The sequence below is a fragment of the Ischnura elegans genome, chromosome 2, assembly GCF_921293095.1.
Source record: "Ischnura elegans chromosome 2, ioIscEleg1.1, whole genome shotgun sequence".
NCBI lineage: Eukaryota > Metazoa > Arthropoda > Insecta > Odonata > Coenagrionidae > Ischnura > Ischnura elegans.
The window spans coordinates 5216898-5284749 of NC_060247.1; the positions used below are offsets into that span (position 1 = coordinate 5216898).

At 38.2% G+C, this 67852-nt stretch overlaps 1 protein-coding gene across 3 annotated transcripts; it reads right to left on the minus strand.

The window, feature by feature from the left end:
* Positions 1 to 3993: 3993 nt before the first annotated feature.
* LOC124153340 (neuronal acetylcholine receptor subunit alpha-2-like) lies at positions 3994 to 36483 on the minus strand. Of its 3 annotated transcripts, none has more exons than XM_046526447.1 (11): positions 36348 to 36483; positions 32559 to 32752; positions 27398 to 27680; positions 25300 to 25463; positions 24470 to 24514; positions 24253 to 24359; positions 17886 to 18114; positions 17587 to 17782; positions 17359 to 17514; positions 17076 to 17245; positions 3994 to 4602 (listed from the first exon to the last, which is right to left on the minus strand). In XM_046526447.1, the coding sequence occupies exons 1-11, from the start codon at positions 36430 to 36432 to the stop codon at positions 4474 to 4476; spliced, it is 1758 nt and encodes a 585-aa protein (XP_046382403.1). In that variant the 5' UTR covers positions 36433 to 36483; the 3' UTR covers positions 3994 to 4473. The 3 variants fall into 3 exon arrangements, with proteins under 3 accessions (XP_046382403.1, XP_046382402.1, XP_046382401.1); XM_046526446.1 differs by lacking the exon at positions 3994 to 4602 and adding an exon at positions 11676 to 12585 and having other exon boundaries at positions 17389 to 17514; XM_046526445.1 differs by lacking the exon at positions 3994 to 4602 and adding an exon at positions 11676 to 12585 and having other exon boundaries at positions 36348 to 36482.
* Positions 36484 to 67852: the final 31369 nt, after the last annotated feature.

Consider the following 67852-nt stretch of genomic DNA (forward strand, 5'->3'; position numbering starts at 1 on the left):
TACCAAAATTTTCAACGATACTGATCATGTGTCATGAAAATTATAAACAATCGAAAAAAAGGCGAAGTCATCTAAATCTCATCCGGCCGCTGGGATAGGATTTAATTTAATGCCCGCTGCGCTTGAGAGGTTAACATTATTTTTACGTTTAATTTCTTATGACTTCTGTGGACTTCTCTGTGTTAAATTTGTGTCTACATTCCCTTCTTAGAATTTTTCGTTTTAAGCAGAGGCGGTCTGGCCAGGTCGGCTGGTCGGCGATCGCCGAGGGCTTGGTTTCTATTTTCAATAAACGCATTGCGCCAAACGCAAACACAGGAAAGAAACGATCTACTACTGCAAAATCTGCCGTGACACACTTGGTACCAGAGGCGGATCTAAGTTTGGACCAAAAGGGGGGGGGACCGGTGGTCTGCCGAAGAGGTTTGGCGATATAGGATATTTGGGATTTTCAAAACTCTAAAACGGCGGGTTTTGGCTAATTCTTTCATAAATAAAGACTACTATTCACACGTAGTAAGCCGATTCATTAGTAAAAGTTTTATGGTGGTCATCTACATCTGCATACTACCCCGCAAGCTGCCTCAACAGGCTTGTGGCGGGGGACGTTAGGACATCCGCCGTATCCATTGATAAAGGAAATGTTCTAACTAAATTACACCTTACATGTAGTTAAGTCCTTTGGCGTGAGGGGGAGATAACGAATTCCCGCATCCCTCCTTTCGCCAAAATATCTCTCCTATTTTATCGCTTTGGTCGAACCTGGAAATGTAGTGGGGTTCTAATATGATGATCTCCGTGTCGCTCTTACAATTAAAGATACCCATTCTCAATTTCTCAAGCAATGTAAGCCTAGCGCGCAGCCTCCGAGTCTCTAGAATTCGTTTTTTAGTCCGTGCAACGCTTTCTGCACGCCAGCAGCAGTTATTGACGAGTCTCGAATCTTGATAGTTTGGAGGGAATGAGGCCTTCAAGAGGACGGACTCCACGGATACCTCTGCCGTCTATTTTAAATCTATCTTTGAAATAAAATGATCCGAAAAAGTTAGGAAACTGATCTCCTGAACTATTCTTCTGGATTTTCTGCGGGCGCGTTGCTTCCCGTTTCTTTGACGTATGCATGTTCTCCGTGTTGATCTGCCAAACCCTAACTCATCTGCAAATTGAAGGGAGTTCTCGGAAAGACTTTTGAATCCAAGTTCGGCATCGAGTCAAATATAAGCAATATTTAAAGAATGTCAATTATGTGGAATGACCATAATTGCAATTACTTTATTTCTTACCTTAAGCGTGCAGAAGTTGGTTGTGCTACTAGAGTTATAATTATTTATATTGTGAGTATTTTTTTGTGAGTCTCTGAATACATAGTCACTTCGAAAGGAAAGAACAAAAAATAATTGAATAACTGATTGGGTCCATTAATATTTGACATTTACTGAGAAAATACATTTTTAAAATACAGCTTCTCTAATATAAAGATCAAAATAAATGAAAATGTTAAAAATGTATCCTAATAATTTTCCTGTTATTTTCTTCTCCACCCAACAGTTTTAATTGGCTAGCTGATTTATATGGACGAACCAAATTGTGACACATTATCCTTAAAGAAAATTGTTTGAGATATGTTTATTAATTCAGGCTTAAATTTTCTACGAAATTAGTACCTCAATTTTTGCACAAGTTTTAATGCACACTTTAAAACAATTATAGCCATCGAGTATGGGTAAAAGCTACGTACTTGTGACTACACCTATGTGCTATGCGAAAATTTATTACACATAATTAATACATAACAACCAAAAGTCATTATCAGGCCCCAAAATGTCCTTTGTAATATTTTACATTTTTACTTCTGCCGTTTGTAAGGATTACTCGATTAGGTTATTTTAGAGGTTCATTAAGTTTAGGGCATTTTCAAGGAACAAATTTACTATGCAGATAATAGAACCATAATTCATAATTAAATTTTATAAGCTGTGAAGTTCCTACTTTTTACATTATTTTTTCTTACAAAATTTTATTTTTTTAAATTTTATCTTGTATTATAGAGCCAGAATAGCATCAAAATCCATTTCCGGGTATGAGAAATCCTAAAATTTTCCGGGGGGGGGGGGGGGGGTGGAGGTGAGCGAATCCTCCGGTTAGGGTGGTCCCATCATGAGCTCCAGCCGAGGGCCCCCAATCGCCTCAGACCGCCCCTGGTTTTAAGCTAAGAGTTTATTCATTGAGTAGGAATAAAATGAATAATTTTACAAGCATTGACGCGATTGGTGGCCAGATCAATATGTATTTAAAATTTATATTAATGGCTTTTTATTTCGAGGTACCGATTCAGCGAATAAGTACGCAAAGGAAACGGCTTTTTATGGTGCTAAATTTATTCTGGGGGTAGCGATACGAGACGAGTCTCGTCCGAGGCGAGACTGGGGTTCACAAGACGAGACTCGAGACGATACCTACCCGAGATTCAGAAAACGAGACTGAGACGAGACTAGCGCAAGTCTCGCCTAGTCTCGTCTCGCAGTAACACTATTTCCCACCCCCCCCCCCCCCAATGCATGGAATTGTAGCGAGGGTCAGTTGTTCACCCAGATGTCTCAAAATTTTCAGGCCTTATTTTTGATCAGTCCCACAACTTTTTTCAATGGGCTAGATGGATTTGAAGAAAAAAAATCGATTATTCCGATCAGCCATCTGGTGTGTGTGGAGTGCGTGTGGGAATCAGGGAAGGGCGAGCGGCGCATGTGGAGTGGAAATATTTCGCGGCTGAGCAGGTGAGGGGCGGGACTGCGCATTCGACTGCGCATTCTATCGGACACTTCGTTGGCCTTCACTCTGATCTCTGGTGCATTCCCTTGCTGCCACATTTTCCCTCACTCCGCAACCACTTCCCACCGACTGCATTCTCTCTCCGTCTGAAAGCTGCCTCTCCTCACCCACCATTTCCAGCACTTGCTTCGCCGCTTCTCCACCGCCTCCACTCATTCCCCGTGCCCTCCCTTGCCATTCGCCTCTTTTCCGACCCATCATGCCCGCTCTTCGCTCACCTCCATTTCTTGCGAAGCTTATTCAACGCTTCGTTGTCCTGGCCGCTCATGTTCGCCTAAGATCCCTCGAGACGGGCAGGCGCTGATTCACCCTTGGCAGCTCCGGATTGCCTCCCCCTGCCTTCCGCTGATGCCTAATCCTAAAACAAAACACCCCCCTCTAAAACACTCCGGAAGGTGTCTGGACCCCTCTCTTAACTTGTTGCATTGCTATTGGTTGCTATATGTACTTAGTGCCACTCCTTCCATTTTTGCTGGTTTTATTTTGTGTGTACCTTACTTTATTGCTATAGTATTTGCAACCCCGCTGGAAATACATATGATTGACAAGCGCGGTCAACGTCACTCCGTGAGCACTTACCCTGAATTTGGACTTTCAGCTCTTCGACAAGATTTCCACAAGGCACGAGCTTAGACGCGTCATAGCACCAGCAGCCCCCACCACTACCACTCATCATGTAACTGTATGGTGATGGATATTTTTGCGTTTTTTTCCTACATTTTCGATGTATTCGATTGAAAAAAATACCTTGATTGATTCCACGTAAGTGTTCAGTGATGGCAAACTCAATAGAAAAAAAATGATGGAAATAGGGAATGTGATCACCCCTGCCATCTCTGAAAATGATTACTTGGGAGAGGAATAATTTGAGCCGTCATTTTCGCCATCCCTGAACTAATACGTGGATATTGGTCGCGTCATTCTAGCTTAATTTGGCATAAATAGAGATTAAAGTGGCAATAATTAAAAACTGAAAAACTTGACAAATAATTAGCAAACAGCTCTGAGTCGTTTATAAAAAATTAACGCGCACTGGATGCTATTCAAATAACGAAATTCTGTGGAATATATAATCTATGAAGATCAATGGGAGAGTAAGGGTAAAAAATTATAATGCAATGCAATTAGATAGCCAACACGTCATCAAATTTTGATGCATCCCTAGGTACATACAATGAAATATAATTTGGTTTTGGCATGCCATTGTGATATTGTGACGATGCCTTTGGTGACATGCATCATGATATGTAGGACAATTTGGCAATGCAGAGAGAAATCACATTAACACACCGAATTGAAAAATCACCAAAATGAGAGCGTTCGATTAATATTATTTAAGCTAGTATAGTTCGTCGTGAATGACCTACTGCTCTCACACAATTGTTCATGCCATTTTATGAACAGGATGCGTGACAACTAATAATTTCGATTTCACAAAGAGCAAAGGAATATAATTTGGAACTTGATCACCTATCGTGACATAAGAACAGTGAATCAGCCCTTCGTTGTATGCCCTTATCACGGAGTTCCTCTTCTTCCCAAGCATTTTCAATTCGTGTATCATTTCTTCGTATTCTTGGAGATCGGAAGCCATATCTGATGTACCTCTCCGCTGTCTTCCTCGCAGTTGAGTATCACCAGCTACTATTCATCCCAGATATCCAGTTCTGCTTTGGTACTGGTTTCATTCCACCATGGATGAACGACAATGGCGTGGGAATGATGTATTCTTTCTCCACCTTCCCATGCATTGCCGTAATCCATGCGATTCGTCTGTGAAAAAAAGAGAACATGTTTTTATTGATAATGTTTAGCTGTTCTCTAATTTACCAATAGAATTAAATTTTGAATGGTGTTGTTTACACAGAAAGTCGCAACTCATTGAAAGAATTTTTATATAAAAATTAAGATAAGCTTCGAGCAAAAACATCCTTCCCACGTATTTTTTTCTTCGTTAAGTTCAATGTAAAAAAAAAACACGAAATTTGTCACCCAGTTTCCACGAGTTGGTGACTTCATTGTATTTGCTTGTTCATTTGTTCGTTTTTAGTGGAATGATATATTAAGGGGAGTTATCGCTAGTAGTGGCGGATCCAGGATAGGGACAAGGGGGCTAGGTGCGGTCCTGGGGGTCACTTACCAGCACTAGGGGGGGTCGGAGAGGTAATGAAAATTTTGAAGATTTCGAAGCTTTCAAAGAATTAACTTTTTTAAACAATCATTTGTGTGCTTTTTTTTAGCAATTTGCGTTTTAGTGGCTATTCTCTCCATAGAGTGTATATATTCGAAAAATGAACAAAATTACATTAAATTAAGTGCATATTTTACACTCCCTCTCAGGATCTGCCACTAATTGCTAGCGAGAATGCAAACCACCCGAGTCAAATGCATAAGTCAAGGAGTAGCTGAGAAGCGGCGACGACATTGGATTTTGCTGTTTACCTCATCAACTTTTGTGCGAGAGGGTGATGACCATCAAATTTTCGTCGCGAAGAACTCGAGAAGTGGGTGACGCAATTAAAACCGGAATAAATTTAGATCCCTCCATATTTAAAATGCTATCACGATAAATGTAATAATAATGGTAACGAGCTATTTGTCTTACTATTAAGTAAGCTATTTCATTTTTGTGACTTTTATCGTCTTGAAAAGATATAACGTGAGAACCAGTAACGATAAAGCATATTAAAATTATTTTTTGGGATTTAAATATGATTTGCAATGGCATTTGACTCAACGGAAGTAGAGAGTAAAATCAACAGATTTAGGCGTTACTTGGTGGAACGATGAGATATTCATGGTGAAATAAAAACACAGTACTATTCCACAACCTTATATTTTTGCAGTCTACTAGTTTCAACGTTTACACCGTCATTATCAAAACTAACTGGGTTAGTCTTGATAATGACGGTGTAAACGTTGAAACTAGTAGACTGCAAAAATATAAGGTTGTGGAATAGTACTGTGTTTTTATTTCACCATGGAAGTAGAGAGAATGTTAAGACTAATAATTTGTTATGCCATTAAGTCGTTTAAGTGACCATGTGAACTTGTTTGAATTATTTCACCAACAAGGATTTTAGCAGTTCATCTCTTTTTTTTCAATTTTTGTGCACTTGGCTATGAATTATTCTCATACATTCCCACCTGTATCTTACTTCACCTACGGTATTGATTGAAATATTTACATTATATTATTGCAGCGCATCAACAGCGCATGCGCAAAGCATGCCTGCAGCACGCTGCTGGAACGCTGCAAATGCGAGTTTGTGTAACAATCCTCCGCTACGCTATACGCGATTGTTTACCAGGGTGCTTGGGAAGTTTGCTGAGGCAATGGCGGCCAACGTTGTGGAACTCTTGATCGTCCTTGGGGATTCTTATTAGGTAAGAATTTATCATCTTCTTTTAAAATGTATAATTTTAGTTACTTTAAATTCAATTCTCCTTGAAATTAGGCAGAATTGGCATTCTTTCATGGTGAATATAAACACATTTTAAGAGTGAGTGTTTTTGTTTACATACGTGGTCGTAGTTATGTTTGGAACCATTGGAAATAAGCTTTAACATAATGATCATATAGGATTTCCGCTAGGACTGATAGGACTGCGTCATTCAATCAAGACCTAATAATTTATTTCAGTACTCTTTCATAGCGTATGCCCAATAGCTATTTCTTCATTCACCATCCAGGCTGACTAGTGCCCGGACAAGTAGACATATCTACGAGCATAGCAGCGATGATAATTCAGACCTGCACATGAATGATGGAATTGCTTTTGGGGATAGGCCACCGGGTAGTAATTGGCAAGGATAAGCTTGATTCAGTACGCAATTAAAGCGAAATTCGGGCGCCGCAGCACCGCTGGTGTAGCGTTGCTAATGCATTTCTACAGCGCTGCAAGACGGTTGTTGCAGCGCTGCCGCAGCAACTGAACGGCGCTGCTGCAGCTGTTCAGCAGCGCTCGTGATGCTCCTCCGTTACGCTGCCGCAGCTGTTCTGCAGCGCTACAGTGGCGCCCTTGCAACGCGTGTGGCATTCAAAAAACGGAAATTTGAGGGTTGCTGTCGCGCGTCAGCAGCGCGTGGGCACCGTCTGCAGCGGTACGGTGTAGCGCTGCTGCAGCGCTTCAGCAGCTATTTGTGTTTACAGGGATATATTATTTTGATGAAAAAAATTTCATGCAACTTCCCCATTGATAAAATGTCACCGTACGGCTGCGTTTTACCGGTTGCCAAGGTGAACGGAAGTATTGTTGCGGCGCCAGATATGCCCTCTGCTGGTCCGCTGTGGTATCGGTAGTCTGGCCTTTCGCCCTATGCTAAATTCCATTGCTTTGAGTTGAACTTAGTTCAGTGTAGGAGAGGATGGATGGAAAAATTTTGCGTTTTAACGATTATCATGTTCTGTGAGTGGTAAAAAGAATACGCATCAACCATCCTTTTACGCCGGATAATGATTTTGAAGCATGTTACTTACAATGTTCAATGTTGTTTTTATTTTGATGATGGGCAATGAATGAGCTAAAATGATTTTCCTTCACTACGAGTCGGCAAAATCTCGCTCTTAATTACAATACGAATAATAAAAGCAATATTTTCACTCGCCGTGTATTAATGTTAAGTCTAAAGGTACCTATTGGCTGATTCGCCGAAAGCCACATGTTTTATACCGTTTTTTTTTTTTTAGAAGGCTTCCGCGATGAGTAGTCGATACTATCATGTTTTCTGGGATACCACCGCGTTGTTTCATGTCTGATGACGACGGTGTCATCGAAAATCCCGCAAAAATCTTCAAATCAGTCGTTTAGTTTATCGCGGAAATAGACGCAGGAATGGCGCTTACATAGCTTTTTGTCAAACTGCACTTCTTGTCGGAAGATGGGTTAGTAGGTAACTATTAAATTCAGTGGCGTAGAGAAGTGGATTCAGGTGGGCCGGACCCCCCCCCTCCCCTGAAATATTGAGACGTAAAAAATAAATTCACCAAGGAGCAGGGGGAGGTCGCAAGTAATAAATGATTACACCCTTATTAAAATGGATTGCCCTTTTGTTTAATCAATAAAACAAGACAAAATAAATAATAAAAGATGTATTACTGAAAAACCATGAATTTAAAAAATATTTCTTTGGCAAATTATTTTTTTCGATTCTGAAAAGAGTTAAAATTATATAAAACCCTTTTCTCGGTACCCTGTTCTTGAAAAATTATCCTCCGGATATCCCTGATTTCGGAATTGCCCCATGAACCAAATTCCTGGCTATGCCACTGATTAAATTTATTCAAATGTTTCAAATTCATTCAACGGTCAATTTAATATGAAATATTCTTTTCTCGAATTGTGTCACGCAATGCTTCAGAAACAATTACCCTTTTTGTGCAAAAGCCCCGTGATTCTTTTAAAAGGGTCTTGATGAATGAGAGCGAAAATACTTTCATATGGTGGGAGATGTTAGCGGATATGAAACGATGGAAATAATGCCGGAGCGAACTGATTTCTCTCCGTACCAAAAGTATAGAGACTCAAGTTTGAACGCTTATAAAAACCATACCCTTTAGTATTTTCATACGATTTTGGTAGAATTACTTTTCTTGTTTTTTTTCGCGTTAATTTTTAATTTTGGTTCGAATAGTAGTATGTGTGCAAAGAAATTCATGGCTAGCCCTAGAATGAAGGAGCTACAATCATTTTGGGTTTCCATTTCAAAAGGTCACCATAAAAGCAGTTGTTTAAAAGAGAGAAGTCCTAAGAAATTGCAGAACGAAAAATAAAACATGGGAGAGAAGCGCGAACGTGTGAATGATGAAGAGTTGTGAGTATTATCGCAGTTGTGATGTAGCTACTCCGCCTATTTTGCTTCATTAGCACTAAATGCGATTGTATGTTACATAATCGATCGAGTTTAGTACCCGAGTCTTCATGAAGCAAAAGAGTAGAAGTAGCTACATCACAGCTGCGATAATAATTACAACTCTTCATCATTCACACATTAGTGCGTTTGTACCGAGTGGATTAATAGCTAAGTGTATTAAGTAAGTGTGTTAATTGTGTGTGAACTTTATTTTATAGACTGACTTTCGGTTGATTGTTTTCCACGCTTATGCCCTAGTTGGACGAATTACACTGAAAGTGCCTATTACATTGATATAATCGCTTTTGCTGCAGTACCCGTTATGGAATTTTCGTTTTTTTTTCCTGCTCTACCGCTCCTTAGCTAATTTGATGTTAAAAGTTTTGCAATGGGGATTGCTTCGGAGGCTACTTTTAGTTAAATAACTTCAGTCGTTTAAAAAAAATTCAGTAGTAAATTCTTCTTGAGTCGTAGGCATAGATAATGTTGATGTTCAGGATGTCTCTATTAAAAATTGAAAAAAGTATTATGTTTTCGGACTCGAATCCACCTACGACTTTACCGCTACTACCGCGCATAGTATAGATCTACTCGGCCACGGAGTGACGTGTTAATAGTATGAGCTAAACGGTGAGTCCAAATATGAATCTTAAGATAGGAAAAACCTCGCAACGGAGCCCGAAAGAAAACACTCCCGACGGCCCAACGTGAGCGTTGACGTGCGTTACCCCATCACATTCCATCCGCTTATCTTAATTCTGATTAGGCTCATGCTCCTGTAGTTTTACTCAAGCTTCGGTGGCTTATAGGCCACGTCAACTAGGGCGGATCGGAAAAATCGATTTTTTCTAATCCATCTGGCCCAATGAAAAAAAGTTGTGGGACCAATCAAAAATAAGGCCTGAAATTTTTGAGACCTCTAGGTGAACCCCTGACCCTCGCTCAAATGAAATTTAGGGGGTGAGGTCAAAATTCTAAAAATAAAATATTTTATGGTCATTCCCTATAGATTTTGCCGAGTTACTACCCTTAAGAACAAAAATTTCCTGCGTTTCGACGTATCTGCCAAGTTTAGCCACAAAATACCTAATTTGAGTCCGAGTCCGCGAAGAAAATATTCCAACGCCCACGCAGCGTCGCGGATACAAGAGCCGAAGGCTGATCCCGTCCCCTCCCCGCTCGCTTCTCCCCCTCCCACGCCTCGAATACAGCAAAATTCATCCCGCGTGTGCTGCTAGGAGGGCGTTCATCTTTGATAATATAAATCGGAAGATGGTAGAAGGTAAAAAAGGATGCGTAGCGAGACGACTTGCTCCTTATTTGGCGCCTCGTCGGCGTTAAAGAAATCGTTGTCTCCTCGATATCATGTCAAACAATTTTTATCCATTTTCTCTGAATATGTATTTTATGGAGAAACACTGTGCATAAAATTCAATTCTTACTCTGAAAATTTTTAATCTCCGAAATAGACACTACATGATTGGTGATTTGAATAAACAAAATATCATATGAAATAATTGATTCATGCAATCGTATCATGAAAAATGGAGATTTGGGTGCTGTATGTACTTTTTTTTTAGTTATAAACCATTGCTTTTACTATCTAAGTTAGAAAGCATTATCATTTAGTTGGGGACAGTGAATTTTTATATTGCAATAATTTTCATAAAAAAATTTACATACATATTAGTGTATCCATGATTTCCCTGCTTGATGGACACAACAGACGTGGCTTTAGGGTCAGCCACAACAAGAGTTCCTGTGAACCCGATGGAAGAAAATGGAAGGTATAGACTTTTTGAGGTGAATTAGTCTAACCAGTTCTGAATTACTCGTATGTGTGAGTATGAATTTTTTTGGGGCTTTAAATACTCCATCAAGCGGACACAAAACTATTTACGCAAGCAGGGGCGCAGACTTATAAACAATATTGGGGGCATTTCTTTCCTTGGGAAATTTTTTAAATTTTCAATGAAAAAAAGTTTTAAAGTTTTTAAAAACTTTTTAGAGGAGTGTTATGATTAACATTAGAATCCCGAAAACGCAACTCTCTATTACTCGACACTTCGGGAAATTCTACAAGCCTGACACATTTTTTGATTTTGAAAAAAGAAACAAAACATCAACAGTACAGTATTTTGGTAAAAAGCTAATTTCATTTATAGTTATTATTAGGCTCATAGACTATTACAGAGCGGGGAATATATAGCTCTGAACAAATTGAAATTATACTTAAATAAATCCTAAACTATCATTAAAGTATAAAACATAAAATTTGCTGTCGCTCAGTAATGACCCCTTGATTATAATAAGTGAAATAGCTAATCTAAGTTTACTTTGAATAAGACTCAGGGTTCATTAAATTAAAACAATATCTCAACGTTAATCCTTTAAAACAGTTAGTGAAGTTTATACAGTAAGTATAATACGATATTTATCTGAATAAAGTCCCCCTTTTTTCCTAATAAGTTCATTGTGAAAGTAAAGGGGGGACTATATTCAAACACATTTTTTTATTTTTTTCCGAAACTAATGCCTCAAAATTAAGGAGGGGGACTATATTCGGAGAAATAAGGTACTTTCAGTGAACAAGTATGTAAATAGTGGGTTTTGATTGAGTCTTACACTCAAAAAATACACTGAAGTACTTCAAAATAAATAAGACAGTGCTGTAGTAAGAAATATAGATATAACCGTAATATATAAATACAGTACTGAATTATCACTAACATTTTGAAATTGAAAATTTAACATTCTGTATGTATTTATATGTTTTATAAAATGTTTAATATTGCTATAAATACCATTATTAGAGCAGTAGCGTCTTTAGAAATGTGCAAATGTCGACCTTCTGACCGGATTATCAATGTCAAAGCACATTTTTTTATTTTTTTCTCCTTTCAATAAAATCACGTTTATAACAAGGATTTTCATTTCCAAATCATATATCTTATTTTTCACTTTTGGCAGTGAAATCGCATTTATAACAAGGATTTTCAAGAGCAAATCACATCTTTAATTTTTATATAGGTAGTATAACTGGTCAATCGACTGAATCCATTGTCATTCATTATTAACTTGTCCCAGCATTTCAATGCATACATAAAAGACTTCTTGTGCACAATACATGAATACAAAACCTTATTTTTAGTGATATGTGTCTGTTTAATTTGACATCTGTTTGCTAAATCTGTTCATAACACCTTGCAAGATATTTTTGAAACTTTTAAATAATATTAATGGCATAACTTTTTGAAAGCGATTCATGATGAAGAATGAAAAAGGAGAAACTTTTTGCTTTCACATGAAATATTTTTTCCTACATTTACACAGCCATGGTTTCATCATAAGACAATATCATCATTGGAATAATAATTTTTCATGGAATTTAATTGGCTTGATTGGCAAATCCTCTTTATGTCTCAAAGCACATTAGATTGTAATTTACAAATTCACAATACAGCTTTGTTGAACTCATCTAAACAAGGAAAGCCCAAGCAGATAATCATAATCTCTCTGCATCTCTTGCACCATTTTAATTGTTGATGAATTACGTTGTTTTGCAGCGGGGCATGGAGGAAGGGAAGACGATAAGAAAGGTACGAGTGGGGGAGGGTTTGGAGGAATTGTGTGGTGGGGTATCCAATGAAGAGTAAAGAGAGAGAGACGGATAATTGGCTCTGCTGAAAACCATATCTTACGATTTTAACAGCTATTAATACATTTGGGAATTAAGTATGAAAACAATCCAGTGTAGACCCAAAAGAAGATTCTATCAATAAAAGCCGATGAAAGGGTCCAATGCCACTCATCGTCACTTTCAGTCGATGTGAATAGATGGCCTTGAATATCTTCTTTGCTGATTGCACTTTGGCCAGCTAGTTGTTTGCAACTTGCGGATACCTATAAATTTAAATGAAATTAGAATAATAAGAAGTCGTGAAAAACAATGGTGAACTAGTTCTTGTTATATATTCATTGAGTAAAATGCTCGTTGGCATTGTTGAATGTAAATGAAAGTGCTGCTATAGTTAAAGGAGCAGAGAGGGTATGTAGAAGATTTGTGAAGGGGTAATTACATAGAATGATATGCAGAACAGAATATGGAGAAAATCATGACCTTACTGAAGAATTGCGAGGTCTATGGAGCAGGGGCGCAGCTAGGAATTAAGGCTAGGCGGGGTTTTAGGCGCAACTAATACTGGGGTGCTTGGGGTATTGCATACCCGCCAGGGTAAGCGGGAGGTGCGGAGGCCTTCCGCCGGAAAAAATTTTAGATAAATGGTTCAAAATGGTGATTTTTACAGCCTATTGAGGGATATTTTATAAAACATCACACTATGTTATAAGTAATATTAATCCAATTAGGTAAAATAGATTTAACTAAAAAAATTTCTGTGAGCTCTGGGGGGGGGGGTTTATCCCCCGAAACTCCCCCCTCGCTGCGCCACTGCTATGGAGTATGTGTGGTCGCCTGACCCACAAGAAAGCAAGCATTGGTGAGAAGCAGGGGTGTTGGTGAGGTAAAATTATATCTATCCTTATTTTCAGCACCCCAATTCATTTAGGAATGATTAAAGACTATTATGAATTTTGAAGCATTGATGGCTCTCAACACGTCCACCCTCTGGAAGCCAATGCACTTAGATACATAATTGACATTTCCCAGGAAATACTCTTTTTAACAATCATTCACTCACTGGAGACAGTGTATTTTCAACCCGCTATGGATAGTTCCGACTGGTGAGGATACATGTCAACCCAGGCAAAGCCACACAGAGGTGTCCACTTATGTGAATAATGGGGGAAACATGTAGAGTACTCTGGAAATAGTATCGGTTTTTGTTTTGAGATAAAACTCCGGGAGATTCCAGGGGATTTGGCGTGTGTACTGGAAACTACCGTTTGACAGGTGCAGTGTCTGATATAAGAACTGGCCCAATCTGTTGAATTCTCATGATGCGCTCCCAAAGAAAAGCAGAATACAATTGTAATTAGTTTTTGGATCAATATTTCTCAAAAATTAAATCTCTCTAACTGAAGCCCTCTCCCAAAAACATTTTTTGTGTTCTCTGTTAGGAAAATTGCTTTTTTGATATTCTTCAGTCATTAAGCTGCTTACAGCTCAATTTGGAAACTAGCCACCAGAACTGTTTTGTACGCAGGACTGCAGATCCAGGTCACTGCATTTTCTGTCCATAATATATTATGATTTTGAAATTGCTGCCGTATAAGGAACATTTTAAGCTGGAATCTTGTGAAGAGGTAGTAAAACCTGTCCATCATCGTGTTATTTACAAATATTAATACACAGTGGAATAGCGCAGGCAAAGAGGGCTTTCTACAAAAAGAAGAATCTTCTTACAGCTGAAAATACCAGCATAGAAGTAAGGAAACAATTCATCAGATGCTACATATGGAGTATGTTTCTCTATGGAAGCGAGGCTTGGACGTTGACAGCAGCAGAGAAGTCAAGAGTGGAAGCATTCGAAATGTGGTGCTACCGAAGAATGATGAAGATAAAATGGATTGACCGTGTGAGTAACCAGGAAGTGCTAAGGAGAGCAGGAGAAAAGAGAATCCTCCTAAAAACATTAAGCAGAAGAAGGGACAACTTAGTTGGCCACATTTTGAGGCACGATGGTCCGATGAAGACAATCGTTGAAGGACAAGTGGAAGGGAAAAAGGGCAAGGGACGGCCCCGAATGAGTTATATCGGACAGGTTATAAAGGATGTAAAAGAGAAGAAATATGTAGCTATGAAGAGATTAGCGGATAGGAGAGAGAAATGGAGAGCTGCGTCAAACCAATCTTAGGATTGTTGACTAATGATGATGATGAGGATAACGTATCCCTATGCTGCCTTTTTTCCTCGTGTGTTAATGTAATGGATGTGACCTGGTTCAAAAAGGAACAAAAATTCATGATAATTTGAGGGTTTTGGACCACAGGCACAGGCAGGCACACCAAATGGCTAGGGGCAAAAAGGTGCATTGAGGAATGTGGCAAAATACTAGCTGACCTAAAACAGCATGATATTACATGGGAAAATAACCATGATTTTTGTTTTGGGTCAGACTGCAGCATTACTGCTAGGTAGAAGAATCTTACAAGGATCTGAGCCTGATGCCAACAATATAACTATGTATCTTATCAGTCAATTTACACAACAACTCATATTATGTTAATCTTAACCTGGATACACCCAATGTAACAAAAATGTCACATCCTCTATTCTCCACTGTAATCTTTCTTTCATCGCTCGGGCACTTTACATTGCTGTGGTGTATACTTTATTAGAAAGAGGAAGCTAAGTGCTTCAATTCAGGGTAAGAATTGTCAAGTGAGAGTGAGGACCTATCCTTTAAACTTAGGCGCCTTCCCAAGACATTAAAAATGGACGTTCACTATGTTTAAGTATTTAATTTTTTCATTAACTAGGTACTTCTACTATATGCACTACAGCAACTACAGAAACTCCTACATGCACTACAGCAACAATTTTTGGTATATATCAAAATAATGATATAAAATTATTAATAATACATTAATATGTTTGGTATTGCTTTCCATTTCGGCTATAGTCTCTGATAAATTATACTGTGACGTAAATGACACTTTGGGCGGATCCTTATGCAAATCTTCGAAGTTGCAAGTTTTATGCTCTAGTTAGAATAGTTAGAATGCTGTAATTTCAACGTTTTTTCCTCCGTAGTCTCACCAAATGATTTATTATTTATCAATTAATCGAAAATTTGCATTTATTAACTTTTATTCCGCTAATTTCTTTTGCATTAAAATTTTTAATATTAGTGACATCAATAGCCCAGAGATAACGAAGACTTAGACAAAGCATAATCAATATGCCTTGAGCCACCAGAAGCAGCAGTTGTCACTGATGAGGACATAGCAGATGACCAGGCTGGTGGACTTGTGGAAAATTCAATGGGAAACCAACTTCGGGCAAGAGTGGAGCTTGTTTTACGGATTGATAATGAAAATGCTAATGAATTTCAAGAGAAGTCTGGAAGAATTTCAGTACTTTTCTTGATGTGTATTTGACAAATTTATAATATAAACATTATAAATTGAAATATTCCTTACATTTGTGAAATAACATTGAAACAATTCAGAAAATTTGTACACCTTAAAATATCACACTTTACACCAATAAATGTATGAATGGTGGGCAATGGAACACTGAAAATTATTGCTAAATTTTCAATAATTATTGACTTTAACTTTAAACAAAAGCTTGAAAATAGTGTACGTAAATAAAAAATACATGCAAAATAAATAAGTTTTTCTGGTGTTTTTATCATTTACATGAACTCTGCAGTTCAAATGCGAAAAATATTTGTTTTTCTGGGGAAATATAAACTTGCACCAAAAGACAACAGATCCACCGAATGTGACATTTATGTCTTAGCCTGTGTATCTTGGAAACTACACAAGCGATCAATGTTATATTTTCAGAATGTAGTAAAAATAAGACTCTTAGCATTCCGCTAGAATATAAATTATAAATCTCAAAACAAATATTTTTGGCGGATCCAGGTTAACGAATACATGCATAGTCAATGTCATATTGTCTATGTCAGTAAAGCGTTCCGAGTTTGATCGGGCTTAATTTGGAGTATGAATTGTTTTCCACAACATCAGCATGCACAGAGCCTGTACCTAATTCAGTGGGAAACCCCTCAAAAGCTGTACTATGAAGCTAAATGCAGTTTAAAGTAAAATTGTTGATTATTTTATACATCCATTTCATAATTTTAATCTTCGAGGACAAAAGCTAGCTAGATAACAAGACAATGTTGAGTGCTTTGATAGTTGAAATGTTTTGGGAAACCCTTACAGCTTGGCGTCCCAATCCATTGTGTGGGTTCAAATCCTGGCAGAAGTTGATATTATTCATGGAAGGAACTAATCTCTAATTAAGTGCCAAGTGGAGGTTATTTTGAGGACAATATTCCATCTATCAAATGAAGAGCCAAGAGTTCCCTTAGTGCCTTTCTAGAGCAGGCTAATGCCTCATTTCCTTTCTTTGTTCTTTCTCTACACTTCTCTCATCCTGAAAACGTTCTTAGGCACTCCAAACATCATACCATAATTTAATGGGAAAAGGTGGCCTATTTGGGTGCCTAAGATTTTATTTGACCACTTGCCTGACGACCAATCCATGAATGTTGTGAGGAACATTCCCCTTGTGATGAAGTTTAGCATTAGTTTTTCTGGGAGGATATGTACACATTAGCTTGCTAAGCTAAAATCATTAGCACAAACTCATAAGAGAAAAACAATTCATTAAAGAAAGATATGGTTTTTATCTCCAGCAAGAAATAAATGTGTACTACAGTATCAGTTTTTTAAAACTAGTCTTGGGTAATTACCTTGCTGCTTTCTTTAGGAAGACAGAAGAATAAAGCCAGAACTTTATGTTTCAAGAAATTGGTAACTGATGGATGCACCCTTACAGGGGCAGAGAAAACAGAACTTGTGGTTATCACAGTGGAGAGGATTGCTACCCACTCCATATGCATGGTCGTAATGAACGCTGACACTGAAAACAAGGAGCAAGAATGTTAGGTAGTACTAGCATATTATGTATTAAGTTGCAATTTATTTCTTTAGAGAAGGAGCTAATTAAATAAATTAAAACCAAGTTATACTTACAGATAACGGGAAGGCTATGGTAATTCTGACCTGGAATCACTTTCCAACAGAAGAGTAGGCATAGAGTTGTCATTACAATTGAAATGCATTGTAGGCTTATTTTCACTGAGCCCAGAGGCGAAGCCCAGAATGATGATAACAACAGTACGGATATAGCTGAAAAATTTTATTCAATTGGTTAAAGCTGTGATCTCCTGAAATCAGAAGTAAGCATCAATCCCTACTCACCTGCTAGGCTTGTCGTCAGAACTAAGGAGTAAGTATTGTATGAGTGAGTCAATGTTAACTGAATGACAATATGACTATACTTTGGGAGTTTTAAACCATCCAGTTTTTCACCAACATTCGTAGGAGAAGAGACCCATTTTTCTGTTGCGTTCATTTTTGTAACACTCCATCCAGAGGAAGTAGTTGATTCTTGAAACTACATTAGAATTGAGTAGATATATAGTAGTTAATGCATGAATAATGTATAATGGCAGATACCAAGCTGTCAGAAAGCTAAGCTTTTTATCGGCATTACTCACTTGAATACCGCTCTCACAAGGAACCATTCTTATGGATTTGTGAGGGAGTTGTAATCCCAGCTGAAGTTCACAGACATGGCTGTCTTTCGGCCAATGTTGGTGGTCTATTCCTTCACAAAATGCACGAAATTGGACGGGATATCTCCAGTGCTTTGTTCCATTGAAATAAAATCTCAATTTTAATGCCTTTGGACTTTTGAAATGTCTTTTTGGTCCACTGTCCGCTAAACTGTGATAGTACAAAAAAATATTCATTAATTTTCATTCTATTTGGCATATAGGTATGCGTCTTTTCCTTTGTTATGTACCACCCTTTCCTGTATTTTATGTGCATTTTTCTCAACTCTTGATCCCATGAGATTTTCAAAAAATGATATTGAATTCACAACAGTCTAATAGTCCTCATACACCGTATGTCAGAAATACATTACCACAAAAGAAGACAAAAATTTACAAATCAGAGGAAAATGCTTGCTTCCCCAAGGTACTTTTTATTATATATACATTGAAGCTGACCCCGCAAACGTTGTTTTGCTAATATAAATTATTTCTAGTGAATATTTTGGTGGTCAAAAAAAATAACTGACTCATTGTAAGTGAGTTGCGATGTGGTATATGACTGAACGAGGAAGATGCTGTGAAGTATGTTGACCGATACAAAATGGTAAACATTAATTTTTTTAAATTCATTGCACTTTTATTATCTTCTATATGTATAAAAGTGGGTGTCTGTTTGTCAACCAAAGATAGTTTGTAGTTGCATCTCATGCTCCCAAATCACGTAGTGCTACTTTTGGTTTTGTCGGACGTGTCCTTTGCGTCCTTATTTCATTACTATTAGTTATGACACGTCATGCAATTTCTTTGGTTGCTTATCCTACTGGGTAGACAAAACCCTTGACACGGTCTGGTAAAACGTAGCTTTTGGATTCTACTCTTACTTATTTATACTCTTGGTGGAAAACTTTTTTCTGGGGTATGCAAAAGTTCATCCCGTGTGCAATATACAGAAATCATTGTTTCCATTGTTTGCAGTTATATATGCATACTATCATCAGACCTGATTTGTTCTTTTACCTAAAAATCCTACCATGTGACCATGAATTGCCAGTTCCAAGTTTCCCACTTCTCTGGGTTCAATACTTCCCGAGCAACACCGGGTGGCCTGCGCTAGTAATCAATACATTTCAACTGACATCTCTATCACAAATTATGACAATTACAAAACGTGTTACCAGCCTCTGCTTAGTTCAATGAGTGTACGATATTTATAGTAAATCTATCTTTAGCCAAAAGAAACAAACTGGATTGTTTACCCATGCATGAACATGCCACATACAATTGTCTGTATGAAGAACACGTTGTGCCTCTAAGCCACAAAAAACATCGTTTGGCCTTGAGACTTAGTCATTGCGAATGCCAAAGTAATTGGAAATTGAACCTGTTTGTATTCAATTGGCACATCTATAAGAATGATAGGGATTCGTGGTAATAATACATCTCATTGGAACATGCCATTCATAATTTATATGGTAATAGAAAGAAAATTCAAACGACATAAACAATATTGACGGTCGTCAAGGGGATACCCTATTGGAAATTTCTTATAAGAAAATTTCCTATCAGAAATTGGGCATTTTTCTTATAAGAAAATTTCTTATAAGAATTCTTCTTATAAGAAAATTTCTTATAAGAATTTTTCTATAAGAAAATTTCTTATCAGAAATTGGGCATTTTTCTTATAAGAAAATTTCTTATCAAAAGTATCAATTACAAAATGTTATTTATTAGAAATTTTCTCATGGAAATATTTATTATAATTATCATATCATCATGCTTAAAACACTTGTGCAAACTTCAATAAAAAGCTACATGAGATTTACATCCCTCCTGAGAGTACAAAGTTAGCATTATACCTAATTTTTTCCAAATGAAGGTGCCTCCCTATTGGAAAAATCTTATAAGTCTTACAGAAATTCTTATAAGAATTCTGTAAGACTTATAGGATTCTATAAGTCTTACAGAATTCTTATAGGATTCTATAAGTCTTACAGAATTCTTATAGGATTCTATAAGTCTTACAGATTTCTTATAGGATTCTATAAGTCTGATAGAAATTCTTATAGGATTCTATAAGTCTTACAAAAATTCTTATAAGAAATCTGCATTTCTTATAGAATTCTACAATCACGGGTCGCATACCTTTTAGGTTTTTATCCAGCAGGCGTGTCACCATAACTTATGTTGGCAATTGATAACTATTTAAGGAATTCTACATAAGATAATTTTTGGAAATTATGTATAACTCTTTTTAAAGTAATGTTCTGCTAATTTCCTGGTTTTTTCAGCATGGTATTTGACATAAATGGTTCCAAGAAGCGGAGGCTTCTTTAATGCGACTTGTTAGTATATATATCGCTGAGGGCACATGAAAAATTGTAGACTTAAAAGATCTGTCTGTTTCGAGTCTACAGATTACTTGACCGATGGAAGTTCGATATGGGCCATGAATAACCACGATGTATACTACGATTGCATACGTTGCAGGATACTGTTCACATGGTTCCCTAGCAACCTAACAACCAAAACTTGTTTGGTTGTTAGGTTGCTAGGGATTGCTTTTATATGTTAATCATTCACTATGTCTTTGTGATAGCAGTTTAATAAAATAAGTCGTGTGCTTCTAACCAAAATAAGGCATTGACCTCATTTGGTAAGTATTAAAAAACTGGCATTCCTAAAATTGTGTTACCTTAAACAGATAGTTTCGTTGAATTTTAAACTTTTCATCATTAATTTAGATAGACATGTATATTTTTCAGATTGTGGCATATCTAACATAAGAGGAAGTTTTAATGAAAACAGTGTTTTAATGGACAAAGTGAGTGATTTAGTCGTCTCTGAAGAGAATGAGAATGAATTTGTATGAGTATGCCAACATCTGCACAGTTATTATTTTATGGAAAATACATCAACTATTATTCTCAATCAGTGTTTCTGTGATTCCTATTAATTTCCCTAAATCTTGCAATTATTGTTAGCCATATTCTACATATCCTTTTCTCCAAAATGGCATCAAATTCCATTTTGCTTTGCTTATTTCTTTCATTATCTATCCAAATCTGCATGTAGAGGTCTCATTCTCTCTGGTATCTTAAATAAACATTGCTCATATGCATTTGATTTATCAAATTTTACTCTTCCTTCCCATATAATTTCTTGAAGTACCTATCGCCAGTGGAACTTGAATTTTATTTCATTTGCTTCTTCAATTTTCCAGGTTAAATCATATTCCATATTGCAATTCCTGTATCTTTCATTGCCTAATGATTGCCAAAGTTGTATTCAATTATCAGTATATCATTCTAGGCTATCGTTGGTTTCATTGATTTTAGTTTCTTTTAGCATGTGGGGACATTAACCCTATACAGAACCCATGCCCTGAAAGACCTCTATGGTATCTCGCCTTGTCTGGCCAGCCAGGTGAACTTTACAGGGCTTCAATGTCCTTTTTGATGTACACTGATGATAGACATCTACATTTGGTTCATGGGAAATCATTAGGTTTGCTGTATAAGATATAGGCGTCTACATTTGGATTGAATTAGGTATAATGCTAACTTTGTACACTCAGTAGAGATGTAAATCTTATGTAATTTTTTATAGAAGTTTGCGCAAGTGTTTTAAGCATGTTGATATGATATTTATAATAAATATTTCCATCAAAAAATTTGTTATAAATAACATTTTGTAACTGATAGTTAGAAGAAATTTTCTTATAAGAAAAATTCTTATAAGAAATTTTCTTATAAGAAATATGCCCAATTTCTGATAAGAAATTTTCTTATAGAAAAATTCTTATAAGAAATTTTCTTATAAGAAAAATTCTTATAAGAAATTTTCTTATAAGAAATATGTCCAATTTCTGATAAGAAATTTTCTTATAAGAAATTTCCAATAGGGCTATATCTGGTACACAGCAAACCTAATGATTTCCCATGTACCAAATGTAATGTCTATCTTTAGTGTGCATCAAGCAAGGACATTCAAGTTCTGTAAAGTCCACCTGACTGGCCAGACAATGCGAGATACCATAGAGGTCCTTCAGGTCATGGGTTCTGCATAGGGTTAACGCCCCCCACATTTTAAAACTAAAAAACTAAAAGCAATGAAACCAACCATATCCTGGAATGATGGACTGATAATAGAATATGGCTTTGGCAATCACTACGCAATGAAATATAAAGGAATTGCAATATGGAATGATTTAACCTGGAAAATTGAAGAAGCAAATGAAATAAAATTCAAGTTCGACTTGGGATACTTCAAGAAATTATTTGGGAAGGAAAAGGAAAAATTGATAAATCGAATACATAGGAGAAATTTTTATTTAAGATACCAGAGAGAATGACCTCTACATGCAGATTTGGATAGATAATGAAAGAAATAAATAAAGTAAAATGGAATTTGATGCCATTTGGAGAAAAGGATAGGTAGAATATGGCTAACAATTAGTGCAAGATTTAGGGAAATTAATAGGAATCCCAGAAACACTGATTGAGAATAATAGTTGATGTATTTTCCATAAAATAATAATTGTGCAGATGTTATTTAGGTTTACTCATACAAATTCATTCTCTCCAGAGACGACTAAATCACTCACTTTGTCCATTGAAACACTGTTTTCATTAAAACTTCCACTTATATTAGATATGTCACAATCTGAAAAATATACAAGTCTATCTAAATTAACGATGAAAAGTTTAAAATTCCATGAAACTGTTTGTTTAAGGTGACATGATTTTAGGAATGCCAGTTTTGTAAGACTTACCAAATGAGGTCAATGCCTTATTTTTGTTAGAAGCACACGATTTATTTTATTAAACTGCTATCACAAAGACATAGTGAATGATTAACATATAAAAGCAATCCTTAGCAACCTAACAACCAAACAAGTTTTGGTTGTTAGGTTGCTAGGGAACCATGTGAACAGTATCCTGCAACGTATGCAATCGTAGTATACATCGTGGTTATTCATGGCCCATAGCGAACTTCCATCGGTCAAGTAATCTGTAGACTCGAAACAGAGAGATCTTATAAGTCTACAATTTTTCATGTGCCCTCAGCTATATATACTAACAAGTCGCATTAAAGAAGCCTCCGCTTCTTGGAACCATTTATGTCAAATATCATGCTGAAAAAAAACAGGAAATTAGCAGAACATTACTTAAAAAAGTGTTATACATAATTTCAAAAAAATATTTTATGTAGAATTCCTTAAATAATTATCAATTGCCAACATAAGTTATGGTGACACGCCTGCTGGATAAAAACCTAAAAGGTATGCGACCCGCGCAGCATTATTGTAGAATTCTATAAGAAATGCAGATTTCTTATAAGAATTTTTGTAAGACTTATAGAATCCTATAAGAATTTCTATAAGACTTATAGAATCCTATAAGAAATCTGTAAGACTTATAGAATCCTATAAGAATCCTGTAAGACTTATAGAATCCTATAAGTCTTACAGAATTCTTATAAGAATTTCTGTAAGACTTATAAGAAATTTTCAATAGGGTAGTCAGCCAAAAATGCTAAAATTTCAGCTTTATTGGATGTTTTTTTTTATTTACCATAAATCACGTGGAAAATGCAATTTGATTGCAAGAATAGGAATGTTCATTTCTTTTTCTTCCCAATGGTATATGTTTCAACTTAATGAGACCATTATCACTAATTTAAATATGCAAAAGAAAAAAGGTCTGCAGTCATCAAAAACGAAGTTTACATATATTTCTTATGGAAATGACTCAGGGCCCATTCCAGGGCCCCATGGGTCCAGGAGAAGAATGAAAAATAGTTAACAACATATTCTCAGTCCTACTGAACATACACACCAAATTTCATAGGAATCGGTCCGGCTGTTTCAGAGGAGTTTGCAAAAAAATACCGTGACGCGAGAATTTTATATATTAGAAGAATATAGATTATAGATTTACTTATCCTACATTTTTTCTAGCTATAACTGCACATTAGAATAAAAATAAATCGGGAATGATATTCCATTTTACTGTCACAACTTAAATAATTATGGCAGATGAAAGATTACTACATATTATGAAAATATTATTTCATCTAAGAAAAGCAAATGAAAAACCATTCCCTTGCAAATAAACACAAACACACATCTATCTGTTGAAATATACAGAAATCATGAGAGAATAGGTTCTCTACACAGGATTTCGTCGCGAACGGACATGTCTTCGGAGCACAGCCGACCGTTCATTTTTCTCTAAGTATGTGATATCTTTCGCTATTTACCGGCGTTAGATATGAAAACCAATCATTAAATCAACAATATACTTACTTTTGAAGCATGACATGTGGAGTCCACATAACAAAGGGATACAGGTCCAAGTATTTTATATTTTGAAACTCTTTTGGAGACCATGTGATTCTTTTATCTTCCCAAATCTATACGTAAAGAATGTTTTTTGATGAGAAAATAGCTATTAAAAATGTAGACTTTGTGAGCATTGATGAGAATCAATCAGACTTATAAATTTACTTTCAGATGTACATACGAGTGACAGTATTCCGTTTACATTCAATGTTGACCCTCTGTCATCCTGAAAATATGAAATTTCCAAGTTGTCAAATTATCCTGATGTAAAAATTACATGTACTATAGGCAGTGGCGGATACAGAAAAAACTCAAGGGGGGGGGGCGCAACATATCTTTAGTTGTCTTTACTTTAATCGTAATAAAAGATGATCAAGTCACAGGCAAAGTATATTAAAATTTATTTAAAGTGATTATAAACATGTAAAAGACAATGCCATCTTATGATATGAAAAAGTTACAATTGTGGTTTTGCAATGTTCGGCAATACAGGAGGACCCGCAAGGGGGGGGCGCGCGCCCCCTGCGCCCCCCATCTGTATCCGCCACTGACTAAAGGCATAAAAACATATATAACTAAAAATTCCCTTGGCCATTTATGACTGCCAGAAAATGCTAACTATATTTGCATGCTTGCATCCATTAGTATATAATGCTAGTGAATAGGATTCTGTAAATATTTTGACTTTGGGGTCAGCAGTGCACAGTGGGAACCTTTGAGCCAATGAAAATACTTTTTGAGCCTATCCACCCAATAAAAGTTAGGTATGTGAAATTATTCTGCCAAAATATAAAAAATTTCAGTGACGTTGGTAACAATCCGTGTACTACATACTCGGGAAGGATTTCTTGGATTCAGATAATGTACTCTTACAGTCCACAAAGCTATAATGAGGTGGTGGGACTTCCTCTGATTTTTTCGAGATAAGACGTATTTTTTCAAGACTTTAATAAAAAGTGGATGGTCTCAAAGATCATATATATGAATGCTTTCGTATGAAAAAAGACTTACTAAATGGATATGGCTGCAAGAGAGATGAGTTGAGATGCTCGTGAAGTTTGAGGTATCAGCTGTCGGCGGCTGAACCCTAAATTTGACAAATGATCTTGCAATTTGTGTGTGAAGGAAATCACGTAGATTCAGGTATGGATCCTCTGCGTCATCTCCATTAATATCTACAAAATACATTCCATTAGTGTCATTGATAATGAAATAATTACTGTAAACATGTTTGTGATGCATCATGAATTGCTGAGTTGATAATTATTTATCTTGCAAAAAAGTTTGAATGGAATACATTAAGCAAATTGATTATACAAGAGGCATCATGCGGATCAACTGATTCATTGAGCAGCACACAAGCCTAGAGATTCTGCAAAGGTCCTGGAGGGTGATGACAGGTGATACAACTTCCATGCAAGTATGAACTGCCTCCAGGGGTTCTCCAATAACTGGAGTTGTTGATGCCTCTTGTTCCATCCACTCCATGGGAAGCACCCCAAGATCACTCCAACCAAACATCTGCAGTGTGGGACACAGGCCAGGGATGGGCCAATGCCAACAAAGACAATTAAGACAGGGCAATGTGAGGACAAAATATTGGTCGGAGATTTTCCTACACAGTTGAACGAATAGCGAATATATACGTTCCCTAGCTCTCCCCGTTTTATGATGGTCATGGGTGTGCAATGTCTTTGTTTCGGGACACTGCGGGGCTTAGGCTTTACCCTCAAAATCCAGGAGCAGGTACCTGTACCCCTCGTCTTGTACTCCCCCTCGAAGTGGTAAGGGTCATACAATTATTTATCTGGTCATTTTGCATAATAAATATTTGTCCTTTCCCAAAAATTATAAACAAAGAATTGAATTGTCTTTTGAACAGCGTTTACAATTTTTCAATGAATTTCTAAGATAAATATTAACCTTATATCTCGATTTCAGTAAAAATATCAACATGGAAATTGTTGCTGCACTGAATGTGTTAATATTGATGATAGAGCTTTGTTCAAAATTTGACAATTCTCAGAATAAAATGAGAAATTAAATTCAAAGTATGCAATTTACGTTCATGCATCAATTATCCATATAGCTAATTCATATAAACAAAGCATGATATATTACAAACCAATGCCGCTGGTAGGGTTATAAACCCTGAAAGGAGGGAACCCAACTACCCTCGGAGTCTGAGATAATATGGAGTCCCTGCTAGGAAGGGTCGACAAAAGGTTAAGGGTGTTGAGAGAGTGTGATTATCTGTGACACCCTTCTTAACAAATATTCTGCAGAAATTCTCCGTACGGAGGGGACGGAAGAATCTCTCGGGGCTCAGCACAGCAGTCATACTAAGGCGAGAACTCCCCCGCCTCGAAAGGGTTGTAATGATTTAGAGGTGAAACAGATTTACTGTTAATTAAAAGTAATGAGTCATGTATATTATGTTGATTTTTTTTGTTTGAGCATAACTAAAAGGGGGAGAAGTTGTTATGCATTCTTTGCGACATGTTTATTGATGTTCACTTGCGTATGGCAGCCTGTCCAGCTGGAGTATGTGCGGCTCGCACCCCCACTAGTGGCTCTTTTGATCTCAAATTGCAGTCTTCCAGTTTCATTGGCAAAAAAATTATATTGTTTTATTTTCACGACTCAGAAAATACTGTAAACAGGGTAAAAACCATGAATGTAGAAAAATGAGAGGATAAAGCATCCATTTAATAAATACATTGCCAGTCATCAAACTAAAGCACTGTCAAAATGTAGCTATGTGCAGCCAGTTGCATGAATTTTGGTTCGTCTGTCTCAATAGGTTGCCGACCCCTGTTCTGGCTTGATCATTTGACTCCTCGGGGATTTACAAATTCCTGGTTGGTAATTGAAATTTTGAAATATGTATGTAACAAATTTAACCCAGCCTAATTTATGGCTCAATGTCAAGATAGATGGCGTAAATATTGTGTAAGTTAAGCACATATGTATTTGCTTTGCTTACTCCAGTACACATCCTGGATGTGGATTTTTGTATTCTAGGCTGAATGTATTGAAAGTAAATACATAAAAGCAAAGCGAATTTCCTTGGAATAATACTAATTCATCTATGATTACTCTTGCATACCTTTTAATTCATCACAGTGGTAAAACCACTCAGCAGTAACATTTTTCCAGCTTGAGAATGAGAAATAGTTTATGTGCAGAGGATCCTCATCTTCCCAAGACATGAAAGGATTCTCATCATCTTCTTTTCCCACATTAATACTTCCATCTTCACTGATCCTTATCCAAAATCCTCGTGTCTCGTTAGCTGACAAGAAGCCTTCTGTTTCAAGTCTAATTTTGGATGAATCTGTTTCCCCACGGCGAATAAAGGAGAATGTGTTTCCTCCAGCACCGATGACCACCTAAGCAGTAGTTTTTAGTGATGTATTATTTTTAGAAAAAATATTGAACAACTAAATGGAAAAAAAATATTATCAAGGCTAGGGTATTGATTGATTGATTTATTAAGTCACCGTAAGCATTTGCATTATGCATGGCTTTGTAACTAATTTTCTATTTCTAATTTTAAATTTAAAAATAAATATTTTAAATTTCTAATTTGGTACTAATTTTCATGATCAAACTAATTTTCAAATTAAATCTATTAAAAAGGAGATATAATAAAATATAAGTACATAGTATACATACCTACAGTATTAAAGTATGACATTATAAATGGATGCTGAATGATTTTGTGTATTAAAAACATATGTATATTTCTTTTGATTATAAAAACACTTTTCTAACAAGTAAAGTTATATGAAGTTATATATTCCAACCCAAAATTACATCCAAGACTTAATTTCAGATAGATGGATGGGAAAATAGATTATTGCTAAATTAATATGCCACTATAATATTCTCACTCGCAGATTAAAAACAAAATTGGCTCTCACTTGAAAAGTTCATCAAAGCTCTCACTTGAAAGTATTAAAGATGTGATTTACTATTCAACTTACTAGTTGTAAAGTAAAGGACAATTGTTTGGGGGAGGATTGGAAAGAAATGAAGGGGACAAAATAAAGGAGGAGGATTTTATAGGGCGGACTGTTGGGCCACAGTTGGTTCACCATTTAATTAAGGTGGTCGGTTGTTTGCTGCCCCTGGAAATCTGCTGCCCGGGGCACGTGTACCCCACCCTTGTTCCACGCCTGGTGAGGCATACAATAATTCATTCTGGAGTGAATTTGCATTTTATTTGATGAGTTGGTATTCATCAGTGTCAACTGGTGTTCAGTGGTGCTGGTTGAAGCTTTCAGTATGAGGATTCTTGTATTATTTAATGTGACACAGTATGCAATGAACTGTAAAGAGATCTTCTCTGAGGAGAATTGTGATTAAGGAAAATTGTATACAGAGAATACAGCTTCATGCCTAGAATATTATCCTATTGATGAGTCATGTTGTGCATTGAATGCAATGTCTTTTGGCTACAGTGTCCCTGAGTCTTTTGATGAGCTAGAGGAGAGATGGGATAAAGAGAAACGGCTCAAAGCTGTGGATGATGAAATTCAATCATTACTAGAAAATCACACATGGGAACTAGTAAAATTACCTGAGGGAAGGAAACTAATAAAAAAATAAGTGGGTTTTTGCCATCAAGGAAGATAGTGAGGGAAACATTGAGAGATACAAGGCAAGACTTGTTGTTAAGGGATGTTTACAAAGGAAAGGTTTAGATTATTCCGAGACATATGCTCCTGTAGCAAAATTATCAACTCTGAGGATTGTCTTGTGTGTATCTAATTATAAGCAATGTTTTGTGCATCAACTTAATGTTAAGAATGCTTTTCTGCATGGTGTGCTTAAGGAAGATATTTATATGTCTACGCCACAGGGAGTAAAGGTTGAAGAAGGCTTGGTGTGCAAATTGAAAAAGACATTTATCTCTGCATTTCTTCCGGGTATCCTTCTGCGTCAGCTCGTTTGTAGATGCTGACGCGGAAGGAAACCCGGAAGAAATGCAGAGATCAAACCATCGCCGCAGAAACCTACGTTCTGAAAAAGACATTACATATATGGTTTAAAGCCAGCCCCTAAAGAATGGAATGCTAAATTTGATGGTTTTGTAAAAACATTTGGTTTTGCTCAGTGTCAATCTGACAGATGTTTGCATGTGAGAATTGAGCGCAATTTTACCATGCATCTGTTGTTATACGTTGATGATTTTGTAATCTCAAGTAATGATTTTCAGGTACTGACTGATGTAAAAGAGAAATTGATGAATGAATTCAAGATGAGGGATTTTGGTGAATTGAAGTATTTTTTATGGAAATTAAAATCGAACGCAGAGGGGATTCAATGTTTTTAAGTCAGACAGGATATCTTAAAAAACTATTGCATAAATTTAAGCTTGATTCCTCCAAACCTAAGCAAACCCCTTTACTGGTAAAGTCAGATTTTGTGTCAAAACCAACTATTATTGGAAAGAAGCCATATAGGGAATTAATTGGAGGGTTAATGCATGCCTGTCTGGCTCCAAAGGTCAGACATTTGTGTGGTCGTGAATTTCTATGGACAATTTCAATGTATGTAATGCTACTGAAGCTCAGTGGGAAGGACTGAAGGGAGTGCTCAGATATATTCAAGGGACTAAAGGTTGGGGATTGTGGATTTAACGTAACAGCGAAACTCCAATCATAGGTTATGCAGATGCAGATCTGAAAATCTGTTTCTGGGTACATGTTTGAAGTTTATGGCAACACAGTGATTTGGGCATCCAGAAAACAAAGAAGCGTAGCTTTGTCTTCCACTGAAGCTGAGTTTATATCTATGGCCTCAGCAGCAGACAAATTTCTTTGGCTCAAACAATTGATACTTGAAATGCACATTGAAGTGCCACTCCATGCAAAACTCTTTGAAGATAATCAGTCATGTATATCTTCTCTGTTATGCTGGGATCAGAAAAGACTAAAACATATTGATGTTAAGAATAATTTCATTAAGGACCTAGTTAAAACCAATGTCATTGATGTAGTGTATATATCCTCAGAAAACCAGAAGGCAGACATCTTCACAAAAGGTTTGCCATTTGATCAGTTTTCTAAAATTACAGAGAACACAGGTATGTTTGAAGTGTAAGTTTAACATGGATATTGAGGAGGAGTTCCTTGCCTTCCCTCTCCCCTCAGTGTCGGCTTTTTATATCGGCTTATCCACCACTCTCCTGTGCAACCGAATGAACAGGCATCGCTCTTCGTGCAATAGCGTTTCTTCTGTTTCTGCTTCCCTTCCAGTCGCCGTTCATGCTTCCTCCCACAAAGCTCTGTTTGACCAGTGCTATAAAGCGGGAATATTGGCCTCCCTCCCCCCGTCTACCACCCCCCTAGAGCTGAAGGACTTGCAGCAGGCATGCATATGGGCTTTCCGTGTGTTTTCTGGACCAGGAATCAACCGCGCCCACTAGAACACAACCAATTCCCGCCAACCGTTTTTCCTCCCTCCATCTTTACCCTCTGCTTTGCATCATTCCCTCTACCCTCACTTTTCCTCCTCTTCTCACTTGAGAAAGATGGGCGGCGTCCCATCGAAAATTTGAGACAACCTTTCCCCGCAAGTGCCCTACTTTTATTTTTCATTTATCTACATCGCTAAATTTTTCTATGTGCCAACCCTAGGGCAAGAAGAAGTTCATTTATATTATATATATATTGTGACGGTACGACTTACACCGTCGTTTTTCCTATGTTTTCATTGCGGTCGGTTCCAGGTTTGAGCCATCGCTCATTTAAATTTAGCGGGCACAGCACTGTTAGAGCGGCGTCCCCATCAAGTTCAAGGGTTTTTCGAGTGTCATTTTTTTTGGTATGTCACGTGAACGCCGCTATATAACGGGTGTTCACGAGGAGACGGGAGGATAATTTGTGTTTGGAAGTGCGAGGAAGCAGAGAGACCTTCCGAGCCGAGATAAGGCCAGCGCACAAAGAGCGAGAGTCAACGGGAGATAAGGAGTCAGTCGGAGTACGCGACTCACCGTGGGAATCGCCCGGTGTTCTTCGAAGCCGCAGGCGGAGAGAAGCCTGTTGGGCTCAACGGCCGAGACGGTGATTCGACAGAGAACCACACCATTGACGCGGTAAAATACTCAAACCCATCTCCCCGGATAGTGCATTATCCACTTTCCCTGCTCGACCCAACATAATTCCTCAAGAAGAGACCCCGAGTGCTGTTCACTCGAAATTAGTGATTTGTGGAACAATATCACGCAACCTTTTGCCAAGTTTTTTTCAACATTCAAAAAGAAAAGTTGTATCACTAATCTCCCGTCCACGAGGTTTGCATATTCAAAGCGATTGTGCTGGACATTTCGCACAACTGGACGAGGAGCCTGTACATTCTTTGGCATTTGTAAATTCATCATTCATCCTATTGATTTTTTTTGTATTAGAATTAGGTAATTTTGGTGGGGTAGTGTTCTTCGTCTTTTTGATTCATTTTTTTTTCATTTATGTATCACCATAAAAGTCAAATCATTCATCCCTCATTTGAACTAAGAAAGGGTATTTCTTTGATTTTTGTTTTTGTACGGTCAATTCTGAAAATAAATGTGTAAACCCGATCATTCTGTAAGAGGTCGTTTCTATCTTGTGCTGTGCTCTGCGCTGAGGTCAATCCATCCCCAGTATTTAGATACCTTTATCGCGAACGCGCGCCGCAGAACTTCCACGATATTATTATAATAGACCCGTGATCTATTACAATATATAACATAAAAATACCCCAGGTTGGGAAGAATCACAGGTCACAAAAAAAGATGTAAAAAACACTCACAGTACTAAATTTTCCTCAGAGTTAGGTAGGAGACTGTAGGTAAAGGATGAAAGATAGCTGAAGGAAGGGGAAATAGCAGGGGCAACCCTTACAATAGATTTGGTCAAATTAATTTCAACTGATGTGAATTTACGTCAGTAGCAGCAGATTTGGATGATATTCTGAATTTTGCTGGCCAGAAAAAGTTTTGCATGAGTGATGGAAATGATATGGCACCACCTGCTCTGATAACAAAAATGGTAAATACACACAGGAAATACAGAGAAATGGATTAATGAGAAAAAATCCTTGAACTAATAATATCTATGATTACAAAATCACAAGTATAACTTTATTTGAAAACCCATTGTGGCTAACATGCCTTTTGATCTAACCCTGAAAATAAATCTGAATTTGACAACTGTACTCTTTAAATATAGAAGGGTTAAATTATATAATATCGACATGCTTAACAACACAGCTCTTACTACCTCATATGCAGGTTCATCTTTTTTTGGAAAGGGTTTTTCACTGAATTTGATGTGAGCATCGCTGGGTGTTTTCACTCGGAATTTAAGTAAAAGTTCTTCGCCATAGTCTTCATCTATCAAGTCATCTTCATCATAAACTCCAAAGAAGTGGCCATAATTAAAGCCTGAGGAAATATATTTCCGGCAATTGCTCTCTGAAATAAAGGTGAAACAAACAATTACGATGGAGAATGATGGAATAATAATCTAATCATTCGTTCCATAAAATGACGAAGTAGACACTTGTTTAGGTTTTCAAATTAATGGGAAAATAATGGTCCCTGATGTAGTTATTTTGTACAGTAGAAGAAAAATAATCCGAAATGATTGGGAGCAGACGCATTGCGGCTCAACGACTTTTCCGACGAGTAGATACGTTACCTATATGTAGGCAACACCGCAACACAGGAAGAAAAAAATTCGTATCGTGCGTTGGAGGGCCTCGGGTACGGTACGAGCGGCGGGCGGCGAGCGGCAAGCGGTGAGCGGCAAGCGGCGAGCGTCGTGCGGCAACCTGAGCGGCACGTGAGCGGTAGCGGTGTCCACAATACGAGCGGCAATTTTCTAACCGCTCAGATTTCTCACCTCTTCTAACTTCAGTCGTACTTTGTTTGGCCGTATTCTCACTACTTCGATGTTTCTCCGCTTACATTTTCAACTACACTGAAGGATGAATCTACTGAGCGGCAGTGGGAAAGAAATCGGTCTGGACTTGGAACCATGAGCGGCACTGGGCGGCGCCGCTCACTGCCGCTCGCCGCTCAAACGTATCGTACCCACCCTCGATAGATTTACACGCAACTAAATGAGGACCGATATCAGAGCGGCGCCGCTCACGCCGCTTACCGCTCGCCGCCCGCCGCTCGCCGCTCGTATCGTACCCGGGGCCTAAGTGGAAATTATGCATTGTTGCGTAAGGGGGCGGGTAATGAGAAAAAACCCAAACAAATTCTTAAAATTTATGGTTAAATTCGTGATCAAAAAAGGTTCAAAACATTTGAAAAAGGTCGCCTTCCGTAAATCGCGAAGGTATTTGCACACGCGCGAATGCAGAAAAGCTGCTCGCTGTGGAAGCGCGGCGCCGCCGATCCATCCACGACAGACTCGAAGATACAATAATAAGATGAGATATTTTGGCACACTCCTCCGCCTGAGCAACAGCCTATGAGAAACAGCAGGCCTATTCCACTTCTACCGATTCTATCTCTGCTGCACTTGGGCACCTACTGCGGGTATGTAACTTCTACATAACAAAGAACCCTATTCCAGTTGTCCCTACCATCTGCATAAGAGAACCAAATCGTCTGGAGAAAAATCAAGACGTTATCCTTTCATTACTTTCCCCTTTCACGGAGTGAATAAATTCTGAATTACTTGAGCGGCAGCATTGGTCTTCAACGACAATGTCTTGGCCCTCTCTTTCTTTGCTCCCTCTTTGGTCGGCTTTGCGAAAATTTATTAAGCAGGGGTGGTCTGGCGGCTGGTCGGCAATAGTCGAGGGCCTTAGGGGGCCCCCACAACGCTCGCGTCCATCTCGAAGCGTATGTGAAAGGTGTAAGAAATAAATACTCAGATGACTTGAACCTAAGGTTTTTTGCAATTATATAATTCTACGTTTTCGCCTGTTTCTTTATTTACAATATACTGTTAAAAGATTAAATAAAAAATAAATAATGGTGTTGGAAGATAGAAAAGTACCCGATGCTTTTTTTAGAGGGTCATTCGAACAGGTTATTTAAGAGATTGCTTTTAGATTTCAGTGTATTCTCAAAGAACAAATTCACGTAGTGGATAATGAAACCATAATACATTTTAAAATTTTATGAGCTGAGAAAGTCTCACTTTTCATAGTATTTTTGTTGCGAAATTTCCATTTTTCATTAACTCTGATCTAATTATTGAATAGCCATAATAGCATCAAAATCCATTGCCGGGCATGTCATTCCCTACATTTTCCGGGGGGGAGGACCCCGGTAAGGAGAGCCCCTGGCAAGGAGGGCCCCCAATCACCCCAAACCGCCCCTGGGCTTAAGACTGACAGCTGGGTAATTCCAAATAGACCCTCCTCTACTACTTGGGGGGTTCTCATGAAACCCTGTTCATTGTTTGGCGTAAAGGCAGCCATAGAAGCTGTATGTATGATCATTTTGGCGTCTTCTCTGAAGAAAGGTAGGGTGGGTAGGCAAGTAGCATGGGTTTAGTTCTACTCTCTCATTAGCCAAAGGGACCACGTTCATTCATAATTCATAACGATGAGATCTCCTGTTCTTAAAAGACGCGCACCTCAGAGAAACTTTCAAAGTGAGCTGACAGATTCTCTTGACCCTATCTTCAGTTTCGATACATGACAGTTGTCACTGAGATTCACCCATTTTCTTATGTACCCACCTACAAGGTAATTTATCAGGTATACATGGCAGTTAATTTTCCTTGAAACTAGAGTAAATTCTGAAGAACACATTCCTTTGGAAATTTTATGTCTAGATTTCGTTTATATTTCTGTAATATAATACTAATCTGAGATTTTATCAAAGTATTTTTCTTTCATTAGATTTTAAAATCATATCAATGCAACGCACGGTGGGCTGAAATAAAAAAAAAGCTGTTCAATAATCACATCTACCAAATTTTTGTGAGTAGAAAGACAAAATCTTTCCAATTATTTGTGTTTATACTAAAGAACATGAATATCAACACATTTAATCGAAGAAATAGTCCGGGGAGTATCAAAAAAATAAATTATCGGAGATTCTAACTTCTAACTCGCATGCATTGGTGACACCGCTGCGACGTGACTCACTCCACTTAATAGCTTTATCAAGCAGTGATATACAAATTTATTATTTGAAAATTAGAAAGTATTTCTTTAAAGCCGCCCGCTTCCCGGGACAAGATTCTGGCTCGCTGGTGCATTCGATGAGGTCATAATGTGTATTTATCTTGTGAATAAAGTCGTAATGTGCACATTGAAAAATTGAAACAACAAGACTTGCATGGAATGTGTAAATATGTAGAAAACTGTAAACTTATCGCGAAATATCCTCCAATTAAACTAAGTCCTAACAAATTTCTCCATCTAGTTATCACTGCGTCTGGCGGCTGGACCCCCTCGCACATACAATTTGTAGGGTTACACTATGTAACGGGATTTTATTTTCTTGAGAATTAAAGTTCTTACCTTTTTTTATAAGTGATATTGTAATTTTTTCTGAGAAATGCCGAGAACATAAAGTTTTCTTCTACACTACGTTAAAAATACGTGAAAAATAGCACACCTCAATTGTTTCATGAAAAGTAGACAATACTGTCCATACGATAAAATTTTTCACAAGAACGGATTCTAAAAATGTTCGTTTTTAGTATGGAATGCTTTAAAATTAGACATTTTACAACAAAACGGAACTCTAGCCGTCATCTTATTAAAATAGGGAATTTCTTTATATCATTTTATTAAACATGACTAACATGTCAAGGTGTAAAAAAAGACTTAAAAAAAAAGAAATAAAATTCTTTCACTATTGCGTTCAATGCTCATTTTATGAGCAAAAAATGCCATCGGATTTTCCAGAATAAAAATTGAAAAAACAAACATATTTAACACCTTTTTTGTATATAAGCCCTTTGCGCGACGGCGAGAATAACAGATAAAAATACAGACTAGAAAGTCGTATGCATTTGTAGCACCAGTGCGACGTGACACACTTTACTTTATAGCTAACAAATTTACCAGCTCAAAATTTACTCGCTTACCTTCTGAACTAGGATCAGAAGCCGAAGAGGTCACGCAAACGAAGAAAAGAAAGAGAAACACAAGTTTTGAGCGCGACGAACACATTTTATGTCCTTCGGTAATTTTGCACTGGCCGCAACTGAATGACGAGAATTGCTAATGTTCTTTTCTGCCGGAGTCGAAGGCGATAAGAATAAGCGTGAGGTCAGAGGCTAAAGGGAACAAGCGCATACCAAGAATGCATGAGGAAATGTCTAAGGAAGAACGTTGGGTTGATGATTGGTTGCCTGCAACAACTGTTTATGTTAGAGAGCGTCATTCGTGCATCATTGACTCGATCCCGATTGGTCAAGAGCGGCAAAATGCCTATCCTGTTCGGTAGGCAACCTTCCACAGACGTATTTTGGGCTAGAATGAATGTTAAATTGAATTGAATTTACTATCAACAAAGTACTCCGAGGGCCAAGGTCGGTTTCCATGGAGCATCCTGCCGATCACACCCGCCGCCTCTCCCAGCATGCACTTCCTCTTCCATTCAAAGCCCTTTCTTTCCATCTCAAATTCTGTTTCTCTTCCTCCCCTCCATTGCTTATCCAACATTCTACCTTCTAACGTCGCTTTCAACATCCCCTCCCCTCTTAAGTACTCACTCCATCCATACATTCTTTCTCCTTATCCATAAGCTGCCTCTCCTCACACACCATTTCCTGCACTTCGTCGTTCCTCCTCCTCTCCGTCCACTTCACCTCCTCCATTCTTCGCCACACCCACATCTCGATCGCCTCCAGTCTTCTCTCGTCCTCCTTCCTCATTGTCCGCACCGTACACTCCAGATCACACTCTTTTGTAGCCTTCTCTTTGGAATTTCACATCACTATCCTCTCATCATATCTTTCCCGCTCATATATTCCTTCTTCGGACCCGCAATTCTCTAGATGGCGTCTTTTCTCCTGTATCTGTATTCCTTTAGTGTTGTCCTATTAGTTGAATATTTCTGCCTGCATAAGTTTTTGCCAACCTACTTTTATCTTGAGCCTCACATTCCTCACTCGCGATGCTTTGCGAAACCGCATAACTTCGGTCTTGCTGTAAATGGATGCGTTAGACAGCGCTTGTCTAACCTATGCAATGGAGCCTACTGTTCTCTCGCGAACTGGGTAACCAACGTCTGATCATCCGCGAGCCTCACGGATTTAAACATCATTCCTCCATGCTTTAACTTCTGCTTCCAACCATAGAGTAAGAATATACTTAGGCCCGTATTCTTAGTCGACCCAGTGGAGCCAACCGACCCTAGATACGTCATCAGCCCCTACCACGGTCTTAGAATATGAGAAGGTCTGGACACTCTCTGTTTATGAATTTTTTCGGTCATTTAATGAAGCCGTTTCCCGTTGAGGCCGGTAGGGGCGCCACCTATCCTGAAGGGCAAGTTTCCTACGTATCTGTATACGATACTTCAGTAATTATGAACTAATTTATGGCAAAAATGAATATAAACACATCGACAGTGGTTACTAGTTAACAAGTTCATATGCACTTAACATCTTATAGCGAAAAATACCTAGAAATCGTTCTCATACGTGAGTATTAATCAAATGGAAGGCGTTGGATTTCAGCTTCGTCTGCTTCCATACCTTTGTAAAATCAGTTACAGCCATAACGAAAGATTGCCAGCAGTTAAAACCTTATGTAGTGAGGAAAGGTATTTTTAAGGAAATAATTATTTATAGCTATCTTGTGGTAAACGTTAATATAAGTTGTCATAGAAGCTACGTACGCACCATTACCTCTGAGCCCATCGGCATGTTTCCACGGCCTTATAAGAATATAGATGTTATTCCTTGCTTTCAAACACTATTAACAAATATAATATCAGAAACGCAAACGGCTTCTTACTAAGGCCGAAGTGAAATACTTCTTATGAAGTGTCGTATGTTAATGTTTTTAATCTCCTGAGTCTCGATCAAGTGATAATAATAATGACAGGGCACAGCAAACCTAAAAAAATGATTCTATCCTAGGGACATTTTGCGGGTATAGAATAGGCATATTTAATCGTTGGACAGGGTGAATAATTTCCGGAAGGCTATTTTATAACGATGCTTGCCTACTCACCAAAGGAATAATTTGAGATTTAAGGAAGTAAAATACCATATGAAAGATAAGAACGAAAGAGATTTTGCAATTAATTTCCGAATAAACTTCCATGAAAACAGTGCAATGGATATAATCCGAGGGATTTGCGGATGTTTGATCACTTTCAGGTGCTGGCAAATCTGAAATATTATCCCTCACCCAAAAATAAGATGAGTAATACGACAGAAACCACAGGCTAATACTGCTAATACGCGGTAAATGTACTTTTCATGAGAGTTGCACGCACCATCGATAACAGCTGCATTAAAAAATCATCGAAAGAGGTATTAAGAATGAAAACTATTCACATTTTTTCAACTTATATAATGTACACACACATCAAATCTACATTTCCAGAATGATTACACAATGCTATTGAAATGAGATTATTTATACAATCAATGCAAGGTAATGTCATGAAAAATAAATTGTAAGTACTCACAATTTAACATTTCTATTAATTCTTTCTATTACTAATTTCTATTTCTAATTACTAATCATTCTAAGAGATTCAATTTAGTAGGAGAGAATGATGAATAGTTGATGAAAGCCGTCGCACATCTTGCATTTTCTCAATGTTACTTCATTCCTCCACTGTGAATGACATGGACCACTGAAACAGCAGAACCTGTAATTTAAAATATGTATAAATTTTGGAGCTTTAGCACACCAAAAAAAGGAATCGTACAGCTATTTCATCGCTTCTCAGGGTCCTTGGGGACTCTAAAAAGCGAAATCCCCGAAGTCTTGTGGCCATAACCAGTGGTGCAACGCGGTACCACACACGTCCACGGTATTTTCCTTTTTTCAGTAAATCCGCGATATATATCCACGAAATATTAATGTAGAACAATAAGGAAATAATGCAGAAGACTAACATTCGAAAATAAATGAAAACTAAATCTTAATTAATTACAAAAATGACTATTTCCACTCACCTGTAGTATGCGCTCAACAATACGGAAATTAACTTACCCGCTAATTCTTGCCCTCCAGAATACGTGGCGCCGCCCCGGCAAGCGTGCGGCAGGTTGAGAAAACGACTTCAATAAAAGACCATGGGTTCCCAATGGAGTGGGATAGGAAGTGTCATAGGGCTGGCCCCTACATAAACCGATCTCACCCTACATACGCCACATCAAGCCCTACATATGGCCGTTTTTGGAACTAAACGGGCCCTACTTGATGTAGGGTACCCGAACCAACCCTACACCCTACAAAAACATGGCGGCCAAATATCGTCTGCTGATCACCTCGATTAAATTATTTACGTTGTAATGCATATTAAGGGAGACGAGCTCGCACAAACCATTTTGAAATGTACAGTAACACAGCGGAAAGGTAATAATACTACCACTTTATAGCCACCAAGTTAAATAAATTATAAAATTGACTGAAATTGTGGCGGCCGCACGTCCTGCCTCGCCGCCACACCGCTTTCCCGGAGGCAAGATAAACCGCGCTCCATCATCAGCTAGCCCAGCGGTAAAGCGGTCGCCTCCTAAGCGGGCAGCTCGACTTCGATTCCCCGTGCCGGGAAGCGTAATTAATTTTTTTTCTTGCCTTCTAGAATTCCTTTCTAGAAATTTCTTTCATGTTCAAGAACAGTAACATAGAACATTCTGGAAGTGCACCAATAGAATAAATACTGCGGCCTTTCGGCCGGCAAGTCAGTCTGAAATATGGAACGGATCAATAAACGTCGTCCAAACCATTACAGTGCCTTAAGGCACTGTAATGCCATGGCAATGTATAAGATTGTATAAAAATTTGAAACAGTTTTATACAATTTTTTCATAGGGGTTATCATTGCTAGCAGACAATTCCTACGCCTGCTACAAACTAATCTATATAACATGAAGCCCCTTAACGACCACTCATTCATTCATTCATTCATTCACGTATACAAATGTTTGGGGTGAACGAGACGAGATACGGCAAAAAGTCTAATGAAGACCCCCTCTAAAATTGTCTGAAACCCCAGGAAAAATTATGAAAACACTAAATTTACAATTATTTATCCGTCTATTCAATTAAAAGTGAGTATAGGGATTAGTTCAAAAAATGGCCACCGAATTCCAATGGCGGCGCGGCAGTCATACAAACGAACAATCATAGCAACATATTTGTTTATGCAAACAAGAGGAGCTAAATTGGGAAAGAAGATAAAGGAAATGAAACGAAAAACTGATAAATATAAGGAAGGAAATTAAGAAAGTTATAATTGAAGTGTCTATTTCTTTGCGTCTTCTTTCCGCAAGAACAAACATCTGTTTAAATCAAAGCGCATTCAAATCAAAAGCGGAGAAATGTAAGGTAAGAAATTAGTTGTTGTTTTTGGTATATTACATCGAGAGTGTGGTGGTTATTAATTTCAAAGTTAACAAGTGCTCTAAATGCCATATTAGAAATATGATTCGTGCTGTTGACTATAGTTCATATCTTGTTGGCGATACACGATTGTAGTAGAAAGACTTTTAAACAAGTCTTACATAATATAGGTTGGTAAAAATGATTTTATTATCGTGTTTTGTGATGGTGATAACTTTTTATTTTTGTTCACGTTCTTTTTTCCGTTAATTTCCTTTTTAATGTACAATGTTATCCGTGAGCTGCAGGAGTGAATAGGCAGTGAATAATACAATATGGAAGATAAGTGCAAATAAAGGTATTTCTTATTCAATTATTTGTCATGCGAAAATCACGTTTCCTTGAGTGACTAAGTTATTCAACTGTGAAAATTATCGAAATCTTGACATTCACAATGTCTTGTACACCAAAGGCTGTGATCCGTTACTCACCAGATTTATTGCGCATTGCGTTGGATATTAAAGCTGAGATATTTGTGTATCTCGATTCATTAAAACTTTAAATAGAGGTATTTCTGAAGTGAAATCATTCGCGATCAGGATCAATAATATTTCGATAAAATTCGTCATACTAGCCCCAATTCATGCTAAGGCGCATTTGTTTCTAGATATTGATATTCAGTCCCTACGTAATTCGCTTACGAAGCGGGGAACAGCTGTTACATCTTATTCGTATATGATATAAGAATTTGGTTGAGTTTTGTGGAAAATAATTAATAAACGTGTTTTTCATTGTAATTCGTAAAGTCGTTATGCTATGATATTACGTATGCATTGGGTGTTGCAGTGGAACGTGGTCTCAACGTTTTTTGTATTTGAATTGAATAAGTTAAAGAAACTCGTAGAAATTTATTTTACTTTTTTAGCCCCTCAGAAAAACTTTTCTCTTTATAAATATTTACATTCATGTTGTAGCCTACGTACCATGCGCTCGTTTTACGTGAAAGTGGAAATATCGCTTATACCTAAGCTAGCCAGCTTTAAAGTAAACGATCCTTAAGTAACAAGTAGCAAACAAAAAGTGTAAGACCTCCCACTACGAGCATAACAGGCCGTAGGCCTTTTTCGGGGGGGCCTAGGGGGGGCAGAGCCCCCCCAGCGAGCATAGCGAGTAAGAAGAATATAGCGGTATACAAGCATCTGGTTTCTACGAATATATAATATTTTTCACGTTTGGCACTTGGTATACTTTTGGGAAACCAATACTTCGTTTTCGCACAACCATAGAAAACGCATTTTCATGCCACTATTTGCCACATAATAAACATAATTACGGAAGGTAAAAGCGAACGACGAACCTTGATGATGCAACGTAAGTTACCACGTCAATGATCATATGTGCTCCGTACTTATTACTATCTTGTACAGACCGCTTTTGAAGTAATTTGAAGAAAACAAGGTTCTAATTTTGGCTCGATATGAGTGTATTTGTAGCGATAATTAAGGTACCGACACGACCTGGCGGACGACACCGATTGTTTATTTACCTTGAGCTGTTGTCCCAAGAACCCTTGTTGTCCTAACAATACACTCGAAAATTATCGGATGTCTTTTCTTAGTTTCATAGTTAGTTCCCTTTACGCCACCAGAATGGAACATTGACGCTGCGCCATCATCTACGTCATCTCAGAGAACTTGACGACGGAATCACCCCCCACCACGTACGTAGGGTCGACTGAGAAACGCATGTAGGGGCCTTTTGTTATGTAGGGACGGATATGTAGGGTCGACTAAGAATACGGCCCTTACTCTCTGTTCCAACTCATTCCACGCCTCTCTTCCAGGGCACGCGTTAAAATGCAATGTCGACGGTGGATAGACTTGCCTCACTCCTCGGCCATTGCTTGCCCACCAGGATTCCTCCGTCCGCTACCCTCACTGGCGCAGTCTCGGCCATGTACAGATTACGTCGAACTCGTCGCCTGTCCCCCTTATTTTCTTAGAAGTGTCACTTAAATTTACCCAGTCCGCTCCATCCGATTCTTTTTCAAAATCTATCAAGTAGGGATAAACGTCCTGGTTATATGCTACGTTCATCTCCTTTCCTTTTCCTTTATGAATGGAGTCCCATTCTCCACACAGATGTCTTTATCAGTGGCGGCTCGTGAGTCAAATGCTGAAAGGGGGGGGGGGCGCACTCCACCGGGGGGTCATAATTTTTTAATATTTCGTGTATTTTATTAAGTTTTTACGGCAATCTAGGAATAAAATTTTGTGATGCCATATGTTCCGTTTTTTTCAACAAAAATACCTAGTTTTCCTAATAAAGCTTGATTAATAAATACTAAATGCAGTACTCTCGGTCATACGGATCGGCTTAGTCCGGACTCTCGATTATACTGATCAATGATCTTGAAGAATAAAAATATATTTGCTGCGATATTTTGCAAATACAAACGAAAATACGTAACTTTAGGTTTTAGCGCCTACATTCTTCGTGCGGATATGTCCGCAATACACTTATGTTGTTTGTTTTGCAATCATAATGCGCTATTTGTCAAATCTATTCAACATTAGCAATGATTTAGGTAGCAATGACACTTGTAACACCTGAGGAGGGAGGGGAGTGTCACTGACTTCCAATAGGCAACAAACACTACTAGAATGCGCGCGCTTTGCTATTGCAGATGTAAACTTTGATTCCGGTGTTCGCGTTGCTTCTTGAATACAGTATGATTTAAAATCAATAATTAAACATTTCTCACACATTTTAACAAAATCTGAAATACTCACATGCCTTTAGTTATATTGCAGAAGTCCATCCTTCTTTCCTAGTACAGCAAAGTGATCAATTACACGTTCGTTGAAATCAGCGCCGGACTACAATTTCTTTCCGATTGAACACATGGCAAGGGCACTAGTCTATAAATAAACAAGGGACTTAATAAACAAGGGACGACACAAAATGGGCCGACGAAAAATACGACCAAAAAGAACAAGGTGCCTGGACATCGTATTGGGGACAATGTTTCCCTATATTTCCCTAAAACAAAAACGAGCACTGTTGATTAATTCAAAATTGTCTTCTTGAATGTACACACAGCAAAAAGAAACTTCTTAATCGGCAATTACGCACAGTTAACTCCTCGAAAATGATGTCTGAACTCATTTCACTCCGTTCTTTCCGAGAGTCTTGCCGTTACTATAAGGACGACTCAAGGGAGATAGAAGTCGTGGTCCACTAATGCTGATTCAGCTGAGGGACGAATTTAAGGTCAGCAAAGGCATACAAGCAAATAAAAGACGTCACGGACCATCTCCTAGAGTCTAAGATTCATATGTGGTAACCATGGACCTTGGAATAATCATGTCTTCGAAATCATTGCCATGATATAATAGAATATAAATTCTAGATCGTAAAAGAAGACGACTCTGAACCACAGATAGGAGCTGTAAGGATCTCCGCACTGATATGAACTCTTCGAGGCCACTTAAATCACACCCAAGTGGACATTTTCCGTCAGACAGCTACCGCTCTGTCGCTGAGGAATTAGGTGAACATGAACTAATAGAATAAGGATGGCTAGAAAAATGATGAACCTACACACAAAAGGTGCATTGTACGCGGAACTTCTTGACATTAATTGAATGACTCTATCTAAAGTCACGTTTTACGGGTTAAATCATGTTTAATCCTTCACCCTATCACGCACGCACCTATTTCTTAAATTATAAATCAGTGGGGAATGTTAACTGATTTTTCCTAATACTACAGGTCTTTTGATAAATTTATCTGAAAAAAAGGTACCGCATTTCTAATCATCGGGAAGATATGAATACATTTTTAAGGCCTAAATATTGTAATATTAGTTTCCCCAAGGTTCTTGAAATTCGTAATCATAACAGAACCGTGGCAAATACTCGAGAATAGTTTTCCTACGTCAATACGGCCTTTAACTGGTTGGATTTTATGTGTTCCGGAATTCAAACACCAAAAAACGCAAGCATAATGGGATAATTTATTTTCTGTAGCAATACCTACCAGTAATTAAAAATTAAAATCGTATAACTACACCCAGTGCAGTGACCATTCTGATTCCGTGCGTCCCTTTTCTGTGGCAGCACGAAGTAGACGCCAGATTATACGCCCGCCGGCCTGCGCAGCGATGTCAACTCGCACGTCGCTCTGCGCATTCTCGGACGACGTCCCAAGACTTCCATAAGACACAAGGTTAGACGCGTCATAGCACCAGCAGCCCCCACCACTACCACTCTCCATATAACTGCATGGGGATGGATTGGGACGTTCTGGCCAGCGCCCCACGGCTACAAATACGAACTTCTCGCGCTATTTCTTTTCGTGTTTTTCCAACACTTTCGATGTATGTGACTGAAAAAACACTTTGATTGATTAGATGTATAATTATAAATTAATGGATATTTATTTTTTTACTTTTTCAAATATTTGGGAGGGGCAGGTCCGAGAGTCCTTATGGGCAAGCCGCCACTGGTCTTTATGTTCCCTCTCTTTTCTCATTCTTTCTCCTTCTTTTCATCATGAAAGCTTTCATCTTAGCTTAGGCTATTCTTTGCTCGATGTCCGTTACATTTCATTCTGCCAATGTAATGGAACTTCCTTTGGGCGACTGAGGCCAATTGCTCCAATTTCTTGCCTCTCAACCTGACGAATACATTCATCATTCCTCTTCCACATCCTAGCATTTTCGTTTTTTGTTTTGCTTGGCAGCGCTGGATTGGAATTCTCTCCATGTAATTCTTCATCAAAACTTTCGCGGGTGCTCGTCATGTTGAATAAAAACTTAAATTAATTGCCCCTTTAATTTCTTTGGGGCCACCCAAGAATTGTCGCGGCGACATAGCTCGAAAGTTTTTATTTATCATTCTCTCCATGGTTTCCGGTTTAGCTGCGTCGATGATGACGTTTCGTGGTCTATTCTGGCCACATCTTCAGATAAGGTCTGAGAGGAAACATCATCTTGAAAACAATTTCGACGCAGATAACCTGAAAACCACGGAGAGAAATAGTATTTTCAACTTTGCTCTCCTTTTGTTCGCGTTTTACTGCTGGAGAACTTGATCCAATACGTATGTGTGTCAATATATCCTATGTGACCTTCGAATATCATTCCGGTTTCCTTCTACGACAGCGATATCGCCTGCGGATGATCATTACTTCCTCACTGACCTAATTTCCATTCAGTCCGATTCCTTGCAGTTCTCTGATTGCCTTTTCCAAGACTGTGAATGTTGATCGGTGCTGTTGAGAGGTTACATCATTGCCTGACCCCTTTGTTGACTTGGGATCTCATTTTCCTTCCGTCTTTCTTTTGCATTGTGACGGATTTCTTCCTAAATGCCTGGTAAATAACTCTTCTGCCGTTATTACTACAGCTTATAAGCTTCGGCTAAAATAATTATTATTCGCGTTTTGATGCATGTAGCCCCAGGGTCAAGATGCTCATCACATTTCTCAGTCCTCGTCTTAATCTGTATCGTGGTACTACTACAAGGAATATATGAATGTCTCAGATCTTATTAAACGCACTAGCAAATCACTCACTTGCACAAGTAGTTGAAAAGCTCGCGAGAGGAAATAAAATATTTAAGCAGTAAGCCATCCTAAGTTGATAAAACAACTCGATGTCATAGACGATATATGTGATCACAGAGTAATTTTTGCAGCCTTAAAAATGAGAATAGAGTCATCTGTAAAACCAAAACGGAATATTTCATTCGGGGCGTATTTTGGGGTAAACATAAAGGCAACAGATGAAGTGAAGTATCTAGGAGTTACGATGGCTTCGAACCTATTGCTGGGAACACACATACAGAATATTTGTTGAGAGCCCTGAAGAAGTTAGCAATCGTCAAGCGTATTGTGAGAAGGTTTTCGGACGAATAAATAAAGAGAGGTGCTATTTCGCACTCGTCCGGCCACATCTTAAATATGCAACGAGGATAAGGGATGCGGTGTAGAAATACTTAATTGTTGAACTTCATACAGTACAAAGGAAAGCTGTGCGATTCGCCAAAAACTGCCACGGGTGTGCAGGAAGCTTTACGCAAATGTTTAGCGCATTAGGTTCGGAGCCGCTAGAGACCCGGAGACTACGAGCCAAGCTTATATTGCTTGAGCGATTGAGAATGGATATCTTTAACAGTGACTCGGAGAACATTATATTAGAGCGCCACCTCATTTCCGGGTCCGACAGAAACGATAAATTAAGAGCGATATTTTGCCGAACGGATAGGTATGGGAATTCGTTTTTCACCATCGCGATAAAAGACTTGTTGTATGCAAGCGGTTGGTTTTCTAATACACCTCGCCGCTCGCCTATTGAGGAAGCTTGCGGGGTTGTAATAACAATAATAATATGTGTATTAAAATGATGAAGATATACCGTTTATATAATACATTTATGGCCGAAATTGATGACATTCATATCTTCAAACTTATTAATCACGCTCACCCTTGATTTAGCTGTAATGTATTTAGGTTGGGTAAATGAGCCGGCCATGGTGTTTCTCTTAAATTGCCAGGAATGAAATCCGAAGGCAAGGCCAATAGTTTTCCAAATAGATAAATTTCGGTATCATAACTAACAAGTTATTTAATAGTTGAATAAATTGATAATATTCATTCGGTCAAATTTGCAAAATTATTTATAGCCGTCCGATATTTAAATGAAAGAGTTAAAATACTAATTCATTTCTACCCGTCACTAATACCTAATTAGAGTCATTATATAAATTTTGCCTTCTAAAAAAATCAGTACTGAATTTTTCTTGAGTCACCTGCATAGATTATGATATTAAGAATACATATTTTACAAAATGAAAAAAGTTAGATTAATTCGGACTCGATCCCTAGCAGGACTCAAGCGAAATTACAGCGCACAGTACAGACCCACTCGGACACGGAGCATACCATTCGCTAATCCAAATTTCGCCATTAGATTATTTCGATTATTTCTTAAGTGATACGAAGTTCACCGAGTCACCTAGTGTGATATAAAAATATTTCGGCTCCGTAATACACAAAACAAAAGGAATTAAGTGATAATCGTATTAAAAATATTGTCAGTTTTTTAGCGTCTTTGGGGGGGGGGGGGGGGATCGTGCTCTCGCGCCCCTCTCTAAATCCGCCTATGTAGGTAGCTTCTCTTATAATGTCAAAGAGGGTTTCCTCGGCCTTATTTCCCATTGTCTTGATAATTACCCCGTTAATATTGTCTCCTACAGTGCATCTTGAGGTCCTTAATCCGTTATCACCTATAGGTAACTCTATAGGGGTAACATATGATACCGGCTGGTATAGTGCAATGCTAAACGTAACTTTTCGTGACATTTATGGTAATTTATTTTGGTTTTTGAGAGTATTACATTGATGATAATGTTTATAGCTACATTTTCCCCAAAAGTTTGCTTCTTTAAATCTGTAATTAACACATTTAGAGCAGCTTAAAAGTTGAGAATAGGGTAGTACCCTTCATCAAAGAAAACGAAAGGCACTGATTGCGATTGGTTACCCACCATTAGTTTATTCATAATATATAAATTATTTGGTTTTAGGAATTCCAGTTTAGACGAATGTTAATGGTCAATTTTAACCTCATTTGAAAAAGGCCAGATTGGCGCGCATGCGATACCACTCCACGTGACGTCACCGGGACCTAAATACAATACGAGCATGGAAAGTCAAGAGTTTTACATCGTCTGAGATCACCAATGCATGCATGCGGCACAGAGCTCAGGGAAACGTCTCTCTTCATCATTCACCAATGAGGATGTTTTCTGGATGAGCGAAGAACTCTTTGCTCTGGATGAATTTCTCAAGAACTGTAGTTTTTACGGAATTGTCTTATTCTCTTAAGCATTTCCCAGATATGTTCTGCTTCTGTAATCTTCCAATTTTTATTCATTGTAAACCACATAGGAACATAGTCTCGGTTTCATCATAGTCTCGGTTATTGAATTCAAAGCCACTGTTGGTCGTCTTGTTTCTATGTAAACGCGGATCACTCTGTTGGCCGCCATTCCCCATCTGCTGTTATTCATTTCCCCATTATCGCGATCAGCCAGCTCTTGTGGGATGTATCCCCTGGAAATACCACGAGCCATGTCCAGCGAATAATTTTGGTATTTGCTGATGAGAGATGAATTTAGTTCAGGATCAGGTAGACCAAGATCAATCGTCTGAAATTTCATTAGAGGTAGCTGCTCACAGGTCTTCAGTTGGCGACCAATTGTCCCAATGTAGATATTTGGACCCGTCGTTGGCCCATCAAATTTCTCCATTATAAGTCGAAGAGGGAGTTCATTTGAATGCACAAGGCACTTACATCTATAAGGCACGCCCGAGACGCACGTCGATAAAACATATAGCGCCTCCCTTCCAGCCGGTCGCGGTGTTCGAATGTGATCCACCACAACCGATGCACCGCATGGAAGACGTGTCAATTATAGCAGCTTCAACTAATTCGAGGATAGAGTTTCCGAGCCATTCTGTATCTCCTGTTTCAGTTCATGCATGTCCCAAATGAACCCCGCCGGGTTCTGAAAGGATAACTACATGCTCGTCGGTTGAGTCGTGATGCGCACTTTATTGTTGCTGCACAATTCCCTGATTTTCGTCTTGTCTTTTCTTCCCTCGAAGAACAATGTTATCCTCGGTTGGTCTCTAAGCTTTTCCATATCCTCTGAAGTCGCAAGTTCTCTGTATTTCTTCCTTTGTCGTGCAATTTTCTACCGGTCGAAAATCATCGATGCATTTTCAGGTGTGACCTGACCGACGTCTTCAAACGCTCCAGTCACGAGGGTTGCTGCAAACCACTTGCTACGTTGTGCCTTTTCACCGATTGGCAGGTCACATGCAGCTTTAGGATGTTGCGCAACGAGCTACTTGAGGATGGGCGGGAGGATGGTTGCCATTCATCGTCGAGCACAGGTGGCGAGACATCTTGAACTTTAGAGCACTAAGACTTGAAATTAGAACCAATTTTCTGGGAAATGGATGTTGATGCCCTCTTTTCAAACGATTCCTCCGTTTTTATCATTTTTTTCTTTGGCAGCCTTCTTCCTATTTTTTTGTGGTTTTCCAATCAATGGTCCCAATCACTAGTTCTCCGGTTGATATTTATTCTTTGGTCTAAAAGGAATGATATTTCTTCATTTTTAATTTACGTCTTCGACTTACGAATACACTAGGCCAATTTCGGAAGACACATTGAGCAAAATCAAGCAATATTTTAACATCTTCCTTAAATTTTTTCAAGTCTTGATGGACAACAGATGAATTTTTCTTCTTAGTGCTCTTCATAATTTTTTTACATTTCGTGTGGTATCTCTAAACTGCCATGAGGATGCTGCGGTTCGACATTAAAGGTCCAGACGCGTCGTTCTACACTTGGTCCACTCTGTCGGAGACAACATGGGCAATCTCCTGGACCGAATGATCAAATTCTCATCTTTCTTGTATCATTTCCATCTTCACCCACTAGTAATACTTCATAATATCTTCATATGTGGGAAGATATCTCCCACACATTTGTCAGGGAGCGCCAAAGAGATGACTCTCAACTGAAGACCGTGTCAATACATTCATTGTTTATTTTAGTTGCTTTCTCCATTAAAAAAATCACTTCGGCACGAAATCCTTGCCTCACCAAACCTTGCGAAAGGCCGTCCGCATGTACAAGACAATACATCAATAGCGTACAGGGAATATATATATAGTAAAGGAGAATAGAGAGGAAATGGAGAAAGAGGAGAATACCGGCAAATGTTACTTTGTTTTAATTTGTATTTATATAGCCTTCAGCAGCTAACTTCCTTCCAATCTGTTTAATTACCATTTCTCTCCACCAATTTTGGATACAAAAAAGATTGCATCTTAACTGGTACGTCATAAGACTTGAAGGGAGACTCTTCCTGAGAGCCAGAGTGGCACCTGTTCTCATGGTGGGCGAAGAACTGCAAAATTTGGAACACGGAGCCATTTTCGTAGACGATGTAGCCTGAGCAGTGCGTTGACATTAGTCCATAGGCGGGTGATGAGGAGATCCTTAATCTAGGATGGGAGAGGGGAAAAGTGTTGTTCTATATAAACGGTAGGGTCATATTAGTGCGATCATGCTCATACGAGTACCCCAAATTAAAATATATGCAATTAATTAAGAAATTTTTTACGTTTATTTGCATTTTAATACCGATGATTGTATAAAAAACGTGATTATTCGACCTATGTCGCTTACCTCGACTATTTCATACATGACTGGTGCAGAATCGGCTGAAAAAACCATTAAAATCACGACATTTATCGGCGAAATAGCGTAAAAAGAGGGCTTGTGTTGCGGGTTGCCTACGCTTAACATAAACGGCCCTGGTGCAACCGTAGGATGTCAATTAACCTACATGAACAAAATTTTTTCTCTGTTCATTTGATACCTCGGGCTACATTTTGTAATATGTCGAACTTTGACTTTCGAAAAAAGTTGTTTGATGACCACCCCTACCCCCCAGCCTTGATTCCGAGCTGCGCCTCTGATACCGACGACCATACTGAATCGCTGAAAGTGCCGTTGTCCGTTAGGAATGATGTCCAGTCGGTGGGCTTGAAAGGGAAACCGATCGGTGCGGAACCGACGAAATACAGAATACGGCCCCTGACCGGAAGAAATTCTCGTGGCGAACGTAGCGCCAATGGTGCGGTGCTCCGGGGCACTTCCGTCTGTAGCGTCTTGTAGCGAAAGTAGCGTTCTTTGGACCGGCAAAAATGAGTTAACAGATAACTTGGAGGCGTTCGAGATGTGGGTGTGGCGAATAATGGAGAGGGTGAAAAGGACAGAGAGGCTGAGAAAGGACGAAGCGCTGCAGATGGTGGGTGAAGAGAGGCAGTTCTTAGAAGAAATATGGAGGAGACAGATGGTATGGATGGAACGAGTACTTAGCAGGGAGGGGATGTTGAAAACAAGGTTAAAGGGAAGAATGTGAGGTAATCGGTGGAGATGAATGAAGAGAATAGGATTTTAGATAAAATGAAAGGGAGTAGGCCTTACTGTGTACTAAAGAGGGTAGTTTTCGATGGGAAGTGGAGGATCCTAGAATTCTTCTTAGGTACCCCATGGAAACCTAACCTCATTAGTGGAATGCTTTAATAGAATACATATTTAATTAGTTTAAAAGCAATGCAATGGTAGGTGCAATGAGTGGTTTTATTAGGGTTGAAAATTTGCAAAATGAAATTAGCACCTATTTCAAGCAATGGCCTTCTTAAATCAACACTGTGATAAATAATTTTTTGTAGTTAAATAATTTTTTACGCTAACTCCTAATAAGGGCTGATTTTCAAAGATTGAAATATTCTGAAATTATGTTCCGAAGCATAACACAACCACTGCTCAACTAATGAAAATTAAATATTACCCATATATAGCAGGGTCCGTCAGGGGTGATTGGGTGCTCACGGCTGAGGCAACAAAAACCATTAAAAGGGGCATTTAAAATAAGAAACGATTGTAAGAACATATACCGACACATCAATTCTAATGTCATAAATTAGACTCTGAGGAAAAGTAGGATATAAAAATAATTGGAATGGATTAATTTTTTTAAAATATTCGTTAGCCATTGTAAGTGAATATGTTTCAAGTGAGTAAACGGTAGAATACCTACTTTTTATTTTAATAGGCTAATGACATTCATTTAGAATGAGTATGCAGGGGTAGATGCGAGAAATACAGTCCAAAGTTTCTTGGTTTATTTTGTGGAACCTTGATACTGGAAAATAAAATTCATTTAAATTATATCATAAGATAATCATTAATATTCAATTACCTTAATCGCCTGAAATCTCAGTTAAAACCATATCTTCGATTTCATAATCCCAATTTTCCCGCCCTCGTTCATTTCCGCCATTTTGACTTCACTCATGACCGGTCAGAAAAGAAATTCTCGTAGCGAGCGTAGCGCCCATGGACCGGTGCTGCGAAGCACACACGTCTGCAGAGTCTGGTTGCGAATGTAAGGTCTTTGAACCGCACACAAAGAGACTCGGAGGCTGGACGCTAGGCTTACATTGTTTGAACAATTGAGAGGGGATATCTTTAAAAGCGACACGGAGAGCAAAATATTAGAGCTACACTGTATTTCCAGGTCCGACAGAAGCGATAAATTAGATATCAGAATTCGTTTTTCCCTTATCGTCAAAAGGCTAGACGTGATTTCATTTCAGCATTTCATTTTTATTTGTAAAGGGATAGTATCCAAACAACCCCTGCCACACGCCTTTCTAGACGTCTTGCGGGGTAGTATGTAGATACGCTATTCACGATAGACGCGAACATTGTGGGGGGCCCTCGGGGCGGACCAGCCGACCTGACCAGACCACCCCTGAATTATAGCTTCAGAATGTAATTTTATAAGTCTTGAAATTTTAGGGGTAGTTTTTAGCCCTATAAAATAAAATTCGTCGTTCGGCATAAGATATATTTTGAAGTCACGGGTTAAATTTGCTCAATCCCAAATTTTTATGCAAATCGAATCCGCTTGAAAAACATTGCGTGTTTTGCTCTTATTCGGGTTTCTTTTCCAGGACCACTTATATCTCTGCTGTCGCCAGATACAAGAATCCCCAGTACGCACCCGTGTCATCTTTTCAGTGACGATAATATGATTCAGCCGATGGCGAAATATGACGATCGCCATTCCATTGTGCGGATTTGTGAGTCTCACATTAGTGCCTTTAATTTCGAGGCGACTCTATCGCCAGCCGCTCTTGTGGGGTCTGATCTCTTACCCCCCGCTTCACATTGTACCTATTTGGCAATGCGCTAAAAGGGAAGAATTTCTCTCGATTCCGAACGAACGCATCGTGAATAATCGCTAGCATTCACACGCGCGGTTAACACGATGCGTAGCTGTCGTTCAGCTCGCTGCGTCGTCCAAGAAATATCTTATCGCGTTGGATTTTCTCTTGGTGAAGACGGCAATACGCCTGCGATTTCGAACTGGTGTTTGTTCATGCGGAGCTTAGCTCTGCGAATCTGCAGGAGTGGTTCTAATGGGAGTGACGAATGCTTTTGATTTCGTTATTCACTATTAATTCGAAATTTTAAGCATAGATATTTCGAATCTTTCCGAAACATGAGACATACGTTAACCCCAGGTTAGATTACAACCACTGAGGTGCGTAGATTAGCATAACACATAACCAAGAATCACTATGTATTCCGAACGAAAGCATCGTGAATGGTCGCTAACACTCTCTCGCACTGTTAACATGACGAATCACTGCCGTTCAGCCGACCGTATTTACTTCAATGTTTGCGGGTTTAAAATGCTGTTAACTGTGGTCACGTACTAACCGTAGGAAAACGTCGTGTCTTTAGGCCTTCGGCATGACGCAATTTAGAGTTGAGGGTGGAGAAAAAATATCGCATCGGTGCGAAGCCACTCGGGAGATCGCTCAGTTGCTGGGTAACCATGTGACGAGAGTGTTGAATGTTATTCCTGAGCGGTTGGTGCGCCTTTTCTGTGTAGTGAAGAAATTATTCCCATGTTCTAATAACATGAAGGATTTTACACTTATCTAAGATCTTATTGTTTCGTGGTGCATTGTGAATAAGTGTATTGGTCAATGTGGAGTGAAAAAATCCCAATTTGGAAATCACTGGATTAGCGCACGATACATAGTGTCAAGTGTGTTCGATTGTGTACGTGTGGAAGCACCTTGTGGCGATCGTGTTGTATTGTGTAGCTTGTTGTGTTAACAAATAAATTACGGAAGAAGAGTGGACTAGTGTAGAAGAGTGGACTAAGTAGTGGATATCAAACTATAATTGGATCTTACGATTTGGCTTTACTCTTGTGAAAAGCGTCTAATGGCTCCATATCCAACAAAATAAGCAAGTAAGGATAATTTTTATCTTTCATAACTAATTTATTTATACTTTTGCTTGTGGGGATAAAATATAAATAGCTTTATCAATCACACTGAGTGTATTTAGAATTCTTTATCGCCTAGGCGTAGCATAATATCCTATAAAATCCACAGCCGACCACTACCGCCGACTGATTCATACTAATGTTTGGTGTGAAGGAGACGAGATACGAAAAAAATCTTAGCATCTATCACTTCTGACATCTGCAGAAACACTAAATTTTCTATCTAATTTTAATCAAGGAAAAGTTAGGTGTCACCGTAGACAAATCCTTATTCCGATAGAAATCCTCTTCCTACATCGCCTCCGTGGCGCATTCGCCCAGTGCGTCCCGCTGTTAACCTAAAGGTTGGTGGTTCGAGCCCACCCGGAGGCGTTATTTCATTCTACTATACGTTTTGTTTATAGTTTTCTTTTCGTTACGTTTGGTCAGTGAAACGCAGTTGCGAACACGCAGTGTGTTTTGTTATTTGATAGCACTTGTTGCCAACACACGTATCACCTGTTGCTATGCCTTCGACGAGGAAACTCTCGTCTTGATCTGCACTTTCTCGTTCTGAATTACTAGAGTTTATGATGTCAATAGACACGCAGGTTTGCAGCACTTTCAAAGTAAGCTATTAAGTATCTTTCGCCAGTGGGGTAGCCAGAAATTTTGTTTGGGGGGTGGGTCGAAAACCAGGTGGGAAAATTTAAAAAAGGGTATTAAGTAGATGGTTTTTAACTAATGTTGACACTTTTCATAATCGGAAAACTTAAGTTTTCTAAGAAAATTCTGCAAATTCATGATTTTTCAATATTTTGTTATATTTTCTGAGGCAAAGTAATTATGTTTTTTTAGGAGAGGAGGGGGGTCCGGACTACGCCAGTGTCTTTCGCATTTCCCCAACATCGGGAACACCGCAGTTGCCTATGGTATGCCTGACGAAATGGCTACAGGATAAACAATTTTCTATAAAACGCACTTCTGACCACTGACTGACTGATTTAAAAAAATGTTTGGCGTGAACGACGCAAGGTACGACAAAGGGTCGTCGAATCGATTCTCTCTAAAATGGCCTCAAACCCAACGAAAAATTATGAAAACACTAAATTTTCCATCTATTACATTGTTACCAACCTCTGCCTCTAATTCTTTAGGATCAAAAATCGTGTCTTTTAAATATAATTTTTCGAATCTAGACCATAAATCATGATGACTTAATGCCCGAATGTATGAATACGTGAATGAGCACGAAAATGCACCGTGTAAACTCCCTGCAACTTAAGCGAATGCATATTTATCGAAAAAAGAGCCTTTTCTAATTTGGTTCATGCTTTCGTGAATGTCCACCAAAATCTTTAATGCATTCACACATTGACTCGTACGTTTTACTCTACCGTTTAAAGATGCCTTAAGGAAGACATACCGTTAGAAGGGAAACCAACTTTCCCGCTGATAAAACGCAGGGCGGCAATATTTGTGATGAGTTGTCAAGTGAAAAAGATCAGCGAATTGAATCATAAGATGTCAACAGTATACCGCATTTTGCCAAGCAACGTCGTACTCCGAAATGGAATGAATATAGTAGTAAGGCAATAGTAATACAAATTAATAATATAGTACTCACTCACATCATCTCGATCAATCGCGTGAATTAGGTCTCCGCAAGCCGCTGTTTGTTCCAGGTTTTCTTCTAACTATGGCCTGACATGTACACTTTTTTCACTGTTTTTAAATCTCTCCAGCGAGACCTGTGTGCACCAAGAAACAGTCACGTCGCTGCATTCGCCTATCCTTATGCAGATGTTGATGAGTTAAAGACGCTTGTCCGTTGATGAAGACAATGATACGCTAGCAATGTGCAAGCAGTTTGAAAAGACACACATGCTCGGGTGGGCGAGGAAGTTAGGAGGTGGGGAGGATATGAAATGTAGAGAATTGTCGCTTAGTTGAATAGATCGTTGAAAATCGTCGGAAAGTCAAAAGGGCCCAGACGCTGGAACTGTCGAACTTGTTGCAGAAAAGGAGGACGGTAGACGTGACGTCAGCCAATCAAAAGACAATCTGAGTTCAGAAATTTTAATTAACAGTTGGCGTAATAGTTATTTGAATTATTTTAAACGATTAGATGTACAATATTGCATTTTGAAATGAAATTAAATTTTAGCTATAAATCACTCTAACATTGAAACTCAATTTTTATTTTTTTACGAATATAAATCCGACATATTTCGTCGTGACGTCATAGATGCCCTTCACTCACGTGACGAATCGCTTCCACGGAGCTCCCTCTCAGTTTCCTGCTAACCGTCGTGGAGTGAAGACGTAAGTAAATAAACCATGTATACGTGTTTGTTTCTCCGTGTCATACCTTTGTCATTGCTGTTTCATTTTAGTGTTTAAATTATAATTACATGTGCTTTGCTTAGTGCCGATAATCATTCCGCCAAGGGTCATCTTTTACCCTTCGTATAGAAGGTTTGCATTTTGTGTTTTTTATATGTCTTCGCGAGTGATTGTGTGCTTTGATTGTTTCTGCCAAAGATACGGCTTTATTGGGGATATTTTCTTTTAGATTTCCAATCCGTTCCTTATTCACCACCGCTTTTCCGCTTTCACGAGTTCGATTGCTATTGTGTCACGATATGCGTCTAAATTGTTCGTTAATTGAGTTCGATGTCTCGTGATCTAGTTTCAGTAATATTGTCAGCAATGCTCACGTATCAGATGTTCGAAAATTGTCCGTTGCAGCGATCCATCGGTCACATTACGATCTTATTTTCACTAAGTGGATTTTGATTAATTAGACGTGACTGCGATAATTTGTGAACTTCTTACGAAGTGCTTTTCCCCAAGGTCATACGAACAAACACCTCGGGTGATTTCTTGAGGTTTTGATAACAGCTTGCAAAAAGGAATTCGTTCCCCCATGGTGCGGTGAAAACGATTGTTAACGAGCATTATCGCCTAGTAGCTCTCGCTGCAAGAATATTCAACAGTTTATGGGCCTTATCACCAAGCTGATGGAATATTTGCAAGACTGCCCCATTTGACCGCCGATGGTAACAGCCAGATGTTTTCAGTCACGAGAGGTTATGTGGAGAGCTTACTAGATTCATTACTTAATATTTCGTGTTAATATTTAAAGTACAATTCTCTCCTATGTTTTATCGGCAGGTGGTTGTGATCGCTTAAATTCATCAGTTACTCAGATATTTCGTCTGCATACAATCAACCTAGACTTCTCAGTTTTCTTCTTTATTTTTCTCTTCAAGGCCGTTTGATTACAAGAACTTGGCAATCGATAAGAAAATAGAGTAATTAAGTGGATTAACTATCATTTTTCACTACTTTCGTTTACTATTTAAAATTTTCCGTCTTCGCTACCGCCGGACGTTGCTTCGATAACAGTTCATTATTCAGAATTTGTGCATTTTTTACTCTTGGTTTGTGCTTGATGAATGCATTGAGTTAATATGTCTCCGTTTCTTATTATTTCCAGTGAATCGATTTTGTGTGAAAATTGTGCTGTGTCATTTATGCGAGTGAAATCTCTGGGAATTATTTCATTTCGGAGAGAGTTACTGAGGGTGGAAATGGTAAGTAGATTTTATTTTTTTAATATTACACAATATTTTACTTTGTTATATGCCAAAAAGTAGCCATTGGTATGCTAAGCTTTACTTTAAATAGAAGCAATTGTTTTTTTAGATGCACGGGGTTGCATGCTTTCGTCTACGAGTTGACGATTTTATTTTTCTTTGGCTTGTTCCTCCGTGAATAGAATTATTAGAAACAATTAAAGGGAAAATACAAATAAAATCAATGGAACTTTGTGCGTTTAGGTTTTTTGTATGAAGATCTCAAGACGAAGACGTCGGATTTTTAAAAAATTCCTATTGAGTAGTTTACTTGTATCAAAATGTGCCATTTCACCACCTTATCATTTCACCTACACTTGAGTATTCGTCATGGATATTTGCTTGATTACGCGTCTAAGATGTTATGCTACGCTTGATTGATTTCTGATTACGCTTGACGAAGGTTATTCCGGGTTTATTTGCGCGTGGTGCATGTTTGACCGTATTCATTTCACTGTTGTTATTATTTGGGGACAGTGGATTGTTTCCTTGGTAACATTAACACGTTTATACCTCGATGCCACTCATTGATTCGCCTGCTGTTATTCGATAATATTTCAACGTGATAAATTTAATGTTTATAGTCAGATTGTCCTGCTGGCATTTATTGGAAACCTACTCATTAACCCACAATGTAAACCATTCTTTGCAGCGGAAATAGCTTCTGATATGATCTCGCATATGTCTCTAATGTGTGTTTATAAACATGGCGAAGCCTCCTACCACAACCTTTCACTTTCTCCGAATGCATTTATTTATAACGTCAGTGAAAAATTCTTTGTCATTAGGAGATCCTTGCTATACATATTCAAGTTTAACACCTGAACAACCTATTCAGCTGTTTCCATTTACCCTATGATACCCCTGCCGTCACATTATATTTTTACGAAGTCATTGAAACGAGTATTCTCGAGTCGCATATTTCTACATGTGGAGTAAATGATTCCACAATAAAAAAGACAACATAATGTTCAGCCAAGCATGTTTGAGAGCACGATCGAATGAAGATTACTTGGCTCTCATTCCTACACGAAAGTGAGTCTTTGACCTTCACAGTTATTGACTTGAATTTGAGTCTTTCGCCAAGTTTTGCCGGTTCAAAATACTGGTTGGTTTAGGTCCTTCTTATTATGAAGGTCGGCCTTGTTGCTGCAGACATGACTTCAAACTTTACTGCTTTTTTAGACGTTCATTTCGTTTTTTGAGAGCATTGTTGGATGTGAATCTCATTTCTATCGCATACACTTTTACGTGTGGTATTCTCAATCGTCATTTGTCTTTTTCTACGAACTTTTTCTTCCGTAATGTTCTGAAAGATGTTTTTTTCGCCTGAGTAAGTGATCGATGACTTTTCCTTTCTGTTGGGGTAATGTTTCTTTCGAGGATTTTTTTTCACAATGGCAAGATAAGCAAAAGGTCTTCGCTTATTTAGGATTAGTAAAGGAATGCAGGAATTATTGTCGAAATATACTTTTTATTTTAGCATAAAAGTTATTGATATAAAAATAGTATAAATAATTTACGAATCAGATAACGGATATCTTGCATTATGCTTAATTTAGACGGCTAATATTTTTATTACAAAGTAGCGATCGATAGCGGATAAATCAATTTTTCAAGACGTTTTTCATTTTAGCATGGCTCGCTCTTTGTCTCCTAAATAATTCTCTGACATTCGCGTCATGCCATCTCGGTTCACTGCCTTTTTTATTTTAATAGAGATATAACTTTTGATGCGAGAATTTACGTGCGAAAGAAAAGCTTTGCAGGTACCCTCTACATTTAACTCCATTACTAATTATGCGAGACAAAACGTACGTATTGATAACGGGACCGCATCGAAAATGTCGCCTATTTTTAATCCTCTGAAGGGGACACCACCCCTCTCCCATGATAAGTTAAGTGACATATTATGAACCACAGGTTTACGATTCCAATCCTTGTGACGGATGTCCCGGCTTTGCTCCCTAAATACGGACATTTTTCCCATCATTAGCTGCACCTCGTATTCAGCTAAATCTGCAATTACGGTGCAAGCCAGCGCCACGGAGTGCAACAATGGTCATTGTTGCACGCGTTGCCTTTCCCTCTGTTTTGGGGGAAGAGCTTTAATTTTCCCTGCCACGAGTACCAAAATCCTGCCTAAATTTAACTAGTACTGTAAAATTGACTCAACCATATTACTCTCACTTTAATAAGAAAAGAAACTGAACCAATATCATGAAAATAGCTTGAAGTTGAGTGGTTTTTTGTAAGAGTTCAATCTCTGAGCCTCTCTGGACATAAGAATCCAACCGTACACCCTGAGTTTTCAATCTTGAAATTTTACGCGTCCGTATATCTAATATATTTAAAAATTGGGTTAAGGATTGAGTAGGATGAATTGAAGCATGACGAAATGTGCACTTAATATACTTTTTTATTTCTTCTTACGATTAAGGAAGTAACGTCATTTCGAAATCTGAGAAATTTTTTACGGTAGGATCTTTTCCACTGTTTATTTAAACCCTACTTTTAGATTGAAATGATTTGTCAAACTCGACTTATTTCACGCGCAGGAATTTCATAACACAAGTTATGTTTTATAACGGCATTTTTGAGCATAATGATGTTAATTTGCTCACCAGTTTATCACAACTAATTATTTGGTATATATTTTGTGTCATTTGAATTTCAAATGACTTAACTGCGAACCAATGTTTTGAGTAAAGGACTACATGCATCTTTTGTTGTGATTCAATGACTGAACTTACATTTCTCTATTTTCTGTTTGAAATTTATAATATTCCAATGAAGAGGTGGGTTTGAGTTTATTAGCCATTGAATAGTGTTTGAGCAAATCTCGCCATTGTCATTGCGTTGTCTATGTATTCAGCCGCCGAATGTAAATTTTAAAAATTGCGTCATGCGTAACAGAAAATTTCTCGTTCACTCCGTTTTAAAGGCATTTGCATACGTGATGTGTGCATTGAATATCAACTGGTGGAACAGACAGCGTTGAGAGAAAATAAAGGCCAACGAGTTTAGTTGTCGATAATGAATCCAAAATTCAACTTTTCATAAATTTGGTGGTCCTCAGTCTTTGGCCATTTATGTTTCCTTTTGTAGTATACTGAATGAAGTTTTGTAGCTCGAGTAATTTCCCGATGGTATTTACTTTCTTATTTTATTATTATTCGATAGTTCTTTTTATGTATGGACATCAATTGTTGCGTGCTCCATTAGATACCTTTTGGTTCACCTAGTTCTTGTAACACTCATAAACAACATGTTCGCTTTTTGCTTGGTCATTCTTCTTATCCATCTGTAGTGTCCATGCCTTACAGCCCTGTGTCCGCACGTAGCATTAAAAAGTCACGGGAATTTCTTCTTAAGGCCTGTTCACACGGTACATTAACACGTACGGGTTGATTTCTAAATGTATGAACGCGTAAATGAACACGAAAATGTACCGTGAAACCACCCAAATTGAGCGACCGTGCACACTGAAAATGAAACCAGTTCTGATTTGGTTCATGCATTCGTAATTGCTCCGCTCCGGTCCCCAAAAATCATTCACGCAAACAGACATTAACTAGTACGTGTTAATGTAGATCTCAGTGGATCGCATGTTATTATTTTCCAGTGTACTAACAGAGTGGAAAACCTATTCCTATTTCATTCCGCCATTTAATGGATTCGTCACCAGTGTGCTCTGAAACCAGATAGACCCTGCTGGGATACGGGATATGAACTTGTTGTTTTTCACGGTCCAATCGCGAGAATCGTGAATCAATTGCGAGAAATGGTCACGGGATGTTTGGGTGACATGGAATTAATTGTGCAATGCTATTTTCTGGCCATCATTTGCTATTGTTATGTGGAGGAGAACCACCGCAGTGGGGAGAGTGAAGGAATTAATTGTGGCTTGCCAATGTATTGTCTCCCGTTATGTGGGCAGACTGTTTTTGGTCCGTTTTTAAATATTTTTTACCCGCATCTTGTCGATATAATGAGCCACACCGCTAGGATCAGGTCTAAACAGATTCTGCGTCGAAAGCAAACTAAGCGATGTATTTTCAGAAACATGCATCGTGTAATGCGAGCGCAAATTTACTCGTATCAGGAATTGCACCTAAATGTGTTATATTTTTGTTTGCTTTCAATGCCACCGGACCACTTCGACTGCAGACTCGAATATCTTTCTTTCCGCTCTTATGTGGTGAACGTCCGACCACCAAGCTTCGCTCTGTCTTCCATCGGCGGACTGCGCTTTATTTATTCATTCAATGCGAGCTGACCACTTCGACTCAAATTCACGAATTCACTTCGCCTGCCGCTCTGGACACTCGCTATTGCGGGGAAGAGGCCACCAAGTTCACCTCCGGTGTAGAGAGGCAAACACACTACAAATTTAATGGTATATATGGATTATCTATGGATCCACTTCTATTTGTATGCACCACAATTATTTTTGTTTCCACGGTGATAATTTCAAGTGTCGGTCATAAACACATATCTTTTAGAATAGGGTATTTTACCTATAGTTGTCGACGTGGGCGCCGAATACTTTTACGTCAGCCGCGGTGGCCGATCATCTTCCGACCCAGCGAACACTTGTCCGAAATCGGAAAAAGCTGGGATAAAGTCCAAAATGACCTTTATGGGGATAAAGACTTGAAACTTAGGGTAAATACTTATAAATTATTACCAGACACAGATTTATATTTGCCAGTTTACATAAATACAACCCTTTAGTGATGGTACAGTGGCCCAAACATGACCAACTTTTCAAAACCACGCGCGATCTCGTTTTTCTTCGAAAATCGTAGAATTTATCCAAGTGGTGTTGTGTTAGTATGATTTTTATGGAATAAAAAACGCAATATTTCTTTGACATGGTGCTTTGGAGCAATAATCTTTCGATTTAGGCAATTAAAAAAATAGGTAGCCACCCTATTTCCAGGATAAGACTTGACCCCTTGACTGAGTCTAAAGGTTACATAGACATAATACACTACGAGCCACCTCTAGGGTGTTTGGCAGGGGGTGATCAATCACCAGCATAGAGCATGCTGTTGGACTCCCAAATGCACACCACACGGTCCAAAGATCGTCGTTCATACTAACAAATTACTCTACCACATGCTGTTAGAAATAATAATAAAATTAAGAAACATGCAAGGTATTCATAAGTTAGTAGGCTACACTACAATGTCATCTAATCCATTTTTGAGTTCTAACACTGCCGCTATAATCTCTTATTGAGCGTGGAAAAAAAGACATTCTGAATCTGGCTGTTCTACGGTCTATCTCTCTTATTTTATTAATGTGCTCTGATCAACCGTAGTATGTTTGCGTTCGTAGGATATGGCTACCTTCTTCGGAATAAACACTGCTCTTACATTTACAAAATATGTTCAGTCTATTTTTCAGTTATCGCTCTGACATAGATTCCCATCCGAGTTTATCTAAGGGGTCAGTTACACTAACAAGACTATCGTAACGACCTTTCACGTACCTGGCGGCTCTTCTTTGCACGCGTTCTAACTCAATAAACTGCTATTTCAACCAATGTTCACAGTAAATGAAGTTTTTCAATGAAAAGAACAAAAAGATCTTTAGCAAAAAATAATAAATAAAAATTTGTTGCAAGGTACTCAAAACGGAATATCAATGTTACTTCTACAAAAATAGATGCTTTGATTGTTGGATATATGAAACTAAACAACTCGGAAAAATATGGAAGTAATCGGTTTTCAAGAAAATCAGTTGGGAGTCAACATAATGGCCGTTAGAAATTACACCAGAAGCGCAACTAAATGTGAAAGTGCATTTTAATAGAAAAAAGTGAATTAGCCTGCGAAGATATCGGCAAAAAACCACTGGGGTGTACCTCGTCGGCAGGCCTTTAAATCGGTGTGGGAGGCTGGGAAGTGGAGGTAATTGATCATGGACGGGTCTCGCATAGAAATAGAGTTTGTTTGTTGAGGAAAGAGACCGTTTCCCTAGTATTCTGAATGGGGTCTAACGAGGGAGAAGTAGCTCATTTCTCTTACTTTGCCGTCGAACTTTCCCAATATTCTTTCCAAAAAACCATTTTACGATTAGGTTGACCTGTTGTTTTCCGTCTAACACTATCTCGACATCCATTTAATCATATTTTGCCATTTACGTAAGTTATATAGCATTTTTTTTATGCATAATATAATTTGTCTTTTATCTTTATCGGGGTCAAACTAATTCTCCCCACCTGTCAGTTCGGCTAAATATCTCTCTTACTTTATCATTTCTGTCGGACGTGGAAGTGTAGTAGGATTTAAATGTGAATATTTCTAAAAAGTATCCTATTCTCAGTTGATCAATCACTCACAGCCGAGCAATATTCGCTTCAAATAGAACACAATGGTTTTTTGCCATTTCCTAAAATAATATTGGAATATTCTCAAGGTTAATTTTAACGGGGCATTGAAAAACGGAGAGAATTTATCAACCAACGATAACAAATACTCTACAAGCCTCATTCGTCCGCTGCTTCGCAAAATCTACACTTTATTATCAGGCTTCGAAATTAGTAAGAACTACAGCAATGGCTCTAACTTTATTCTTTCTCAAATCAAAAGTATCAACTCTTAATAAGTTGCGTAGTTTTTGTGTCGTTGAGGCTAGTTCTTAACTTGGGTACATAAACATAGGTGGTCAACTCCTAATAACGTGTTCGAACTGTTCATGCACTCTATGAAACAATATTTAAGTGGATGGCCCTCTTATGAGGGGAGTATCACAAAAATGGGTCTTAGATTTCATTCAAACTTTGTAGTGTTGTAGTCCGTCGGGAGCTGTCCACGAATGACCCCACCATATGACGTTATGTAACCAATAGTTTTAGCAAAGAACGCACTTTAACGTTAACAGGTTCATCATATTCTCTTAGAAATGAGCTTTTACCAACTAGTAGCCGTAGATCGGTGGCTACCGTATTCGAGTCCTGTCCGGTGCTCGCACATTTGATTCTTGGAAGGGGCAAATTTCTTTCATAATTTGTTTCCACATTTCGTTTTAAAAAAACCTGAAGTTCATTATTATGTCAATGATTTTCAATGAAAATTTTATTTTTCTACGTAGAAACCTTTTTCTGCAATGCGGCAGCGCTACATGCATTCCATTTTTCACACGGAAGCCTAGTTTAAATTACGTTATTTTTGTGTGGCAACACGAAGCATTGCTGCGTTGCATATGGACTTGATTTCCTTTAATGTTGCAGTATGGACTGGTTTCTTACAGTTCCAGCCTCATGTTTATCATTCACTTTACTTTATTAGTTTAAATTTCAGAAATACACGGATTTGGAAGGAAAATGATGACTGCGAAGCAATATGTTTTACGTATAAGAATTTCGTAGTTTCTCTCCGGGAGAGGTAGAAGCATAACTAACCAACAAGGTGCTTCTGGGGAGCCCTTAGTCACAGGTGATTTGTGAACAGTTGAGCAACTGATCGCTGAAAAAAAAGGTGACCGTCCGTAACTCAAGAAAATCCCGGAAATCCGAAAAATATAAGGTGGTCCGGGGTAAAAGGGGCATTGTTTTTCAATGTGATAGTACAATATCTTTTTCAAACACTTTTTTTTGTACTGATAACCCCAGTGAATGGCTGAGAAAAAACTCGTAATGATTTATCAACAACCGGACTAGCACATCATGTGACTTGAATGTAAAATCTATCAATTAAAAATATTTTATATTCATAATATTTTCACGTCTCAGGTGACCCCAGACACCCCACGACTTAGCGGTAACTGGATCACCCCATGGCAAATCCCATTTGAGCACGGCCATAACTATTTTGGGTAACTGGATCTATCAAAGTGCTTTCAATGATGAGAAAAAATATTGGTTAACGCAGCTTTTTTTTATTATTATGAATGTTAAGGCCGTTGTATTAGGACGGTAAAACGGAGGCCTCATGGATTGCCCTTTCAAGACACGTAATAAAGGAAGCATCTCACAATTAGCAGAAACACAAAGCAATGTTGCCGTGTTTTCCCTACCAGAGGTGATTGTTTTGCGTTGAATATTCTGATTAATAGCGCCCTTAGGTTTTGAAGGTCGTCAGAGTTGAATATTTCATAGCTAGGTGAAATTACGTAATAAATATCCGTCCGTCATGACCCAGTTACCCCATTTATCAAAAACTTTGGGTAAACTTGAACACCCCAACTACTAAAACTACAGGAAGTTTAAAAGTTATAGCAACCACATACATGAACACAATCAACCTTCATGTTTATGAGCAAAAAGGTTATGTTAAAAGAATTTTTAAGGTATTTCAGAGGCAGGTGTAGTTACGTAATAAATATCTCGTTTCAATACTTATTCAAATTAACTGTTAGGGTAACTGGCTCCGTCATGACCCCGCTACCCCAACACCATGCCCCAGATACCCCATTTATCAAAAACATTTGGGGTAACTGGAACACCCCAATTACTAATACTACAGGAGGTTTAAGAGTTATAGCAACCACACACATGAACACAATCAACCTTCATGTTTATCCTTAAGTAGTTAATAGTTTGAAATTACTCACCACATTACAATGAAAACCAGCTTATCTCACTGAGACAGGTCTTTGCTTTGAATAATCTCCACACTAAAATTCCACAGCTGCCCAAACTCACTTAGTGCCACCAAATGAGGTACGGCGTGTTGTTCAAGGAAGAAAAAAAGAAGTGAGTATGAAAACCTGATAACGTTAAAATTCTCATAAATATGCATTTTATCGACACATGCCCCAGTAACCCCGGAACACTTTAATCAACCTGTCAACTTTTAGCCGCGCAATTTTTATTGTTTAAACTATTGGTTATATATAACCGCATGATGGGGGATGATTCTTTCACAGCTCCCGATGGACTACAACCCGGTAAAGTTTGTTTGAAATCTGAGACCCACTTTTTTGACACTCCCATTGTTAGTATGGTAACAATAAATAATTCCTCATGTGAGTCTGTTGCCTATAGTTACCCTGCAATGGCCCTGAAAGCGGTATTGTGAGCTCCTCACAGCCAAAAGAGAAAATAAACTTCAATTGAAGGCCCCTATGATTTAAGCAAAACTTCAAAACACCTTCAATTATTGCGAACTCATTGAACCCGATGTTTTTATTTTTTTACCTCACGACGTGTCGGAGTTTTTTTCCACTTCTTTTACCGTTGAATTTTTACGAAGTACTCAATGTTTCTCATCATATTGAAGGCTCGTGCGAGGAATTTCTAAAAATTGGCGTTCGTTATGCGTCTGTGAACAACGTTCAGATTCTGAGAAATATAAATTTATGAAATGGAATAATCACTTGCCTTATCTTTGAAAGTAAATATAATGGAGTCGATAAGAGTAGACGAATGCGAATGATTTTCTATTTTTGATTCGAGTATAATATTTATTCTACAATTTTCTTCCAAAACAACTCTTTTCGTGTCGTTTGTTTACTGCCTTACTGTTTTGCAGATTATTT

Bases quoted from the DNA above. Each gene is read 5' to 3' on its own strand.
- LOC124153340 (XM_046526445.1), bottom strand. From the start codon at position 36,432: ATGTGTTCGTCGCGCTCAAAACTTGTGTTTCTCTTTCTTTTCTTCGTT. The intron at 24,515-25,299 runs GTAAGTCTTTTT...TCATATTTTCAG, and splicing joins CTTGCAGCCATATCCATTTA to GATGACAGAGGGTCAACATT. The intron at 17,515-17,586 runs GTGAGTAGGGAT...AAAATTTTTCAG, and splicing joins TCTGACGACAAGCCTAGCAG to CTATATCCGTACTGTTGTTA.